Source organism: Thermobia domestica, chromosome 3, assembly GCF_964235325.1.
Source record: "Thermobia domestica chromosome 3, izTheDome1.hap1.1, whole genome shotgun sequence".
Taxonomy (NCBI): Eukaryota; Metazoa; Arthropoda; class Insecta; order Zygentoma; family Lepismatidae; genus Thermobia; species Thermobia domestica.
Genome location: NC_137456.1, coordinates 74167155 through 74239243, shown reverse-complemented (window position 1 = coordinate 74239243; position 72089 = coordinate 74167155). Strand labels below are relative to the sequence as shown.

The 72089-nt window shown below is 38.8% G+C and overlaps 1 protein-coding gene across 2 annotated transcripts; it reads right to left on the bottom strand.

Annotated features, from left to right (window-relative positions):
• Window positions 1-35421: 35421 nt before the first annotated feature.
• Window positions 35422-64199, bottom strand: LOC145680516 (uncharacterized). 2 transcript variants are annotated; one of them, XM_081751118.1, is made up of 5 exons: window positions 64051-64199; window positions 56396-56542; window positions 51238-51364; window positions 42152-42216; window positions 35422-37186 (listed from the first exon to the last, which is right to left on the bottom strand). In XM_081751118.1, the coding sequence occupies exons 2-5, from the start codon at window positions 56517-56519 to the stop codon at window positions 35604-35606; spliced, it is 1899 nt and encodes a 632-aa protein (XP_081607244.1). In that variant the 5' UTR covers window positions 56520-56542; window positions 64051-64199; the 3' UTR covers window positions 35422-35603. The 2 variants fall into 2 exon arrangements, with proteins under 2 accessions (XP_081607244.1, XP_081607245.1); XM_081751119.1 differs by having other exon boundaries at window positions 64039-64061.
• Window positions 64200-72089: the final 7890 nt, after the last annotated feature.

The window sequence follows — 72089 nt, the reverse complement described above, 5'->3', positions numbered from 1 at the left end:
CAATTCCAGAACAATTCGGGGCAAATCACGCAAACAATTATTTTTTACTACATTTTTTAGGAGGTTGAGGACTGGGATCACATTTCCACACCAACCGCTTCAAAATTCCACTTTCTTAAGAAGAATCGGTGTAGACGAGTACTCAGAGCAATTGTGGAGCAAATATAAATAAACGAGATATAGCCAACATCCACTCCCCTCTGCGATTATATAAGTCGGGAGGGTAGCTGAAATCACGTAAGTTCTGTTTACTCGAGAACGCTAGGGAAGCAACCCAACTAACTGTGAAGCAATTCGAAGCTAAAGAAGTACAAAATAATGCCACCATCCGCTTCCCTATGTTATTATGTTTATTTGAGTGGGATGCTGGGACAATTTTGTTTTAGTCTCCACTTTAATGTTCCATTTCCTTGGGAATGGTAAGTGAGTAAACGTAGCTACCGCGAAGCAAACCAAGTACAAACGAATGCCGCCATTCGTTCCTCATTGAAATAATTTTCAATTCGAGGTGCTGGGACTACGCTTTCCTGGACCACCAGTTTAATGTTCCATTTTCTCGGGAACGGCAGAGGAGCAAATTGAGAAACTGCGGAGAAAATTGAAGCAAATGAAGTAGAAGCGAATGCCACCATTCATTCCTCTCTAACATTGCGTAGGGGGCTAGTTGTTCTGACTCCCTCAGTCTAAAATTCTATTTTCTCGCGAACGCCAGGGGAGCAACCGGACAAATTGCGGAGCAAATGAGAGCAAAGGAAGTACAATCGATTGCGACCATCTGTTCCTCTCCGTGATTTTTTTTAATTCGAGGGGCTGGGATCACTTTTTTCTGGCCCCTCGAAGTTCCCGGGCTCCTTTTTTCTGGCCACTCACAGTTTAAAGTTCCATTTTCTTGGGAACGGTAGGGGAGCAAACGGAGCTACTGCGGAGCAAATGGGAGCAAACGAAGTACAAACGAATGTCACCATCCGTTCCTCTCTGCTATTGGGTGGGGGGGCTGGGACCATGTTGTTCTGCCCCCTACTTGAAGGTTCCATTTTCTCGGGAACGGTAGGTGAGCAAACGCAGAAACTGCGGAGCAAATGAGAGCAAACGAAGTACAAACGAATGCCACCATCCGTTCCCCTCAGCGATTATTTTTAGTTGGGTGGGAGGGGGCTGGGACGACGTTGTTCTGGCCCCCCCACTTTAAAGTTCCATTTTCTCGGGAACGGTAAGGGAGCAAACGGAGTTACTGCGGAGCAAATGGGAGCAAACGAAGTACAAACGAATGCGACCATCTGTTCCTCTCTGTGACTGTTTTTAATTTGAGGGTCTGGGACCACCTTTTTCTGGCCCCTCAGTTTAAATTTATATTTTCTTTGGAACGGTAGGGAAGCTAACGGAGCTACTGCGGAGCAAATGGGAGCAAACGAAGTACAAACGAATGTCACCATCCGTTCCTCTCTGCTATTGGGTGGGGGGTGGGACATGTTGTTCTGGCCCTCCCATTTTAAGGTTCCATTTTCTCGGGAACGGTAAGGGAGCAAACGGAGATACTGCGGAGCAAATGGGAGCAAACGAAGTACAAACGAATGCCACCATCCGTTCCCCTCAGCGATTATTTTTAGTTGGGTGGGTGGGCTGGAACGACGTTGTTCTGGCCCCCCCACTTTAAGGTTCCATTTTCTCGGGAACGGTAAGGGAGCAAACGGAGATACTGGGGAGCAAATGGGAGCAAACGAAGTACAAACGATTGAAATTGTTTTCAAAGAATTGCGTGATGGTGGGGGGGCCAGGACTACGCACGCCCTTAAAGTGGGAGGCTAGAACAACGTCGCTCCAGCCCCTCCCCCCCCCCATCGAACTAAAAATAATCGCTGACCGGAACGGATGGTGGCATTCGTTTGTACTTCGTTTGCTCCCATTTGCTCCGCAGTAGCTCCGTTTGCTCCCTTACCGTTCCCGAGAAAATAGAAATTTAAACTGAGGGGCCAGAAAAAGTTGGTCCCAGACACTCGAATTAAAAAGTCACAGAGAGGAACAGATGGTCGCATTCGTTTGTACTTCGTTTGCTCCCATTTGCTCCGCAGTAGCTCCGTTTGCTCCCTTACCGTTCCCGAGAAAATAGAAATTTAAACTGAGGGGCCAGAAAAAGGTGGTCCCAGACCCTCGAATTAAAAACAGTCACAGAGAGGAACAAATGGTCGCATTCGTTTGTACTTCGTTTGCTCCCATTTGCTCCGCAGTAACTCCGTTTGCTCCGCTTACGTTCCCGAGAAAATGGAACATTAAATTGGGGGGACAGAACAACGTCGTTCCAGCCCCTCACCCAACTAAAAATAATCGCTGAGGGGAACGGATGGCGGCATTCGATTGTACTTCGTTTGCTCTCATTTGCTCCGCAGTTTCTACGTTTGCTCCCCTATCATTCCCGATAAAATAGAAATTTAAAGCACGGGGCCAAAATTACATGGTCCCAGCCCCCCAATCAATAGCAGATAGGAACGGATTGCGGCATTCGCTTGTACTTCATTTGCTCCCATTTGCTCCGCAGCTCCAAAGTTTGCATCCTTTCCGTTCCCAAGAAAATGGAACTTTAAACTGTGAGGGGCCAGAAAAAAGGAACCCAGGAACTTCGAGGGGCCAGAAAAAACTGATCCCAGTCCCTCGAATTAAAAAAAAATCACAGAGAGGAACAGATGGTCGCATTCGTTTGTATTTCTTTTGCTCTCATTTGCTACGCAGTTTGTCCGTTTGCTCCCCTACCGTTCTCGAGAAAGTAGAATTTTAAACTGGGGGTTCCAGAACCAGAGATGTTCACCCTCGTGAGGGTGGCCCTCTCGAGGGTATCCTCACCCTCAAGTTTCCTCGCCCACAGTGACGCGAGGGCGAGGGAGCGCGAGGGCGAGGACAAGTTTTGGCCGCGAGGGCGAGGGTGCGCGAGGGCGAGGACAAGCTTCGATGGCGAGGGCGAGGGTGCGCGAGGGCGAGGACAAGTTTTGGCCGCGAGGGTGAGGGTGCGCGAGGGCGAGGACAAGCTTCGATGGCGAGGGTGAGGGTGCGCGAGGGCGAGGAAAAGCTTCAACGAAGAAGGTGAGGGTGCGCGAGGGCGAGGAAAAGCTTCGACGAAGAGGGCGAGGACAAGTTTCGGCAGTGAGGGAGATGGTGCGCGAGGGCGAGGACAAGCTTCGATGCCGAGAGTGAGGGTGCGCGAGGGCGAGGAAAAGCTTCGACGAAGAGGGCGAGGGTGCGCGAGGGCGAGGACAAGTTTCGGCAGCGAGGGTGAGGATGTGCGAGGGCGAGGAAAAGCTTCGACGAAGAGGGCGAGGGTGAACGAGGGTAAGGGCCAAGTGTTACTGCGGGAGCGAGGGTGCACGATGGCTAGAGACAACTTCCTTCAGTAGAACGAGGGCACGCGAGGGAGGAGGACAAGCTTCCTTAAAAGCAACTGTTTTGGAGTTTGCTGTTTGACCTCTTTTGGAGAGAGGCAAAATTTAAAATATCATCTGCCATGTCCCCTAGATGAAAAGTTAATGTCTATACATTAATTAATCGTATAATCTAAGGTTATACATTAATCGTATTTTTCCTTTCAATTAATTGCAGTAGACAATTTCTCGTGTGTACGTACATAATTATTAAAAATAATAATGCAAATAAGAATAATATTTGATTTTTCCCATGAAAGTTTCCGGGTAGAAATAGCGCTACATTAAGAAGTAAGTGTGCCTCATTGTTGCCCTCCCTGTGCTGGAGACGTTTTAAGTAAGAAGTGTCTAGTACACTGTCATGTTTAAAGAGTGTTGGTAGACAGACAGACAGTCACTTACGTCATTCTCACGTGCCTCCTGGAGGCGCTAAGCTCTGAGCGTGCCATTTAGGGAGGAACGGTGGCTCAGCGATAGAGAAATTACCTTTGTTCGTAGGGTCGCATGTTCAATTCCCGTCCAAGTAAGTTCGTGGTGGAGGACATCGTGTTCGTGGGTTTTCTGGGGATTCTCCAGTTTCCTACCCATTCTCATTCAACTATTTCTTTCATCATTCACTTCTGTCTCCTTTAGCATTTAGCTTGCATAATCGTGGGATCTTAAAGATTTCATTTTTCATTTGCCTTTACGTATTTGTAGTGTAAAGAATCCTTGAGACAACGTTTGAAAGATATCATTTCATAATTGTGGGAATTACTGAAAATAAACTTTCCAACAATGATGGCTGCCAAAAATAAACCAAGACCAAAGTGATAAAGTGCACAAATTGGCCCCTAGGGTAGTTTCTTAAGACAAAGTTTCATATTTATGGCAATTATTGAAAAAAAAATTAAAAATTTTAACATTGTTAAGGTAGGACAAGTGTATCTCTATTAGTGGTGAATATTAACAATATTTGAGCATTGAAATTAACCTTACAAACACATTGACACATTTCAGTTTATATTTTAAAATACCAATTAACTTAGATTCACATTCAAATCAATGAAGTCATTCATGTTATAGGTTAGAGTGGGTATATAGTATTTTCGAGTTATAATTCAACAATAGTGTCCTGAAGTATTTTATTTATTTGCTGACGGAGTTTCAAAATTAAGCTCTTTAGATCTTTCCCTTTGAATTTGTTCAAATTCCTCAGTTACGCTACGTACATCAGGGATGGCCAACGTGTTGACTGTCAAATTCTGACAGATAGGCCGCGGCAGTCACTCTACCGCCACTCATCAAACCTTGATTTCACCCTCACCCTCATGAGAGCCGCCCTTGTGTGGCTGCATACTTATGCTTGCATCGTAGTTCAAGGAACATTTTGAAGTAAAGGCATTGGATACTGTTGATAAATGATGTAAACGTCACTATCGACCGAGATCTCAATTGTAACAGTTGATCCATTTTAGGTGTTCCACAGTACGTTATACGATGATATGTTTAGTTTCCATTCTTTAGGACGTATGTTAAGCAAGGGCGGATCCAGGACGGACTTCTGGTGGGGGTGGTGGGTTGTAATACTGCTACTTAGAGCTACTTTTAAGAGCTCCAAACTCTGGGATACGTTTTATTTGTATATATAAAATAAAGAAGTTTCCTCTTCTGGGGGGGGAGCGATCGCCGCGATCGCTCCCTGGATCCGCCACTGACGATAAGGAAATAATTCAACAAATAGATTGAATAATTGATGCTCTGATCCTCACGATATGAGGGCGAGGGTGCGCGAGGGCGAGGAAAAGTTTTGAGCACCAAGGCGAGGGCGAGCGAGGATAATGGACAACTCCTATCGCAAGGGCGAGGGTGCGCGAGGGCGAGGACAAGCTTCGATGGCGAGGGTGAGGGTGCGCGAGGGCGAGGAAAAGCTTCGACGAAAAGGGCGAGGGTGTGCGAGGGCGAGGACAAGCTTCAACAGCGAGGGTGAGGGTGCGCGAGGGCGAGGACAAGCTTCGATGGCGAGGGTGAGGGTGCGAGAGGGCGAGGAAAAGCTTCGACGGCGAGGGCGAGGGTGCGCGAGGGCGAGGACAAGTTTCGGCAGCGAGGGCTAAGGTGCGCGAGGACGAGGACAAGCTTCGATGGCGAGGGTGAGGGTGCGCGAGGGCGAGGACAAGCTTCGATGGCGAGGGTGAGGGTGCGCGAGGGCGAGGACAAGTTTTGGCCGCGAGGGCGAGGGTGCGCGAGAGCGATGGACAATTCCATTCGCGAGGGCGAGGGTGAACGAGGGCGAGGGCCAACTGCTACTGCGAGGGCGAGGGTGAGTGAGGTCGAAGTAAAATGAACATCTATGTCCAGAACAACATGGTTTTTGCCCCCCACTTAATGGTAGAGAGGAACGGATGGTGGCATGCGCTTCTACTTCATTTGCTCCCATTTGCTCCGCAGTTTCTCAATTTGCTCCCCTGCCGTTCCCGAGAAAATGGAACATTAAACTGGTGGTCCAGGAAAGCGTATCCCAGCACCTCGAATTGAAATAATTTCAATGAGGAACGGATGGCGGCATTCGTTTGTACTTGGTTTGATTCGCGGTAGCTATGTTTACTCACCATTCCCGAGGAAATGGAACTTTAAAGTGGAGACTAGAACAAAATTCTCCCAGCATCCCACTCAAATAAACATAATAACATAGGGGAGCGGATCGTGGCATTATTTTGTACTTCTTTAGCTTCGATTTACTTGGGTTGCTTCCCTAACGTTCTCGAGTAAGCAGAACTTAAACACGTGATCTCAGCCACCGTCCCGACGTATATAATCGCAGAGGGGAGTGGATGTTGGCTATATCTCGTTTATTCATATTTGTTCCACAATTGCTCTGAGTACTCGTCTACTCCGATTGATGTTAAGAAAGAGGAATTTTGAAGCGGCTGGTGTGAAAATGTGATCCCAGTCCTCAACCTCCTAAAAATCGGGGAACAGTAGGGAAGAAAGTGAAACAATTCCAGAACAATTCGCGGCAAATCACGCAAAAAATTATTTTTTACTACATTGTTTAGGAGGTTGAGGACTGGGATCACATTTCCACACCAGCCGCTTCAAAATTCCTCTTTCTTAACAACAATCGGAGTAGACGAGTACTCAGAGCAATTGTGGAGCAAATATGAATAAACGAGATATAGCCAACATCCACTCCCCTCTGCGATTATATACGTCGGGACGGTGGCTGAGATCACGTGTTTAAGTTCTGCTTACTCGAGAACGTTAGGGAAGCAACCCAAGTAACTGTGAAGCAAATCGAAGCTAGAGAAGACAAAATAATGCCACGATCCACTCCCCTATGCTTTATGTTTATTTGAGTGGGATGCTGGGAGAATTTTGTTCTAGTCTCCACTTTAAAGTTCCATTTCCTCGGGAATGGTGAGTAAACGTAGCTACCGCGAATCAAACCAAGTACAAACGAATGCCGCCATCCGTTCCTTATTGAAATTATTTCAATTCGAGGTGCTGGGATACGCTTTCCTGGACCACCAGTTTAATGTTTCATTTTCTCGGGAACGGCAGGGCAGCAAATTGAGAAACTGCGGAGAAAATTGAAGCAAATGAAGTAAAAGCGAATGCCACCATCCGTTTTTCTCTACCATTGAGTGGGTAGCTAGGACCATGTTCTTCTGACTCTCCCAGTCTAAAATTCTATTTTTTCGCGAACGCCAGGGGAGCAACCGGTAGTGTTGTAAAAAAAACTTTTTTTTTTTCTGTGAAGTTTTTTTTCAATAAAAAACATCGTTCTTTTTCATGTTTTTTTTCAAATGTCTGTTTTTTTTCTGGCAGCTATTATTTATTGATTTATCTTAAAGATTATTGAAATAATCAATAGAACTTGAGTCGAAGCCCTCGTAACTTACAAATCGTTTGTTTCCTTGTACCTATACGAGCAAAATCGTGTGATTATTCCTTTCGGACCCAGATCATTTTTGGCGTTTTCCTACTTTGTCAGTTAGTGACTTATTGCTCAAAAACCATTTACCCTATTGATATGGTTAAGACCTTATTTTTTAGAAAAGGAATGTGGCTATTTTTTGGTGTACGTTACATTGCAGTGTTGCAAGCGGGTAGGAAATTACTGAGGGAAATGCTGGGGTGAAAATTTACAAAAAAATTCCTAACCGAATTTCAAGATTTTTTGTATCTAGCACCACTGTCGCCATATGGGTCTAAGTCACCTAAAAAAATTATTTGGTGCGCTGACAAGGTACAGTGAAAACCTAAAGTCGCTGGCTTCCATTCAAAGAGAGAAAGAAAAAATTCTCTGTTTCCATACACATGAAATGTTGACACTTTTTACGCCTCAGAAGCAAAAACCAACAGATATGCCGGGGCTACAGCTTCTCTAATTATCCTATTGAAACTTTTTATGGTGCGTTCTGTAGGCTAAAGAGAAGGCTTTCAGGTAGTGATACATTTGTTCCAACATAGCGAGCAAGAGGGAAATAATAGAGGGGAAAGGGAAATTTGATATTTTTTTACTTTAAATCGGGAATTAATTGCTTTGGCTGGAAACACTGCCATAAAACAGACGTAAAGTATCTGAAAGTAAACCTTCGTACCCCAAGAATACTTCCTACAAGTATCATGGCGATATCTAACAAAGTAAGCATGATTTTTTTTTTTTTAAATCTCATTCTACCTCAGAAATTCACAATTTTCTTAACATTTACAGAACATAGTTTATTATAAGCCTTAACTGTACTTTCCCTAATTATTCTACCGAATCTTTTTATGGTGTGCTATGTAGGCCAAGGACGAGGCTTTCAAACAGTGGTACGTTTGTTCGAATGTAGCCAACAAGAGGGAAATCATAGAGACAAAAAGGGATTTTTTTTCAAAATTTCTCCCTAAAATCGGAAATTAAAATTTTCTGTAGCTGGCAACAGTGCTAGCAGACACATACAAACTATCTTAAAAGAAGCTTTGGTATCCCTATAATATACCCTACAAGTATTGTGACAATATCTAATAAAGTAAGCAAGTCATTAAAAAATATTTAAGTCTACCTAAAAAATTCACAGTTATCTTTCCACTTAGAGAACAAGGTCTACTGTAAACCTTAACTGTACTTCCCCTAACTATCCTATTGAAACTTTCTATAGTGCGTTGTGAAGGGTAAAGACAAGATTTTCAGATACTGGTACTTTTGTTCCTATGTAGCCAACAAGAGGGATATAATAGACAAAACACGTAATTTTCCCCTAACATCTTGAATTAAAATTTTCCGTAGCTGGCAACACTGCTACTAGACAGACGAAAACTATCTTAAAATAAACACTGGTACATTACTAACATATCCTACAAGTATCATGGCGATATTTAAGAGACAATGCTTTTAATTACCAAAAATATATTTCGATAAAGAGAAAAGTAAGGGAAAATCAAGAGTTAGAACCTTAATCCGAATTTTTCATGCGTCCCCTAATTACCCCACTGTAACGATATGTACCCGAGTTTGTTCAGTAAGAACAAATGTTCGACTGGCGTAAGTTCACTTGCATTCGGACGTATAGGTGCGGTTTATAACAAAAATTTCGAATTTTTTGCCCAAATTTAAGGAGATTTTAATTTCCGTAGTTGGCAACACTGCGCGCAAGCCCGTCCAATTGATGTCAACAATTAGGTATCCATCCGACGTATCTACCTGACAAGTCTTAAGGAGGTCTCTCTACAACCAATGAAGCTGCAGGGGAAACGTAATAAAGAAAATTCGAAAATTTTCGAATTTTTACTGGGGTGAAATTTGAGAGGGAAATTCGACACACAGAAGAAAAAGAAACTAAAATGATAAACTATGGACCAACCATATTTGGCAAAAAATATATATACCGATATCTTAATTAGTGACCATACAGGAGCGGATTAAAAAATTGACACATCCGTATGTGCCACTTTAGCCACCTGGGTCCGAAAGGGTTACGAGTGTACATTTAATTACATTTTTTGACTACTAACTTGTGTTGTTGTAGTAGGGGAAGGTTGGGACGGTTGGGACATTTTTCATATATTATTTTTTTTCTGAGAAACTAAGTACCTTTGTGGCTAATTTTTTTTAAATATGTAAAAGCCTCATACATGCTGATGCTTGTAAATTTATTGTACACATATCGCAGTGGACTAAGAACCACAGCCTTGCTTCAAAGTAAACTCTGTGGAATGTCCCAACCCTCCTAATAGGTAGGAGGCATAGGACGTGCTTGTGGGAGCGTTGGGACACTTGCCTTTATTTGAATCAATTATATATGTATTCTCTATTTACCTTTATTACCATGCGTATTAAGTGTTTATAACATAAGGTAGTAAATATCAGAGCAATACAAACACGTGTAGTTTATAATGTAGATATTTAAGAATTTCAAAGCACTTCGCTCTACAAAAAAAGTGACATCTACCTGCTACATTCTTAAACAATGTCAAAACTATTTTTTTCTAAACAAGTCAGAAACAGAAACAAAAGAACACAAAATAGTTATTGTTCAGAAACAAAAACATCAAAAGTGCATTTCTGTGAAAGAATGAAATGCTTTTAATACTTTCATTTATTACTCTTGAAATGTTTTTTTAACGGAGATTCTCGATTGAACTTAGATCTATTGGAAATTTAAAATGAGCATGAACCCGACGTGTTCCTTTGCTACTTATAGGCATCGGAAGGTGAAGGACAATATCATCCTCACAAATTACACTAACATCATCTACATTAGGGTATACAAAGTTGTATGTTGCCCCTTCTCTTCTTAAAAACTGAACCTCATATTCTCTGGCTATTATGCCTATTTTATTCAGTACCTTAGCAACATAATGCACACGTCTCGTTTTTGTATTAAACTTCACTAAGATGAAGTTGCCAACATTGACTTCATTAGTTTCTGCACTGGCACTAGTTTCGGATTCAGAATCAATTGAATCTGAAGAATTAACAGCTCCAGCAAGTTCTACAAGATCAAGCTGGCTGTCATCACTGTCTTCATCCTCACATCGTCTCCGTTTTGGTTTGCAAGGTTTCTTACGTTGGGCACCAATTTTCTCTTTTAATTCATTTGTAAGTCGCAATTTTTCTGGTGTCGAAGTAAGTATGGTAGATTTTGATGTTTTTCTTCCTCGTTTTGTGCCCTGTCTAGATGAAGCTTTTGGGAACGGTCGTATTTCTTCCGGAGTTACGATGTTTGTTTGTGTAGTGAGGCACATAGAAGAATTGCTGCTTGGTTCAGGAAGCAGTGGCATCGTTGAAGGTAGACAAAGTGACGTAGAAGTTCCTGGTAACACCAAACGAGTTTCGTCTGAAGGATTGTTTATAGGAATGGGTCGATCTGTCACGGAGGAAGGAAGGAAGTCCTCATCTGTAAATATGCATGGATCAAGAGGGAAAATACCCGTTTTCCTGAAGCCAGCCTGGATATTAATTGGAGTCATTGCACGTGGCAAAGCAGTAGCTACAAGTTCGGGTATCTCATATATCGTTAAAGTTTTTCCGGGGTGATTGGCCATCCACGAATCAGCTGCAGTATTATAGAAGGCCTTAAAGAGACCAAAAACACTGACATCCAAAGGTTGAAGTTTATTACTGCAGTGTGGTGGTAACGTAAGTAACACCACACCTTTACGTTTTGCGAACTCCAGTGATTCAATGGAGATGTGGCTTTTGTGATTATCCATAATAAGTAAAACTTGTTTCTCCACAGTGGGGTTTGCGTATTTTACAAAATGTTGCAGGAATACGAGGAAGGTGTCTGCATTCATCCAACCACTAGGATTCGCACAACCTGAAGATCCAATAGGTGCACCCTTTAGCATGTAATCTTTCATATGCACTCGTGGAAATACGAAGAAAGGTGGCATAGAATTGCCACTAGCACTAACAGCACAACACATTGTCACTAAAGTTCCTCTTTCGGCAGATGTTACTTTTCCTACTTGCTTCAATCCCTTTTTCGCCAACACTTTTAATGGAGTTTGGACAGTTGTTACTGCTGTTTCATCCACGTTCCATATGTTATTGTGTTCAAATTGATGTTTCTTCATCACTGTGGTAAGATTTTCGAAGAACATACCAACATTCAGACGATTGAAACTTGTTGCCCTGGAAAGACTCGTAGCTTCTGGTGTTCTCAAACTAAGATCCGGATTTCTGTGCATAAACCCCTTCAGCCATGATTTACTTGCTTCTTTGTTCTCAGTCCACTGTGTTGAAATCTTCTTTCCATTAGCTGTAGCAAATTCATAGGCTAATTTTCAAGCCTCTTTTGTTCCCAATCCATAATGCAATTTGGATACTTGTGTAAGATAGTTTACGAGAAGTATTTCTTCGTCTGCAGTAAACACTTGTGTAGTCACGAAACTAGCACTATATGTCATTTCTGTTGGATTAGTCTTTCTTTTATCAACAAATCTTGCTAACGTACTCTTCGCTATATCATACTTCCTTGCTGTTGCTCGAAGTCCTCGCCCGTCTTCAACAACTTCGTCCACTGCCTTCTTCATAATGTCCGCAGGAACTTGGACTCGACATGTTTTCTTCTTGTAGAAGAATGGCATTCTGCAAAAGGAAAGAAGAGAGACTAGCTTAATTGATATGAATATGTTATCACGAACATGCAAATTAACCAAATTCATATCGTACTATATATTAGCCATTCTAATGTTTTCTCCTAGGGTTTCAGTGGTCCCGTTACAGTTAAATTTAGGAAACGAACATGTAGTTGTTTCATTTTCCTCTAGAGGGGGCGCGGTGGCTCAGTGGTAGAGCGTTCACCTCCGGTGCTCTGGGTCCCTGTTCGATCCCAGCTCGCGCCGTGTGGACTTTGTGGTGGACAAACACGTGCTCGTGGATTTTCTCGGGGTTCTCCCGTTTCCTCCCACTTTATTCATTCCACCATTTCATTCATTTATCATCATCACCGTCTCCTTTAACCTAACCGGCATAACCGTGGGACGTCAAACTTACTTAAAGAATTTCATTTCATTTTCCTCTAGAGTTTCTTTAACCAGATAATCCGGATTCGATTTCTTGTGGGAGTGCATGTGGTTAGGATTCTACGTTACACAGCACATAACCTCGGTGCTCTATGTGACGCTAAACTTCCATTAACAAAGAATATTGGTTTTCCTAACTCCGTTCACTACTTGGTACGGGACATCATCGGTAACAAGATTAATAGACTTGGGCCGATGTAGCCTATCACTTATTAGATAGGGATATAGCATATTAGCAATAGCTCCAGATTTGTCACAGTTTAAATTAAATTGTTGAGTGGAATACAACTCTGACTAAAATAACAGGTAGCCTATCATTCGGCAATGCGCTGTTCAATTCTGAAGGTCATACATTATCGACAAATACGAGTAACTGAAATTTTAAATACCACGGGTCTTGCAGAGTCGTTTTGACGTATGATTAGCGTCATACTAAAGGCCTGACTACTGCAGGAAACATGTTAGTCAACTCTTTCGTATGGTACTAATCACGCGTAAGAACGACTCTGTATAAGGCCCCACTTGACTACGCGTCTGGTAACAATACGCCGATTAGGCGTACGGCTCCTTTGTAACATCCTGTAACCAAGGTATATATAGATATGGTAAAGTAATACAGTTGGGTTGTCTCCTTGTACAACATAACACGTAGGCATATACAAAATTGGCATTGCCGTACAGGTAACCGATGCGGTGTACGGCTACCGGACTCGTAACCACAGCGTTTACAATATTGTAAACAGCAGTCATAAATAGGTCTACCTGAACATACACTACTTTATGTTTCTAATTTTATTATCCAAAGAAAGGAGTAGATCTCAGCTCCATTTTAACGTTAATTATAAATAACACGACCTTACTCGACAGCAGAGAAAAAACAACAATGTTGTAACAGCACTGTTCAAAACATCGGTATCGAATAGTACTGCAGATAGGAGGGTTGGGACATGTCCCATCCCTCCACACTGTAACTGTCCCATGGCTCCTACTAGTACCTATATTTCAATATCTTTTAAGGCTAACCAACCCACTATCTGATAACAATCCAACATTATTCACACATCTTCCTTACATATCTAAAAAGCTATTTGCCGTTCTTACCTGGCGTTCAATATTTTCAGACACGTACTAGACGTCAAAAGACGTAGCGTTGCAACTTTACTACGAGCTTCTGTTTTTAGTCTTTCTTCCTTTGTCTGGAATACACGGACCCTGGCGCCAACTCGACTCCGTATCAAACACCGCGAACTCAACGTGCATGAAACAAAACAATAACGGAATCAGTAGCTCCAACTGTGTAGTCATAATAATCACTGTCCCATCCCTCCGCCCGTCCCAACCCTCCTAACCCTCCCCTAATTATAGTCTTGACTAATAATAATATCGTTGTTGTAAACAATCACAATCTCTCCTTTTTACGTCTTAGTTCAATACTGATGCTGAGAAATGCAGGGTGTTTCAAAATGAATATCGGGGAATTAAATCTTCGTAGTACTTATTACATTTTATTTACAATTATAAACGATACATCAAATAAAAGAACACCTCAAACAGTTTTTGCTTCAAGTGTTCGATGTGAGCTTCATTCGTCACATGGCACACATTGAGTCAATAGATGAGAAAGGCCCATAAACTTTCCGCCATATGGCACAAAACATTCAATTCACACAGACGGTTGCACTGTAAATACAGATTCAGTCTTTGCAAAGTTAAAACACACAAAGCTTTCTGGTCTCTAGTCTCCATCTTTGCTACTTGCTCTTTCTAACGGCAGACAGAGGAAACAATGCATGGCATGCGTGTGTACAAAACTGTTTGAGTTGCTCTTTTATTTGATAATACTTATAATTGTAAGTTAATTGTAATAGATACTACAAAATTTCAAAACCCTAATATTCATTTCGAAACACCCTACATTACTTCAAATTATGTCATCCTATATTCATGTCTTGTATGTACACTCATGTCCATGATTATTGTCGCATGTCTATAAATATGTTGTTGTAGGAATATAATTTGATAACGAATCCGCCTGGTATTTCTTATAATGTTAGTATGTGTATAATCGGCAAAGACATGTATGTGGAAAATTTCATGTCAAAACAGCAGTAAATAAGAACAATAAAACGAAAATAAAACTTTCTTGACCATTTAGCAACAGGTTCTTTTACTCTTTCTCATTTTCGTATTTATAATTCTTTTCCTTTGAAATTTACCACAAATATACATTTTCCGATTATACACATAGTATCAGTTTTAAAAGTACCCTGCAAAATCATCATCAAATTATATTCTTACAAGAAGACAGTTATAGATATGCGACAATCATTGTGGACTTGAGTGTACATATCATCGGGCCGGCCCTAGGCAATTTGTCGCCCGCGCAATGACGTAATTTGCCGCCTAAATCTTTCTCCAAAAAGAACAAATCTTAAAAGTCACGATTTTAAGTATGCTACTCCAGCATGAACAACGAAAGGGAGGGAAACTATACTCGCACTCAGAAAGGCTTAAATACTTACTACAAATACAATATTGTTGTGTCTGTTTTTTCTTTAATTATTAATCTATTATGTTAGTGAAAGATAAAGCAAATACATCTGAAAGATGGTAATGCTTTTTATAGAATTCAATATCGAGTTTCAATCTCAACATATCAGTTTGCAATTATAGTGCAACTAGCTCTTTTACCTTATTTCTTGATTTTCCTTCTACATCTGTTATTTTTTTTTAAAGTGTTTCCACCTTCCATGATAACGATCTTATTTGCGACAAAGACAAGAGAAGCTTTCATATCAGAAGTTTGATAACTAACCAAAGGGGACAGGCATTCGAGAATTGAGTTCCTGTATTTGATAACAATCAAGCAATTTATTCTGGGATTTATTTTACCATTTGCTTTAGCACTGATCATGTGACTTAAACTAATGCGGCCTAAACATAATTTATGAATGTAGTATTCAAATAGGTCAGCTTAGTCAGTGGTGCCCATCCCCCTCATGTCCATGACGCACCCCCCTCAATTGTCTATCCGTAGGTGTTCTTCCATGAAAAAAAAAATCTTTTCGATTAATTTTTACACACCCTCAAGCATATTTATATAGATTTTTAACCCCCCATATATTTCAATGACGCAATTTGCGTCATAGCCCCCCTTGTGGGCACCCCTGGCTTAGTAAATTTAGCTACCATGATCATGAAGTCTGTCTCCAACAAGAAATATTTATTTTAAATAAAATACTTATGACAGATATTGCAGCCCAGTGCAAATGCACGTGTTGCACACATGGTAGAGCCAGCAATGCATATCATATATCTAGTCGACAAATTATTTATATATGATATTTAGAAAAATATTAGTAGGCAAATTAGTATTAGTTTTTACCTTTAGACAAGTTATTTGCATTTTATACTGTTCGTGATATTATTTTCGTACTTATTAAAGGCCTACTTTCACGAAAAAAAAAAAAAAAACAAATGTTCATCTATACTTTTATTTCTTGGTTGATATTGGTGAAACACTACAGAAACCCGGATTATTAGTAGGTACGCTAGTTATATAAATTGTAAAATATTTGTACCGTATCAGTATCTAGTGTTTAATTTATGTTGCAGTTTATGGTAATTATACATACATAAAAATAATTCAGACATAAATGACGTAAGATACATTACAAATGACTATTTGAAAAAAACGAAATTTAGAAAAAAAACGAGAGGCAATGTTTTTTTCTAAAAAAAACGTACATTTCTGAAAAAATACGAACGGTTTTTTTTTCTATCTACAACACTAGCAACCGGACAAATTGCGGAGCAATTTAGAGCACAGAAAGTATAAACGATTGCGACCATCTGTTCCTCTCCGTGATTTTTTTTTAATTCGAGGGGCTGGGATCACTTTTTTCTGGCCCATCGAAGTTCCTGGGCTCCTTTTATCTGGCCCCTCACAGTTTAAAGTTCCATTTTATTGGGAACGGTAAGGATGCAAACTTAGGAACTGCGGAGCAAATGGGAGCAAATGAAGTACAAAAGAATGTCACTATCCGCTCCTCTCTGCTATTATTTTTAGTTGCGTGGGGGGCTGGGACGACGTTCTTCTGCCCCCACTTTAAGGTTCCATTTTCTCGTTAACGGTAAGGGAGGAAACGGAGCTACTGCGGAGCAAATGGGAGCAAACGAAGTACAAAAGAATGTCACTATCCGTTCCTATCTGCTATTATTTTTAGTTGGGTGGGGGGCTGGGACGACGTTGTTCTGCCCCCCACTTTAAGGTTCAATTTTCTCGGAAACGGTAAGGGAGCAAACGGAGCTACTGCGGAGCAAATGGGAGCAAACGAAGTACAAACGAATGCGACCATCTGTTCCTCTCTGTGACTTTTTAATTCGAATGTCTGGGACCACCTTTTTCTGGCCTCTCAGTTTAAATTTCTATTTTCTCGGGAACGGTAAGGGAGCAAACGGAGCTACTGCGGAGCAAATGAAAGCAAACGAAGTACAAACGAATACCACCATCCGTTCCGCTCAGCGATTATTTTTAGTTGGGTGGGGGGCTGGGACGACGTTGTTCTGGCCCCCCCACTTTAAGGTTCTATTTTCTCGTTAACGGTAAGGGAGCAAACGGAGCTACTGCGGAGCAAATGGGAGCAAACGAATTACAAACGAATGCCACCATCCGTTTCTCTCTGCTATTGGGTGGGGGGACTGGGAACATTTGTTCTGCCCCCCACTTTATATTTCTATTTTTTCGGGAACGGTAGGGGATCAAACGCAGAAACTGTGGAGCAAATGGGAGCAAACGAAGTACAAACGAATGCCGCCATCCTTTCCCCTCAACTATTATTTTTAGTTGGGTGGGGGGTGGGGGGCTGGAACGACGTTGTTCTGGCCCCCCTACTTTAAGGTTCCATTTTCTCGGAAACGGCAAGAGAGCAAACGGAGCTACTGCGGAGCAAATGGGAGCAAACGAAGTACAAACGATTGAAATTGTTTTCGAAGAACTGCGTGATGGTGGGGGGGCCAGGACTACGCACGCAGCTTATACCCCGGTAAGGTCGTCCGAATTTACACAATACAGAGCAACCCTTACTACGAGGGCGCGGTGTAAAGTTCTCTGCCTGACCCAGAGATGGCACTCCAATCAGCAAAATTTTATTGTTCTTGCATAGGGGCGCTTTTCAGTTGTTCGTATAACAAGTGTCAACTTGTTCTCTCAAGTAGTGTGTGTGCATGCATTTTTGCAGTTACACGTCTTGCGTGTTAGTTGTGAAAATGGATAAACTTGAATATCATGCAGTAATCAAATTTTTCGTTTTGGATGGATTAACCCCTACGGAAATTCATCCGAAGTTGACAAAAGTTTACGGTGACTCTGCTCCTTCTATGTCAACCGTTAAAAAAAGTGGGCAGTTGAATTTAAATGTGGTCGCACATCCCTCGAAAATGACCTACGTGAAGGAAGGCCGAAAACCGCAACCACACCGGAAGCAATCGAAAAAGTGCATGATATCATGTTGGACGACAGGCGAATGAGGATGAGTGAGATAGCTGAGAGGCAGTTGCGTAAATACGCCGGAGCAGTGCCCCAGAGGTTTTGGGGTGTTTGGGAAGGGGGGCACTCCGTCGAAGTAAACGAAAAACGCAAATGCGAAATTCAGTCTGTCACAAAAAAGTATTTTGGGAAAACGAAAAAAAAATATACTGAAGAAACGTGATAATGATGCTACATTTTTCGACCTCCCTGCGCAGTACGTGATGACGGCCTTTTTTTTTTTTTTCAATCAAGACTACCCGCGATGTGTGTCGTGTTAAAATGAAAATAAACATGTTGTTTATTTGGAATAAGCTCTTTGAAATAACAGCAGCAGAGGGGTCGGATTTTAAACGAGAAAGAGAGGCTATTTTATGGTTTGTTGCCTTCCGGATTGATTGTTACCAAGGATTTTCTCGTTCCACCGTCCGACAGGGGAGGGGTTGTTGTTGTCAATACACTCCTGTAATGTCAGAATCTAAAAGCAGTTTTATCATGTCGAGATCAATGCCTCCTGCAGTCTGCACACCCTGACCGCGAGACCTCTGAGTCAGCTAAGTTCATATCACCGCCCGCTGGACGGAAGGTTCGCTCGTTGCTGTCATTCGACGAGCGAACCTACCGTCCAGCGGGCGGTGGTTCATATTATGTTTTCCTTTTTCTAAAACTTGTAGATATTAAAGCGTGCCGCAAAATCTCCTGGAATTTGTAATTCTGCAATTAGTTTGCTTTCTTTATGCGGTTTCCGCAACAGGTCACGGAGTGATTTTTTATTAGCTTCTGGTAAGTAAAGAATTATACAGAGGAGCGCGTGACTATGTTAGGAAAAACACACTGTTATGGCAGAAGAAAGGTATAAAATTAAAAAAAAAAAGTCCTCTTGAACTTTGGTTAAATGCAACTAGTTTCGGAGGTGTGCAAAGCGTGGAGCAATGTATTTCAGAGACATATATTTCCAAGGGACTCTTCAAAAGGACTGTTAAATCTACAGTGAATTGATTGTCGGTTTGTCAGTCCCTTTGGGAAATTCCTTGCCCATGCATTGCAAAGCTTTGAAACATGCATTTACAAGTAGACCAGGTACTACTATCAGTGTGACGTTTTAAGCCGCAGTCTCTACACTAGATAGTTTTTTTAAATATAATTTTACAAACAATATGCAATTTAAAAACTATAAATGCTATTAAAATATGTATCTGGAATAGGTACTACTAAATGATGTGCTTGCATGTCAAAAATAAAAAGGTGATTATATGACCAACATTTTACTTTTTCTGAGGGGTCCCCTGGCCAATGTCTGCTCCGGGGCCCCGCCTGGCCTTGTTACGCCACTGCTGAGAGTGTGGGCATATCGGAGGAACGGGTGCAAAACATCTTGCACAAAGAACTAGGGATGCGAAAGCTCTGCACAAGATGGGTGCCGCATTTGCTGACTGCCGACCAAAAGCAAATGTGTAAACGATTTTCGCAGCAATGTTTGGACTGATTTAAAAGGAGTCCCACGGATTTTGTGCGACGATTTGTGACAACGGATGAGACGGGTTCACCACTACACGCCAGAAATGAAACAGCAGTCCAAGCAGTGGGTGGAAGCCGGTGTTGCAGCACAGAAGAAAGCGAAGACGATCGTATCGGCCGGAAAGGTCATGGCCAGTGTGTTTCGGGATGCAAAAGGGATCTTGTTAATTGATTACCTTGCAAAATGGAGAACAATGCATTACAGACGAATATTACTCCAACCATCTTGACCAGCTGGATGCCAAAATTCGCCTGGCTTGAAGAAGAAAATCATCTTTCACCAGGACAACGCACTGTGCACAAGGATGCGTTAGCGATGGGAAAACTGAAGGACTTGGGGTACGGTTTGCTCGGCTATCCCCCATATTCTCCTGATTTGGCACCATCGGACTTCAATCTGTTCTCAAACTTGAAGAAATTTGATTCTGGGAAGCGTTTCATATCGAATGAAGAAGTTGAGAGGGCCGTGGATGACTATTTTCACAACCTTCCAGACTGTCACTTCCGGGAAGAAATACTGATGTTGGAGAAACGCTGGACCAAGTGTATTGAAGTTAAGGGAGATTATGTCGAAAAATAAAATTATTTTTGAACTGAAATTCACAGTCTTTCATTGTCAAGCCGAGAACTTTTCACCCCGCCCTCGTACTTCAGGTTTACGTGCTGAAATACCATAAACACGTTAGACGTTAACTATCTCTCCCGCTTACAATGGTACTTGTAAATCATCAAATTGAAAGACAGGGGCCTCTCTTTCCCAATAGGAGAGCAACGTCCCAACCCTTACTTCCTCCAATTACAGTAGAAGTACACTGTGCATTACCGGAACCAATGACTGATATACCATCTGATAAATCAGACATTGTCAATTGGGAGTCTTTGCTCTTCTCGATAGATGAGGTAATTATTGCCTTCCTCAGATCATTGAACATCAATTGTCTATGTTCTTGACCCATAAAGGAAGTTGGCACCTCACTTCCCCCGGTAGAGTATCCCTCATCACCACCTATATCCATCGCTCTGCAACATTCCTCTGCACCAGTGGCTCCCAACTTCGTTTACCTGCGTCCGCCTAGGGGTGTTCCAAGAACCGGTTACGGTTCGGTTTGTAGTCTAAACCGAATTAATCGATTTGGACTTCAAACCGGTCCGGTTCGGTTCTGTTTGGAAACGGTTCAGTTCGGTTTGGAAACGGTTCGGTTCGGTTTTGAAACGGTTGGATTTAGGAACGGTTCGGTTCGGTTTTGAAACGGTTCGGTTTGTAAAGTGTTCGGTTCGGTTTGTAGAATGGTTCGGTTCGGTTTAAGAACTGTTGGGCCCTTTTTTGAGGACTTTTTTTCGGTTTCAGTTCAATATTTGAAATCGACAGAAATGCAGTTTGCGTTATTAGCAACCATCCACCCAGACATTATAATAAGGGTGAATGTTACGTTTTTCGGTATAACTTTATTCAGATTAAAATTATTTCAATATTACTGAAACAATTTAGGGGTCGTACTTGTGTGGGTACTTTTACTGATGCTTTGGGTTTTGGAATGAAACTCTTAATATCAGTTGGAAGACAACTTTACGGCATGGGCGGATTTAGGAGATACCGTGGTAGGGATGGCAGTTACTTGAAGGGTGGATGCTATTCCAGGAGAAGCTACATTTAGAATGAAACATTAAATTCGTCTTGAAATGACATGGGGGGAGGGCATGATTTACACCTGTATGTGGAATATATCGTGGTGTAATATTATCAGGTAACAAAGAAAATTTATGCTGTTTTTGAGAACAGTTACTTTTGTCGCGTTAGTGTAGTCAAATTGATTCTGATGACAGTATGGCGCTAAATTCGTTGTATACACGACTCCAAAAGTGCATTACCACCTGCTATTCTCCTTTTCCTGCAATAGCAGGCAACCCAGAAAGCTCGGCGGTCAGGTTGGTTGCGAATTCGAAAGGCATTGAACCAAACCTCAATTTTGTAACAAATATATCAGTGTGACAAACTCAAAAAGAGAGAATAAAACAAATTGTTAAGAATGACAATTTTATTATCGTGACGGAGTTGGATGACATCAAAAATTACAAAATGATCTTACTTAACCAGTTCAAACAAAATGAATGGCAACAAACAGATACTAGAGAAAAGCATTTTTCTTTCTTCCAAAATAATAATCTCATAAAAAAGAAAAAAAGTTACATAATGTAAAGATTTCATATAAAACCCACACAAAAATTAAGAAAGTTGACATCCGAAAGGCAAAAACAACTAAACCGGGGTGAATAAAATTGTGCACAGATATTTAAAACATAAAATGAGGGAATACGCGTTTCGTATTTTCTTGAAAAAAAAAAAAGGTTGGGTGGGGCACGGATCTCTCGGTGATGAGGAGACGGTGATGATGAGTAATGGATGAAACTGTGGAATGAAGAAAGTGGGAGGAAACGGGAAAACCACGAGAAAACCCACGCTCACGGCGTTTGTCCACCACAAAGTTCACTTGGCGGAGGGTTGGGTTCGAACCCGGGACCCCAAGCACCAAAGGTGAACGCTCTACTACTGAGCCAGCGCGGCCCCCAAGGACGGGAGGAATTGCAACATAACTTGGTGTATTGACGATACGCAAAAAATAAACGAATAAGGTTTTTTTTTAATTTCTGTGGAAAAACGCTTTTAGGGGTCAAAAGGACCCATCCAAAATTTTCAATTTTGACGCCCGAAGGGAATGAAGAGGAGAACCGAAGTGAATGAAATTGTCCACAGATATTGCAGACGTATAATAAGGATTCGGATTTCGGATTTTCCTCGATAAAACGGTTGTGTGGGGCACCGACTCCTCGAATCCTTTGATCACGACAAATCAAAAGTACTATGTGGAGTGAGTGTGACGGCAGTGACTACTGTGTTAGGTGTGTCGCGTGGGACAGTGTCGAAGGTGATGACGGCCTACACAACACAAGGGAAAACCACATCGGGGAAGCGGAACAGTGGGCGGAAGAAAATCATGAGTGACCGGTCACCCCGGGTATTAAAGCGCATTGTCACGCAGAACCGTCGTGCCACTGCGAAGCAAGTGACGGAGGAACTCAATCAGCACCTCCCCCACCCTGTTTCGACAATCACAGTCCGCCGCGAATTACATGAAATGAACTTACAGGGTCGTGCTGCACGGGCCAAACCGGTCATCAGGGACCATAACGCTTTCGCATGCCGCAAATGGTGCCGCGACCATGCAACTTGGACCGTTGAGGACTGGAAACATGTGATATGGTCGGATGAGTCATCCTTCACCCTATTCCCAACCACGGGCCGTGTTTATGTGTGGAGAACGCCGAAAGAAGCTTATGATCTGCAGTGTCTCCGCCCAACTGTGAAACATGGCGGCGGCTCGGTGATGCTGTGGGCCACCATTTCATGGTTTTCATTGGGTCCTGTGGTCACACTTAGCGGACGAATCACTGCCAACGATTATGTCGCAATTTTAGACCACTTGCATCCTATGGTCCGGATGTTCCCGGACAATGACGCCATCTTCCGGGATGATAATGCACCCATTCACACAGCTGGCGTTGTTGCAGCGTGGTTTGAGGAACATCGGGATGAAGTTCAACACCTCCCCTGGCCCGCACAATTCCCAGATCTCAACATAGTTGAACATCTGTGGTCCATCTTGGAAACACGACTCCGGCGACGATTTCCACCTCCATCCTCTCTCACAGAACTGGTCGATGCCCTGCACGAGGAATGGTATAAAATTCCACTTGCTACCATTCACGATCTCTATGCCTCCATTCCACGTCGCATCAAGGCTATTCTGAAGGCGAAATGTGGCCCGACACCATATTAATCTGGTAAGTTGCAATTTTGTTCAGGTGTTTCCATTTTTCTGATTACCATCTGTATTTTGTAACATCTCTGAATTGTTGAATGTGTTATAATATATAAGTATATACACGCCTGTCAAATAAAATTAATATTTTCAAATCCTTATTATGAAAAGGGAAATGTTTCAGTCTGTGAGTAACGCTAATTCCTAATGGCTAACACTCTCGTTAATAGGTACCGTTACCTGCGCTGTCTGAATGACGCCAATAGATGGTGCTAGCGTGCAGGCAAAAACTATTGTGAAGATTTAATTCCAACTTTTTTTTTTAAAAAAAATGCATTGTTTCAGTTTAATTATTTCAAGATACAAGAAAAGCATATGTCTACAGTAATATATTGAAAGTGGATAGTGACATGCTCAACATGAACATGCTTTGCTCTTTATTATTATTAAGATAAGGGCCGTTACAATATTTAGATTTGAACATTAATATTTGTGTAACCACAAATTAGTTGGGTAAACAAACAAACAAACAAACAAAAAATAAATGCAACAATTTGAACTCTTAGTTAAGCATTATTTTAACCTATAGCGTACAGATCTGGTGGAGGACTAGTACATAATAAAGCAAGCAGAAAAAAATTGTTATAGTGAAAAGATTGAATCTTCTTTTCGTGGGAAGGTGCATTTTAGTTTTATATGTATATTTCCACGGCATCAAACAAGTAGCTAACTTAGCCTTCTTTTGGAATTATACGAGGGTTGGAACTTAAATAGTGGCAACACTGCTGTGGAGACACTATGCAATGAAATGTACTAGTGGCGCTGATAGCGCACGTTGTTGACATACTTACCTAACCTCCGAGCAAATAGACTCGCCCGTCGCCGGCAGGCGCACAAGCGAAAAAGCACAGTCACTTGTAAGCGAGCGGTCTAACGTAAAGGAACCCATCGTGACGCAATTTTGCGCATGCCCAGGCGTTCCTTCAGGATGCGAAGCACAGTCGTATGCGCTAAGGGCGAGCTCACGAATCGTCAGGCGTCGATCACTGTCCACTAACGCGGCAACAGCTTGCACTTCTTCTTCAGAGACGCTAGGACGACCTGCCCGATACATGTCTGTCAGTTTGCCGACCTTCGTTGAAGGCTTTTACCCCCGTGCCACTGTTCTGTACGGCAATGCCTATTCCCCACACGCCTCTTGAAGTCCTTGATGACTGTCGTGCTGTATGATTTCTGGCACATTCAATTTTGATCCAACTCTGTTGTTCCTGTTTCGAAAACATACTGACACCTTTACGTTAGACCGCTCGCTCACAAGTGACTGTGCTTCCTTCGCTTGTACGCCTGCCAGTGACGTGCGACGGGCGAGTCTATTTGCTCGGAGGTTAGGTAGGTATGTCAACAACGTGCGTTACCAGCGCCACTAGTACATTTCATTGCATAGTGTCTCCACAGCAGTGTTGCCACTATTTAAGTTCCAACCCTCGTATAAACACATAAAATAAAAATTTTATGATTAAAAAGAAAAGTCGTTCTAGTATTTTATTTATGAGTTTTGGTTTTAAAAACGCCACATACGTAACGTTCCACTCTCTCGAAAAAAAATCAATTTCTGAGAGAAACCTGGCCAGCTGTGTTACGTTTATGAGTTGTGTCAGTCATACTAGTGATAAAAAAATAAAACTCACTTAGTACTACAATGAAACTTCCCTTAACGGGTACCTGCATAATACGGACAGATTTTTTGTCCAGGTAAAAATATATTTGTTGTTACGGAAGAGGACTCTTCCTTTTACAGATACTCTCAATACAGACATAGACCGCCTTATGCAGAGTCGTTTTGACAAATGATTAGCATCATGCTAAACGCCCGACTTCTGCAGGAAGCATATGTAAGTCGAACGCTTTAATATGACACTAATCACACGTCAGAAGGAATCTGCATATGGCCCAGAGAATCTTCTTTTAACCTCAACGTTTTAGTAACCTCTTCATAGCAGAGAAAAATTATTCTCAGCTCATTGTATTTAGCACAAAAAAATACTTACAAAGCATTTAAAAATAAATCTTCAAGTTATTCCAACTGATCCATGAGTTACAAGCAAGTTTCGATCAGAAACTGCTATCCAGGGGCCGCGGTTTCTCAGTGGTAGAGCATTCACCTCTGATGCTTGGGGTCCCGGGTTCGATCCGAGCCCCGCCAAGTGAACTTTGTGGTGGACAAACACCGTGTGCGTGGGTTTCCTCGGGGTTCTCCCGTTTCCTCCCACTTTCTTCATTCCACCATTTCATTCATTACTCATAATCACCGTCTCCTTTAGCCTAACAGGCATAATCGTGGGACGTAAAACTCAAAGATTTCATCTCATTTCATTTCAGAAACTGCTATCCACAGAAGCGGTCCCGGGTTTGATTTTCGATGGGGACACTAGGTCAAGAAGGTATAAAAATCGTTTGAAGCCAGTTATCCTCAATTTTCCTCATTCACACCAGGCAAATGCTGGAATGGTACCTACCGTCCCATATCATTTTCTTCCTTTCCCACTCTCCCGAATAGTGTGATCGCCGAGGAATGTTATCCATTATTCGTGACGAACATAAAAGACCATAGATGCCGAAGGCCCAAAAACATACTTTCTAATTCCTAGTTTCTGCACAATTACATGTCACACAACTATTGCAGACTTGTCTCCAAAAAATTCATAAATTGTTGTGATTGGTTTGCTCTGTCTACATTTTCAATATTTAATAATCACATAATGCAAGGGCTATAGAAAAGGTTTGAGACCATTGTAACTTTTCGAAGTATCGACATTCCACACAACGTCTCATCCTTGTAAACCAATCCAGTGAAAGCACTGGTACCACTGGGTTTCAAACACTGCATCTCTTCTTTCTAGATATTCGTAGCATCTTCAGGGGTGGAAAACCGATACTCAAATACCTAAACAGATGATTGGCCCTTTGTCTGTAGTTCAAACTGGTGGATCCAAGTTTCATCACTGTCACAATATCTGAAACCCTTTAGAGTCCTCACTTTGAAATATCTAAAGCATGTCTTGACACCATTCCACTTTCGTTTGCTTTTGATTTTTACTAAAGTTGCGTTCCACCCGCCGAGATGAAATCTTTCTTACACACAAGTGTTTATGCAGGATGGTTGAAACATTCGGCGCACTAATCCCAAGGGCACATTCGATGTCACTCACGGATCGTCCTTAATCATCTGCTCCACGGCACCAATGTTTTCCTCTGTTACTGCTGCTGATAGCCGTCCACTGTGACCCTCGTCTTCTAATGAGGTCTGGCCCCGTTTAAATTCTAAAAATTAACGACACACTGTTCTACGCGAAGGTGCGTTCTCTCCAAAGGTTCGTGTGAACCTTCCCAGTAACTCGGATTCGTTTAAAAAACATTTGAAGTCGTACAGAGTTATAGCTTACAAATCATTTCTTTCCAACACCATGCCTGCGGTGAAAATAGTGGCAACTACGGTCATTTAACAAAACACTGTTCACCACGTCGTATGGCATGATCGTCGCGAGACTGAGAGAGTTCCCTTACAAAGAGGGTATGCTTCTCATGCATGCAAAATTTTACTCCTTCAATGTGCCGTTTGGCTACATCTCAAATTATTCCTAGTCACCTTTGTAATTTTCCATATTCTTATTGGGTTGTTTTCGCCTTCAATAGTCAGTAAGCGAATTAAGGCATGAACTTAAGAATATTCACGGAAACATTATATTTTCTAACGAGGTAAGGTGATTTTAGTTTAGCGTCCCGTTCAGCAGCGAGGCTATATGAGACGTGGACCTACTGATTAACGTGGAATCCGAACATGAGCTCCCGCCGGGAATTGAACCCGGGTCTCCCACGCCAAAGGCGCGTACGCTAACCGCTTAGCCACGAGGGAGCTCTATATTTTCTAACGAATACCCATAGAAACACATCTCCCAGAAATACTTCTGTTCCTTTACAGAGGATGATTTCTCCATCATTCTCCCAGTAATATGAACACTGAGTATAGTATTTCGAAAGTAGTCTTTATTTACTTTTATAAACAAGGTATTTACTGTATACGATTACCACATGAACTATGAGTAATATCAGTTTGTATAATCTCGTCTCTGTAACAGACACTTCTCATTTTCGGACAAAATACCATGTCCAATCGGTGTCCGTTATTGTGAGGTTTTGCTGTATACGAATCTTAAACAACTGAAATGAAAAGTAAATGCACTAGTTTACTCACACATATACGGCAAGAAACAGAACGAGGAGGTGGAAAATTTCATAGAGGTTTACTTCAATTTGTATTCTTTTATGACCTTGGAGCTTCCGATTAAAGCCCGGAGCTATTAAAATAAATGCAGAAATATTGTTTAGGGATCCGGCTTTTCGAGTGGGTGGTCAAAATTTGTCGTATGAAGAAAGAAAGAAAAAACAAGAGATTCCACATTATTTTATTATTTTGTGAAGAGAGGCTGACTGCACAAGTTGCTTCAAATAAATCTTAAAGCTTTTAATAGCCGTTTTCACACCCTTCTGCTGATCATTTCCGAACTAACGTTTACTGTAAAATACATTTTTTTTTTTTTTTTTAGAGAATTGTCAGTAACGTAACAGCTAATAAATATGCAAATAAAGACATGATGAATTATTAAACTGCGATTCAAGTTCACATTAAACAGCTACCATTTTCAATCTATTTTTCGTATATATACGAGGACAAATCAATAAAGAATGATCATAAATGAATAAAACATAATCACTTGTACTAATCCTCCAAATGTTGATGGTCTTTTTCAAAATAGTCCCCATTACAAGCAATGCACTTTTCCCAACGATTCTGCCAGTCATCAAAGACATGCTGGAAGCCATTTTTGGAGAGATCCTTCAAAATCGCCCCCGCAGCGTTCACCACTGTCCCTGAAGATACGAAACGCCGTCCCCGGGGGTGTTTCTTCAAAATTGGAAAAAGAAAGAAATCATAAGGGGCTAAATCAGGGCTATATAGAGGATGGAGTACACAGAAATCTTTGCACGATAGTCAACAGAATTTTCTATACTGTTCTTCGTGTGTCACTTCCAAGTTGCTTTATGCGAAACTGAAACTCTGTGTGCTTGAACAGCTGCCAAGGTCACATTCCTGACGCCATGGCCTTCAAACTTACTCGATCTATTCATCACTTCTATCATTACACAGACGTGTTTCGTTTTCTGTGCCTTGCTGTTGTATTCACCTCATAAACACTGATGCTCAGTCTTTATTGATCAGCCTACGTATATTATATTACACAAGATACCAAAAGAGTTCTTGCCGTTTTTAACGTCCTATTTATCAAGCGTTCACAAAGAGGAAACGAAATGACACACGTATCTGCCAAGCGAAAGTCTGCCCATCGACTTTCAGTAATACAGGCACGTTGCGCACACACAGCAAACATTGCTCGTCCAATGTCGAAGAAAAATTGAAATATCAAAGCAGCTTGTTCGCGTGTGTTTGTTGTATGACTTTAAGGTGGTCCTGTCAGCTACCACATCAAGCCGCCCTACATGCCAGGCATTTGGGTAGAATGACATGAACGAACGCTCCACCAGGCACTGGTTCTAGAAATTCCGTTTGGGAGATGTGAGCTCTTCGGATGAACCTCGCAGTGGACTACCACATGTTCTGAAAGCAGCCATCGATGAGGATATTGGTCTAACGTGTGACGAATTTGCAAAAATAGTTCCATTTTTCCGCTGAAACAGTCAGACTTCACCTGGGATAGGGAAGTCATACAAGTTAAGCAAGTGGGTGCCCAAAACATGGTCGGCAGCTAACAAGGAACACCGAATGATACATAGCCTTTTTGTTCTTACTTGGCACCTGAACACCCCATTTTGGATCGTTTGCTCACTGGTGATAAAAAGTGGGTTCTCTATGACACTCTGGAACGTACCAGACATTAATTGTTGCCACGTGATACTGTTCCTTACACCTAAAGACCACCTCTGCACCCACGAAAAGTTAAGCTTTCTGTATGGTGGAATTGTCGGCAAGTGGTGTATTACGAGCTCCTTCTATCTGGTCAGACCATCACTCCTGACCTTTACTCTTAGTAGCTGCAAACGGTGCATCGTGCACTGCGGCAGAAGGAGACGGCATTGCTGAATCGCAAAGGTGTGCTGTTCTTGCACGACAATGCCAAGCCATGTGTGGCAAAGAAGATCCGGGAGACTCTTCAGCAACTTGATTGGAAGACACTGTGTTCACCGGACCTTGCGCCAACAGATTACCACCTGTTTCATTCCCTCGACAACTACCTTTTGTAGCAGATCCTTCGCAAATGAGGGAGACCTGAGGAACGCACTCACGGACTTCTTTGCAACAACGGCCATCGAATTTTATCACAAGAGTACTGCGCAGCTGCAAGAATGTTGGCAAAAAGTGTTATATGCTATGAATATTACTTCGAAACCTAAAGGTCCTCTGCTTTACTCTTTATTTATCACTGCTCTAGAACGGCAAGAACTTTTCTGCTTCCCTTGTATTATATTATATGCATACATTTGATTAAATTGACTACTCTGACAAAAATAGACATCCCGATTAGGATTAGGAAATAGATGTCTGACTTTAGGCATCTCTACCATATTAGCCCGTCATGTAGTGCGACTTCCCTCGGAAATCACACTAGCCGGGGAACTAGGGAGGAAGAAAAGAATGGGAAGGAAGGACGCGGTGTGAACCAATATGTTCGATATCATCCCGAAATTTGCCTGGTGTGAATTAGCAGAACTCAGGAACACCTCACTTAAGATTGCCGGCCTGAAAAAGCTTTCATACTTTTTCGAGCGAGTGTCCCCACAGATAATCGAATCCGGGACCGCTCGTATTAAAGGCCAGTGTTAGCGACTACATTACGCTGGGCCAGATGTAGGCACTCAGAAAATAAGCCTATACCTAAGCATTTGAAATGGAAATGAGATCTTTAATTTACGTCCCACGTTTATGATGCTGGAGTTAGTACTTGGTAGAGTCCAATTTAGCAGTACGTAATGCTTCCACCCTATGTAGCACGGTATCCAGAGTCACTGATAATATGTTGTGGGAGTCGATAATATCTGTCACAGAGCTCCTCAAGCAACTGCTGTTTATGGCAGTTTGTGCAATTGTAGTTGCAAGATGTCAAACACTATCTATAAGACTCATACCTGGGGAATATCCACGGAATGGCCAAGTTTGAACTTCAATTTTGCCTTTTAAAGCGCTGGTCAGCTTTCGTCTATAACACAGTGACCCGTCATATATTAATTTCGTGAAGTTCCGGAACATTTCGTGTCTGAAAGAACAGTAGCAATCCACCTTGAAATATACCTCAATGTATTTTTCTTTATTGTATTACCATTGCAAAAGATAAGGTTAGTACAACCACTTTTAAAAATTAAACCCCACATCGTGGCATTTACGTCGTCGTGTTTCACCGTAGGACAGTGATACTGTGGTGAATCATAGTCTGTTGATCGCCTCCACGCCCACTGACGACAGCTGTCTGAAAATTGGCAAAATCAACTTTCATTAGAGAATTAATCATAATTCAAATAATGTTACACATGCCAGTTACTTATTTTTTTTCTATGTCTTCTGTCATTTTGTAGGTAAAGCCTTCTTTGCGGCGACGCGTTAGTACATTCCCGAACTACAGAAATATCGATGAACACTTCATATTTATGTCAACCTCGGCTACGATGTCATTGGGAGATTTGGAAGGGTGGGTTCTTGCACGATCGCATGTTTCGGGCATGGCGTTCGTCCCGATCGACCCAATATTGAATCTAAGCATGTCTTTCCCTTCTCTTTTAACTACACTATAATCCTATTTTGGACATATAATTAAAAATTATAAAGGTAACTAAGAAAGTTCTGTCGCTTTTCGTGAAAGTCTGTGTTGCATTGGCCCTAACACCGTGAGTTGAATGAAAATGGAGATAAGGTGAAGATCAATTGGAGATAGATATGGTATGGGTATATCTAACATATTACCTGGTTGTGGCAGTTCAGTTACACCGTGAACTTGCTTAAGGACAGTGTGTCAGTGAACATGGGACCTCCACCATGAGAGCGTCACAAGGGCGTGTATGCTATACGAGTTCAAACTAGGCTAAAACGCTGCTGCAGCGGGGCAGAAGATATGCCAGGCCTTTGGTGAGCGTGTCGTGACTACGCGGACAGTGCAGCGGTGTTTAACAAGTTTAAGGACGGTAACGAAACACTCTAAGACTGACCACGTGCCGGAAGACCAACACATGTACAAAATGAAGATCTTCAGACAGCAATTGAGGCAAACAGTGGCCAGACATGTGAGGAACTGTGACTACAATTCAGTGTGAGTGGAGAAATCGTTCGACAGCACCTCTATCAACTTGGAAAGTACTACAAGTTGGGTCGATGGGTCCCACATGATTTGACTCCAGACCAGAAGGCAACGCGAGCAGACACCTGTGTTTCTTTTCGTCTCGTCTGTGGAAGGAGCCATTTCTGGACAGGGTGTTGCCATGTGATGAGAAGTAGGTCCTGTACGAAGCTCCACGGCGTCGTCATCATTGGTTAGAATCCCATGAACCTGTTCTAAAACAGCCGAAACCAGCACTGTGTTTGGTGGACTGCTCACAGTATCATGGATCGGAAACTATTACCAGCTGGTCAAAGCATCAGTGGAACTGTGTACTGTCAGCATTTGAGCCGTGCTCAAAACTTAGAACTCCAGAGCCAGCACTTCTGAATCGCAAAGGGATCCTCCTGTTACAGTACAACGCTAAGCCCTACGTAGCTAGGATGACACGCGACACCATTCTACGCCTTGAATGGGAAACACTATTGCATCCGCCATACTCCCCGGACATTGCACCGTACAATTATCACTGGCCCATTCCTTGGACAATCACTTTAGAGGACGCCAGCTCAAATCCCTAGTAGAAGTGCAAAATGCACTTGATACCTTCTTTGCTTCACGAACCACCAAGTTCTACAGCGATGGAATCCATGGCCTTCCACAACACTGGCAGAAGGTCGTCAATGCTGATGGGGACTATCTTTAATCTTCCAGGTACGTCTTAGGTGACATATCGATGTTCGAAGGTTATGGGTGAAAAAGCGAAATAACTTTCTTGGTTACCTTTACATTAATTACTAATGTATTCTGTTACGAAACTCTTGAAGAAAGCTGTTAAACGCGTCCAGTTGTCATTCTTAAAGCTCAATGCTTATCGTAAGCATCAAAAAGAAAGGATATGTTTCTTTTTAAGTAATAAAAATGGGGCTTCCACATCAAACAAAGAAATATACTTGATATTATCCTTAAAGGTTACTTTAAAACTTTCGAGACCGTGTGGTTAAAGTGTCAACAACGGTAGTGACACTTACTTAATCCTCTCCTGTGTGAACACTAATTACGATACCGAGATGATGTCTTCTATGCCAAATGTAGTTGGACCACAGTTTATACTGATGGTAATTTTCTTTTCCTGAGTGTCGAATTTCCCTCTCAAATTTGAGCCCGAAGTCCAAACTTCGAGAATTTTCGAATTTGCATTTTTATCAGTATAACTCCTTCGTTTTCGAAAGATCTCCTTAGGACTTGTCAGATATATACCCCATATGGATACCTACTTTTTTTTTAGACCAATTTGAACAACTCACAATCAGTGCTGCCAACTAGGATAATTAAATTTTTCCATTTTTCGGTCAAACATTTCTAAATTTTCGAATTTATGTTTATAAATTAGTACCTATACGTACGAATGCAAGTCAACTTACGCCAGTCGAACATCAGTTCTTACTGAACAAAAGCAAGTACAAATCGTTACAAGTGGGTAATTAGTGGGCGCACGAAAAATTCTAATGTGAGTTCTAAACCTTGATTTTTTTTTTTTTACTTGTCTGTATACCATTACCTATTTTTTAAATTACACGCTTTGTTTCTTAGATATCGATATGATACTTTTCGGATATATTAGTAGTATATCAAAGTTTATTTTAAGATAGTTTGCGCCTGTCTGGTAGCAGTGTTTCCAGCCACAGAAAATTTAATTTCCTATTTTAGGGGAAGAAAATCGGAAAAATTCTTTTTCCACCCTCTTGTAGGCTACATCGAGACAAACGTACCAGTATCTGAAAGCCTCGTCTTTTCCCTACACAACGCTCCATAGAAAGTTTCATTAGGATAATTAGGGAAAGTACATACGGGGTTTACAGTAGACCTTGTTCTCTAAGTGGAAAGATAATTTTGACTTTTTTTTATGTAGAATGAGATATTTTTTAATGATATGCTTAGTTCATTAGATATAGTCATGATACTTTTAGGATATATTAGAGGCGTACAAAAGTTTATTTTAAGATAGTTTGCGCTTGTCTGGTAACAGTGTTTCCAGCCACAGAAAATTTAAATTCCTGATTTTAGATGAAAAATTCGGAAAATATCCCGCTTTTCCCTTTATAATTATCCTCTTGTTGGTCACATTGGAACAAACGTACGAATATCTGAAAGCCTCGTGTTTGGCCAACACAATGCATCACAGAAAGTTTCAATAGGACAATTAGGGAAGCTGCAACACCTGCATAACTGATGATTTTTGCTTCTGAGGCAGAAAAAGTATAAATATTTCGTGTGTACGATGAGAGAGAATTTTTTCTTTCTGTCTTTTTATGGCAGTCAACGACTTCCCGTTTTCACTGTACGTTGTCAACATACCAATGAATTTTTTGAGGTGACTTGAACCCATGTTGCAACAGTGGTGCCCTCCAAAAAATTTTAAAATTCAGCTAGGGATTTTTTTGTGAATTTTCACATCTACATTTCCCTTCATAATTTCCCTCCCGCTGACAACACTGCATCCAAACCTACGCCATAAAATTGTCACGCCCTTTTTCCAGAAAATAAGGTCTTAACCATATCAGTTGAGTAAATAATCTTTGAGTTATACTTAATTAACTGAAAGTCTCCGAAAACGCCAAAAATGACCATGTCTCGTAAGGGTTAATAAGATACTACATTGATGGTTATTTGTTAGTGATGAATTTAACAATCAATCTTAATTCTAGACGCCATATGTTTTCGTTTATATTTACTTTGCAGGATGGACACAATTTAGTCTTACTGCTTTCTAACTATCGCATTTTGCACTTTACATACATACATACATACATACATACATATATATATATACTGATTGATACAATTATATCAATCACTATATGGTAGGGATGCATATCTACTACTAGTAAATAAAAATCCTCATACCTTAAAACATCCAAAGGACATAAAATTTGGGAGCGATTTCGAGGTACATTTTACATCTTACTCTCAGCGCATCCAAAGAAAACTTGTTGAATAAAAGATATTATCTTACTCCCGATACTAATTCATCACTTTCATTGTACATGATGAGCAAGCAGAGAAGTCATAATGTATTTTATGTAGTAACTTTAAACTCATCGCTTTCATTGTACAGTCCGCAGCAATAAACCTGCAACATGAGCATGAAAGTTTATTGTGAAACTACGAAGTCCTTTGCTCCAAAATAAGTGTGCAGCGGAGGACGCCGAGGTTTCTCCTGCGTGGTTCGTGCCACTTAGACGTTATGTTGATTCCCTGGGCTGTTAGGCGTAGTTTCACAATAAACTTACATGCTCATGTTGCAGGTTTTTTGCTGCGGACTGTAAGAAATCATAAATAACTCTTTTTTTTTGGTAGTAACTTCAAATTCATCACTTTCTTTGTACATGATGGGCCAGCAGAGAAGTCATAAATAATGTAAAGAGTGGCCCAAAAGTAGGTGTACAGACCTACATACATAAAACCATACACGACTGTATACCTACTTTCGGGCCACTCTGTATTTTAAGTAGCAACAAGTTCTCCTTTAGATATGCTCTAAAGGAGGAAGAGGTGTAGAATGTGGTTATTTTTATGTCTTTTGGAAGTTCCAACATATGAGATTTTTTTATTTAGTGCTAATAAATGTATATACTTTGTCCCCCTTCTTCTCCCAATACAAATTTTGTTTGTTTCTGGTTATGATTAATATTTCAGATATTTATACTTCGGCTAAATATAAAGATAAACTGGATTTAGAAAAGCAAATATGCAAGAAATAATGAACCACAAAATGCGCTATCTTTTTGTCTTTTAACAAAACAGACTAAAAAAAGTACCTGTTCTATAATTTATCACATACAGAATTAACGTACACAACTGACATTAAAGCTTCGACACAGTTTTCAGTTGATCCTCCTATTCTCAATAAATAACAGTTAAAAATATCTTACATTGACATGAATTTGGAACATTTTTACTCTGTAGCCTCTAACGGTTCTACTTTCACCATTTCTATCTTACAATGATGTTTAACCGCATTCCCTAACCTCTTGTATTTTTGATTACAGAATTCACAAAAAAACGGTTTTCTGGCCGTGTGCACAAGTTCATGTCTTTTTAAATTGCTTCGTTGGTGGAAGCTTTTGGTACAGTATTTGCAACTAAATAATTTTGAATCACTATGTAATCTTTGATGAGTCTTCAAGTGTGATAACTGTGTAAATGTTTTTTCACACACACCACACACGTAATCTCTTTCTCCACTGTGTATCTTAGAATGCCTTTCCATATTCCATTTGTTTTTAAAACTTTTCTCACACTTGTCACATTGAAACGTCTCCTCCACACAATGAACTCTGATCATATGCTCTCTCATTTTCCCTACAGATGAAGTTCTTGTGCTACATATATCACAAATATATGGCTTCTCACCTACATGCTGCTTCCGGTGGAAATTACGTACACAGGCTTTCGCAAATGTTTTAAAACATATATCACAGCTATAAGGTTTACCAGACATGTGCAACTTTTTATGAGTTACTAGATTAGCTTGAGTCTTGAAACTCTTCGAACACACATCGCACTGGAATGCAATATTCAAATGAACAGCATTGAAATGACGTTTAAGATTACTCTTGATCCCAAATCTCTTATCGCATTTGTAACATTTAAAATAGTTTTCGGTGTCATGAAGTTTTTCGTGAATGTGTAGATGCTTCAAGGAAGAGAATCTCTTATGACACTGAGAACACGCATGTTCTTTAGTTTGAGCATGAGACTTGTTATAATGTACAGCAAGTTCATCCTCATCATGAAATTTCTCTTTGCACACAGAGCACGTAAATCGTTTTTCCATCAGATGAATTTGTCTATGTTGGACATAATTTTTAACTCCTTCAATGTTTTGATAACACTCTTTGCAACGAATTTGAACAACTTTTGTACGATGACTTTTCGTGTGTAGTATCGCATTTACTTTTTGTCTAAATTTTCTACCACATTTTGCACACGAAAACGGTTTTAGATTTAGATGTATCCACAAATGCTTCTCTAAATTACCTTTCTGACTAAATGCTTTGTCACAAAAATGGCACCCGAAAGGCTTCACTTTCGTATGTATAGATATAATATGCTGTTTAAGAACGTTCTTATAAAGGAAGGTTTCTTTACAATAATCACACTCCAATAATTTTGCATTGCTATTATGTTTCTGACGATGAGATGTGAACCTACGCTCATTCTTGAAAACTGCTTTACACTCATTACATTCGAAATAGGACTTCCCGTTACCATTTTCAATACGTTCTATATGGACATTTCTATGATTTTTCAGTAGAATATGATCTTGAAACGTCTCACCGCATATATTACAATGGATTCGTTCACTAAGTTCTTCAGCATGTTTAAGTGAATAACACTGTGTACACTTTGAATGAATTGTAAGATGTCTTTCTGCAGCATGAATCAAAATATGCCTTTGAAATACACGTTCCTTGGCGAATTGATCACCGCAGATTCTGCAAATGTAATCTGGTCTTGGCCCATAACTTACAGCATCTGAAAAGTAAACAAAATCTTTTATCACATAACTATATGATTTTTTTTTTTTTTTTTTTGTCGCAATTATTTTGTAATTCATCTTCATGTTTACTAAAAAGATCAATCCAAATTTGAAAATGTTTGGCTTTCTCTGTATAGTGTCCTTAAAGGTACTTTATTTTTGATTATATCTTCCATTTCATGACGGAGATAGGGCATAAATTTTCTTCACATTTAATCATAGATTTGTAGTAACACACAGATGTAAAATTAGAGGTGCAGAGAAAGAGAATAACAAAGTATAGATATAAAAGTATATAAAAATAAATGGTAATATAAGAGAACAAACTAATAGAAGTAAAAACAATAATAATAAAACTGGTACGAATTAGTTCCTTAAATTAAGCTTGACAGCCTTCATTTATATTGTGGGGTTCTAGTTCGTTCAAAGAATACTGTTATGCACGAGGAAGGATCAGAAACTAAGCTTAGAAGACCGATATTTCTGAAGTTTCGTCTGTTATAGAGCAATGAGGAGTGCGGTAATATTAATGCATAGAGTTGGCAAATGTGCAGGGTTTCACCCACCCGCCACCTACGGTGCAATTGTAGGTAAATATAAATGGTGACTCGTTTGGAAAACTGGTCTCGCGAAGAAGTCCACTCAGTTATTTGATTTCTGTGGACGAAATATATAACTGCGGCTGAAATTCACCGGCAGCTGGTAGAGGTTTACGGCTGCTAGAGAATACGTCATCGACAAGGAATGCAGTGGCCGACGCAGTACGGCATCAACAGATTTGAACACAGCTCGCGTGGATTTTGGACAAGAAGAGGATCACGTTACGGCATCTGATGGTAGAATTGGGAATGTCGTTCGGAACGAGGTCGTCGCTTCGCTTCAAACGAGAAGGTGAAACACTTCGTGACAACGTGGCTGAACACACAAACACATGATCTTTTACCAGGAGGGAATCTTCAAACTCATCCCACAATGTTACAAATTTCTTAACCGATATGGAGACTATGTCGAAAAAAAAACTAATGTATGTTGGCTGTATTGGTTGTATGAGATAATATATACACGTTTCAAGGCAGGCTTTGTAACCTTACTTTCTGATCATCCCTCATACAATACGTTAATTTTATTTACAGTGTGCTTTAAAACATAAATCTGTGGTAGAATTAGAAAAATCTTGGCTCTTCCCTCATTAATCTCAAAGTAAAGTCAGTATATTAATTTATTCAGGTTTAGAATAATAAAAACAACAGAAAGAAGTATTTGGAACCAAGAGCTTCACTAAACTTATATTACGGTACACTTATAAATCATACTGCTTCATTATTATAAAATATTTCCATTTTTTGAAAACCTCTATTTCTGTAGTGTACATTACTACGTATTAGTATTACTTAAGTATTTTCTTCAAGGCATGTACTAGGATATTTTGACTAAATATAATTTATTTCAGACTCAGTCTTTCTTCTATAGATATTGAGACACACACGATAAAATTAATGGACTTCCCAAAACACTTTTCAGTAACTACAGAAACATGAAACCGCCCTTTACGAATGTGCTGATTCAAAAAGTAATATAAAACTGTTAATCACGTGGAAGCATGCTTTATTTTTATTTATTTATTTATGTATTTATTGTCACAACTATTTTGTATTCATCTTACACCTAATTAAAGCTCAATCCACTTGGAAAACGTTTTGCCTTAATCTGAATGCCACCCGTAAGGGCTGAGGTCAACGTCAAGAAACATGAGAGATCCAGTTCAAAGTGGGGTTCGAACCATTATTTGCTTTACAATTTGGTACGTTATACGCCCTAAAAGCAAACACACTAACGTTGAGACTTCGTAGTAGCCTTAACTACGTAAATTACATTTATATAGATTCAGAGAGCCCGGAACAGTCATTCCCAACTTCATGCTTCATATCGTAATTTGCTGCTCATATTCTCAGTAAACTACATGGAAAGGAGCAGGTAGTAGAGTGTATTGAAAAAAAAAACTTCTTTTCGAAATGTTAAGGTGGGTAAAGCCGGAAAGTTGCTATTTGTGACCAAAAAGACGCCTGATTTTTCTCAGATTTTTTTGGAGATCGTTTAGATGGCGCGCATGCAATACACACAACCATTTCACAAAAATGAATATATTTTTTCTGCATTGTGGTCGTTTATTTTCTTGTTTACGACAAATATTCGTGCCTCAGGGATGGGTTTTCTATGCTGTTTTCTTATGCTTTTGGTCAAAAAATTGTCAATTTTAGGCTAAAAATGCCATTTTCTATTAATGTTTTCCAATTGGTTTTGATTTCGAGTTTTATTCGAAAGTTTTCCGATGTAAAGGACTAAATAAAAGGTTTGGCTTTCTAATTTCTAATAGTCCTTCAATTACTGTCCAGCGCTTCGCTTATTTTCATAGCTTATTAAATAGAAAATAATAGTGCTCTGAAAATAACCCAGAGCGCACCACGAAAAGGTGGCTGGATTGTGAGATCCCCCACCCAAATATATATGTATGTTGGCAAACATGATTTTTTCTAAGGGGCATGCCAAGATTTTCTTCTAGTTTTCTCCTTGGATTTTATAGTCACTTTTTGTGTCCCCTAGATTTCACTTTCGCTTTGATGTAGGCACACGCGCGCTGATTCTGATAACGGAAGGAGCAGCCTCTGTGATGATTTTCATAATTCGTTCCACTCCTTGGGTGTAGCAGGTAAAGTCTTGAATTTCTACTATTTTTGTTTGTTTGTATTTGATATAGCCATCTACTTCTTCATCTGTAACATTATTGGTCAATGGAGGTTTGTGGAAGGAGCATGAAGTCTAATCATTCATGTCATAGTAATGGTCTGCTTTAAAATTGGTGGTTTGTGAAACAAAAGTGCGAGGTCTCTTACCTTTTTTCAAGCCTCTTGCTTTCTTAGTTTCTCGTCAACCAAGATCTTTTATGTCTGAGTCTTGTTTGGTTATTAAAGCCAGCAGGTGATTTTCGGCATGGGTGAAGAATGCGTCTTGTTGAATAACGATATCAATCAGATCTCTCAAGGGATGTGCGAGAAATCAGGACAAGTATATTTCAGAAGTGTCGTGCGCGGTCCGTTAGTTACCGATGGTTCCTTCTTGATCCCAAACCACACCAGTGCGTATATCTTCATTATGTACATTGCAATAAGCTACAGTTGTTCAGAGGGGTATTATGTGCTTACATACTGCAGCAGCGCTCAGTATGCCATCGTTAACCACAACGAGTGGATTTCCTGTAACAGATTTTTGAACGGACCAACAATATATTTCGGATATTTGTTCACCTGTTTCCAGCGGTGATTGTCTGCGCAGTCTAGTGAGAAATAAGCCCAACGACTTGTTCAATCGCGGTGTTAATGACGACATGACGAGTGCTGCGTCTGTATGTAGGCACATAATACTCTTCTGAACAACTGTATCTTATTGCAATGCACATGAAGATACACACAACTGTGTGGTTTGGAATAAGGAGGAACCATCGATAACTGACGGATCACAACACTTCTGGAATATATGCACTTGTCACGATTTCTCCCACATCACTTGAGATGTCTAATTAATAGGATCATTGAACAAAACGCATGTTTTGCCCATACTGGAAAATTCATGTTGGCTTTAATAACCGACCAAAACTCAGACATATGAAATCTTGGTTGACAAGAAATTAAGAAAGCAAGAGGAGGATTGAAAAAAGGCAAAAGACTTCGCACTTTTATTTTATCAACCATAAATTTTAATGCAGAACATTACTATGACATGAATGATTGGCCTTCATGCTCCTTCCACAAACCTCCGTTGACCAATAATATTACAAATGGAGAAGTAGTTGAGTATTATATTATTATTATTATTAAAAAACGGAAATCCAAGACTTTTTCTGCCACGCCCACGGAGTGGAACAACTTGTGAAAACCATCACAGAGGCTACTTCCTCCGTTATTTGAGTCAGGGCACGTGATAGCTACATCAAAGCGAAAGTGAAATCTAAAAGACATATGCCGACATTTCGAATAAAAAGTGACTATAAGTACAAGGAGAAAACTAGAAGAAAATCTTGGCATGCCCCTTAGTAAAATCATGTTTGCCAACATAATTGGGGTGGGTGTAGGGGTGCGGAACTCGCAGTCCAGCCACCTTTTTGTGGTCAGCTCTGGGTTATTTTTAGAGCATAAGAAACTACGAAAATCAGCGAAGCGCTCGACAGTAATTGAGGAACTATCAGCAATTAGGAAGCGAAATATTTTATATCGGAAAACTTTTCAGTAAAACTCAAAATCAAAACCAATTGGAAAAATATCAATAGGAAAACGGCATTTTTAGCCAATTGACAATTTTTAACCAAAAGCGTAAGTAAACAGTATAGAAAACCCCCCGTGAGGCACCCGTGAATTAAACATATTTGTCATGAACAAAACAATGAACGACCTTAATGCAGAAAAAATATATAAAATACCCAAAGAATGGCATTTTTGTAAAATTATTGTGCGTTTTGCATTCCCAAATTACTATCAAAACTTCAAGGTTGATGCGCGCCACTTAAACGATTTCCACAAAATCTGAAAATCAGTCGTCTTTTTGGTCACAAATGGCCACTTTTCCGCACTACCCATTTTAACATTTCGGGAAAAAAAGTTTCTTTCGATACACCCTAGCAGATAACCTAACGCTGATAAGGGTAGTGGCAGGCAAGCAAGAACATCGATAATGTAGTCGAAAGGTTTGTAGGCACACTACTCGAGGATTCGTAACTACATGTTCACTGCCAACCCTTGCTTATTTCATTCTCCTACCTCATCCCCTCTCCTCCTTTGCTGTAATGTTTCTCTCTGCTTTTTTTAGATTGTAAAAGTGCGCTCCTACGTCATACGTTGGTCAGTTAGAAATAACTTACCTACAGTAAACATTTTATCAATTTCTAAAGCTACAGAAAATATGCAAATTACCTGGTGCGTTATCACTTGTTTGCTCTTCTGAAATCGCTGGCAGTCGTACACCATTTAGTGCATTTCTGAAAGATCATAAGTAGTTTTGTAAATATGTACATATAATTATAAAAATAACAGAAATATCCACATACTACAATACTTTATTATCTAAGAATTAGTAATACTGAACATTTGTGCACTGAGATTGTCTTGTGCTAGTGCTGTGATGGGTCGCAGAGAATAGATGCGTGGGTACTTCCTTACTTTCGATGGTTGTCCAACTGCCTATTTTTTAACCTCAAAAAATGTTTTTTCAAGAGTTAGAACAGTCTTTGGGTAAAAATACAACTTTATCCTTTAGTCCAAGACAATATTGATACATCTTTTAAAAATTCGTATTAAACTGAAAGAATGAAGGCGGTTTATGTTTACAGTTGCATGAGCACTGCAATTATATCCAGCAACATTGAGAGGAAGCTTTTATTATTTAGAATGGGAAAGACATTTACACGTATACCTACATCAATTCCATCTTCTCGTATTGTCGACAAGTGGCTGCAGTAGCTTGACCCCTGCCAGTGTATTACTATTATAGTTACGGATTTCTCCATTCAGCAACGTATGATTCAACTTTCGTTTATCTCTTGTGTATAAGTGACGAAGGAGTGGGAAGAAAGTGAAGAATGAATGGTTGACAGAATGCAAAGGGGTAAAAACAAATATGCATACATGGTAGTGGTCTATAAAATTGAATTTGAATTATTTTTAAGAGGGCAGAGGGAGTGTTGTTTAAAATATTCGCAGTCTGTTTTTAGTCCTTCTAAAAAATATTCAACAACACACAATTGTTGTCTTACTTTGTCAGGGTGGCCACCTGACTTTTCAAAATTCCCTGACTTTTCCAGAAATTTTCCCGGTTTTCCAGAAAATTTCTAGAGAGATCTAAAATTGGTATATCATTGTTTTTCAAAGCTTAAACAGAAGCTACAAGTGAAATGCAATGTGGACTAGAGGATCATTATTAAAAAAAGAATCACAAAAAACACTAGCGAATATAAATAGTCTAATTTTAATCACTTACTTGCCTAATTTTCAATTCTCCTGTGTGTTTCTACTCCACTGTAACCAACTGCTGCACAGAACGAGAAGAGGAATGTCTATCCCTATCGCTTTCCAACCTTAAGCTTAATACTAGTCACAAAAGTACACACACTTACAGTCCACTACTAAAACAAAAATTACTGGAACGAACACTACTTTACTGAAATGTTTTAAAACCTCAAAACACAGATTTGCAGTTCACTAAAATCAAACTGAAGTTAAGACCACATCCACTTAAATCTTTTTAAAACCTCAAACCAATAATCTCATCATCAATTGCAGACAGTTTCTCCTTGACATCATTCAACAACTTCATTTTCTTCGCCTCGAGTTCAATAACTTTATCCTTAATGACATTTGTCTTCTTCTGATTCTTCTCTTCCTCTTCTTGATTCCTCAAAGACTCAACATATACTCCATGAGCATTGCGGGCTGCAAGGACAACCCTCTTTGTAATTGGAAACTTATCAATACCACCCACAGCTGAAATTTTATCATGTACCTGCCTGAGTGCAATTAGACTCAACTCGCTTTGATTTTCAATTAAACATTCTTTGTTGATTGAAAATCCCCTCTCCACACTAGCATTTCCATGAGATAAAATGAGGAGAAATAAATCACAAAATCAGTCATATGTATTGAGCATGGGCATAAATGCAACATCTCCATCCAATGGTCATCTAATCTCTTACTTTTCCTGTCATAATTCCTCATTGCTTCCAATACAAGAGCATTTTTAGCAAAAACTTTGAATTCACCTTGGATTTCATCAGCTAATGTTCCTGAAATCCAATTTTTGGATACTACAGTTTCTAGGCAATTGGACAATTTCTTGCAGCTACAGTGTCATCCATAACAAACACACTTGGATCCAGGAAAGAAATTGCTCTTGTCAGGTTGAATTTTAGAGGTGACCTGTCCATTATTTTCAGTATGAATTTCTGACATCCTGCGCGAGTCTTGTCGAAATTCAAGAGTCTGTCTATCCGATACGGTATTGGTTTTTCGTATAGCATCCTTTGATGTGTACCCAATGTTTACAAACTTGGCTGGCTTTAAGTTTTCGCTATTATTGAAATCAATCTTAACCAATGGCCGGCCTTCCAAAACACTATCTTTCATAAAACGACCTGCAACAGACAATACTATGGCCTGGAGCGAGTTGTAAAGGAAAGGAGCTAATGGAGCTTCTCCCTGAAATTCACACAGGAAAGGTTCAACAGTTTTTGCTAATGTTGTGAAAAAGCCAAGTTTTGCACCAAGCAGGTTATCATTTGTGAAATGTCTTACAGTATCAAAGCTTTTGCACTGTGGTACTTTCTTCTCATCAACAGCCCACTGTACGTATTTCTTTACGTTCGGTAATATTTCCATCGCCCGGCAAGCAACGTCTGAATTTTCTGTCCATCTAATGCTGCAAAATTTTTTTCGGAAACACAGAAGACCCTGTGCATCTTATGTAATCTGCACGACGAGCTGGAACGTCTTTGAATAAATTATAAGACGCCCTTAGGAATTCTTCTAATTTTCTATCTGTTGCTTGCATGGCAGCTTTAAAAGCACGATTCATAGTATGCAGCCCACAACTTCCAATATCAAGAAGAATTGGATCTGAAGGTGAATTTGCAAGATCTTTCTGCAGGTCATTTAAAAATTTGAAGTTAACATGTGGGCCATCCATCGAAACTTGAATAATTTTCTTGAGGTCCAAACCTAAGATATCATTCTTGAAACTAACTTGAATGTCTGCTGACGTTGAATGTCCGAGGAACACTGAATTTAAATATCTTGCTGGCACTTGGTTTCTTTCATTGTCCCAAAACTGAATCGTAAGGTCCATTTGCTGCTTTTGCGAGACTTTGTTAAGGCTTTCATCAAACCCAATAACATAATGCTTGCAAGCTTCTATTTCTTTGAGAAGATCACCTTTAAAAAGTCGTCCAAGACCATGAACGATAGTATAAGCTAACTTGGTACGTTGTAATTGCATCTTACTACAAATTTTGCTATTAGGGAACATGAGCTTGAAATTTGTTAGCCAGTCGGGAAGCAGATCGGAATGACAAGTGTTGCATTACTGCCTGCAAACACCACAGAACTTCAGCTTTATTTTAGTATTTTAGTAAACACTTAATTTGTTACATATACATGATACCACAACTCAGTGAGACAAACTCTGCGAATGTCCAGATCAGAATTTGTTTCCGATTATGTGTGCACTTTTCTGAAAGTATGATGTTGTGAATATTAGAATCAGAAATTCCATAAGTGTAATGGCTTTTATTTTAAAAAATGTTCAATACCGTAACGGGTGTTACACAGTGCGAATGAACTTAAACCAACTTCACTTTTAATGAACATATTATGTAAAGAACAAAATATTACAATGTTAATAGATAAAAAATACACATGCAGTACAGTGCAGGAAATAAAAACACAAAATAATAAACATATAAATCAGAAAAATGTAGGAAGTTTCAGTATTAAATATATAGGTCTGCTGATACACTGATCATCAACGAAAGTCTATTTTTCTTATGTTTCAGTGACATTAACTCTGGAACTAAACTGCTACACAACTTTGTTATTCTTTAATTTTCATAATCGGATTTGGCAGTTTACCAATCACGTCATGAAAATGAATTAGTGCCGTGCTGGGAAAATCAGCGCCCGGGGCCAGAGTATACGACGGCGCCCCCGTACATATTAGTCAGGTCGACAGACCAGCCGCGAAGCGACACTATGGTTGGGGCAAACCATGAGAAACTTTTCCAAAATAAACCCTGCTTTTCCTTGATTTCGAGGATTTTTTATTACTTTTTTCCTTCCATTTTATATATGTGGACATGCATTTTCCTAACATGAATAACATTATAGGACCAATTCTATAACAGGAAGAGGATTTAAATGCATACTAATTTGTACTGATATGTGAGGTATTTTTTTCTCTCTTTTTTCTTTCCTTTTCTTTTCCTACCGAATTTTTGCCCCTTTACTTTGGCGCCCGGAGCCGTCGCCCCGCTAAGCCCCCTTACGGCACGTCACTAGTATACTTTCTAAACTTCGGAGTAGTTCGAATTCCTTTTCGCCACAAGATTTCAAGAACATAACTCTAATATCACAATTTTCGTCCGAAAATCCTTGACGGATTTCAACTTGACGATAATCTTTGTTACTTTTTTCATCTTTCATTGCCAGCAAGACAACATTCCAACACAAACATCTTTCCGCAAAGGGCTGATCACAACTTCATTCGGAGTCTGCGTACACATCATTGTAGTGTAGGGTTTTTCTGGTTTCTTAATGAAAATCTGTCGTGCTGCAGCCTCTAATGATTTGCTAAACGAAGACTTCCAAAGCAGCGTATTGGGCTTCTGATAAAGAAGTAGACTTCTGGTATGTAATGAGTACTGAATTAAAATACGGCACTTTTATGCTATTTAATCACTACCCTGAGTATGCGACTTAACGGGGGAATGAGAGGGAGTCCCCCATCGTACGATATCTCCTAGATACTATATTCTCTGGAGTGCATTTCATCACCTCCGGTATAATGTCTCTTAATTTCGCCCACTGCTCATCCTTACCATAATTTATGTCTTCAGAAGAGGACCCTCTATAACTTTACTAACTTCAAATTCCCTATTTAGAGCCCTAGAGCTAGCCTAAGTGCACAAAATATCACTTTTAAACCAACCTAACAATTCACGTGTAACACCCGTTACATTGGCAATGTAACACCCGTTACGCAGTTTTTGCCTATTAAATTATAAATATAATGATATTCATTTTCTTGTTGTATTGCCCATGTGCTCATTTTTACTTCTGCAAAAGATAGACTACTTCTGACTTTTAGTACAAGTTGTACAGAAAAAATATATCTTTTTTGTAACGGGCGTTACATAATTACCTTGGTACCAAAAGTAGTCAAATAGTAGACTACTTAATATACTAACAGCTTTAAAACTTCTGAGCTCCAGTTCCTAAGGTGTACGTGCTTGTCTACATCGCAGTTCAACTGAATCAAATGCTTATCTTGTGTTGTTTAGGGGTGTCCAATATTGTTGGTAAATTCTCCCTTCGACTGGCTTCGTACAGCATAGAATTTTAATCGCTCAAAAAGACAAAAACTAAAACGTTTTAACAAGAAATCGATCTGCATAGTAAATTTTGAACCTTTCTGTTCATTTTTATATAAATAACGAGCAAAATATATTTAAAACAATTTTCTGTCCTCAGGCTCATATTTACGTGGAATGGCCGATATATATATATACTGAACCGGATGGTTAGTGCGTGTGCGTACGATGCACGTAGTCCCGGGTTCGATTTCTTGTGGACACTCAAAAGTTATGGTGTTGGCCCAGAGAGTATGGAGAGGACAATTATGGAGCTACCTGTATTAAGAAGTAGCGGACTTCGGTCTAGAAAGCCGGCATTAACAACTTTAGGTAGGCCCGAGTCCCAAAGGTTTTGTCGTACCAGCAGTGGCGTGTGGTGGTTATGCAACCGGGGAACAGGTCGACATAGATGGGAAATATTGTGTAACAAAATAACGGAACTGAAGTAAATGAGCACTATTAAAATGTGCTTTTAAGAAATCAGAAAATTTTGTTTGTAGCTGATTTATTTTTTATTTTTTTTTTAGAACAGTAGTACATGCAGTAGCGGAATTGGGTGTAAAAACTAGGGGGAGGGGAATGCCATTACTTCAAATTGGTGGTCAAAAGGTCAAATATCTGTAAAAAAAAAAAGCATGGCAAATTAATCGTGTGTCGCAATTACTGCCGCCACTGAGTACAAATGCATGTGGAATCCACACAGTTTTTGATTCCACATAGAAATACACGCATTAACCAAAATTCCACACATTTTGTGGAATTCGACAAACATTCGGAACTCTTCCGGCAGAAATACTCAACTATCGTTCAGCCTTTATATTAATCACGTGACTACCAAAACGGGATGCAGGGGCGCAGCCCCGAGCGAATTCTGGAAATCAAGCAGCCATCGAACTAAACAAGTGTGTTAATTACAAAATGGTCCCGATTTCGCTCCAGCTCAATTCATGGGCAGCACTAAATGACAAAAGAATTTGAAGAAAGTATGCGCAGTCCAAACCAGCAGAGCTAGATAAACGAAACCTGGAACGAAGGAGAAATCTGGGGGCGAAGCCCCCAGCGACCAGAGCTATTTTGTATATAAATAAACCGGCTAAATGGCTAGGAATACAGCAGAACGTAAATTTTCCCCCCGAGTAAAAATTCCATGTTTTTCATCAAAATTCCCTGACTTTTCCAGAATTAAAAAATTCCCTGACTTTTACCGGTTTTCCAGGTTTTCCAGGTGAGTGGCCACCCTGTTTGTTGCAAGTGTGCCTAGATAATAGATGCGCGGCTAGAGAACGTGATACAACTTTAATTTTTAATTTCATAAATCAAGTAGGACGGAAGTAATTATTACAATACACTTCATGCCTATCTTTGATTTAACTAGTGTTTAATAGGATTGACATAGAAGGTTTGTACAGAAATAACTTTTAAATTTAATGTTGAGCCGTAATTGTTCCTTGCGTTTCTGTGAATAATAACTGAATATTATAGTAATAATATCTAATATAAACGTAAATCAGCAAATATGAAAATAGAGAATATATTTTTCCATCCGTATTTGATATCCAGGATGTATATTTACTAAATTTCCAAAATGGAATTTCGTGACCTTTTCTTTACCAAATCATAAAATTTCGTAACATTCTCAAGAGCGAATTTAGAAACGAATTAGGCAGAATTTTCATTCATGCGATAGAAGCGTGGTTTGCTTGCGATTTGATAGCGTCTAAAGCCGATCATAGACATTTTTGGTGGTGAATTTTTACGTTTTATAGAACAAAATTTTCCGATTTGTACTTACATTTGTTCAGATAAAGAAAATAGTGACCCAAAAGCTAAATTTCGTGGCTTTTTCTTGACTTTCATGGCCTTCTTCTGATTTCGTGACATTCTTTACTTTAGTGACCGATAGACGCCCTGATATCCAAAATATTGAAGTAACACTATGGAGCAGAAATCGAACCTGTATGTGCACACATGCCTTTGATATTACAGTCGCTGCTTTCACAGATCATTTAGCGATATTACTGAATAGTACATTAGTGGTCAAAAATGGGAGATCTCTCCGATTTTCAGGGGGCAAATTGTGGGTGTGTGGTAGTTGATGCAAGTGTATTCAAGACCGTCACTGTGTTAGGTGTATCAAGAATAACACTGAACTAAGTAACTATGGCACACAGAACGCGGCAATTCATCAACAGATGAAAGATGGATAAAAACGAAGTCCTGGTGAGAGGGATCACACATTATTGAACAGGATTGTCACAAAGAACTGTATAGCTAATGTGGAGCTAGAACTTTTCTTAATATTTGATAATTTCTATTGAAAAAAGAGGGACACGTCTAAGGGTTGAAACTTGGAGAATGAGCACTTCTACATCATACCTCATTATCCAGAAAAGCTCACCTTCTTGCTTATTTGCCTTTATGCAAAAAAAATCATCTGCTCAACTCGGAACTATTAACATCAATGACCTATTTTTTCAAACCTACTTTTCACCCTGTTACATTTCATGGACGATACTGGCTAATATATAGTCTTGTAGCTTACAATTTGCTGACTAATTTGGTTTTTGATCCACATCGACAGAACAAGTAGGGGCTGAGATAGTTCAGATACAGTAACCCCTTACAACACCACCAAATGGCGCATCTTTGAAAACAAACCATATGGCTGTCCTCGAAACCTAAAATCACTAAACTTAAAGTTGTTTTGAACTACAGACATGGTCAAGTAATTGCACATCAAATATCAGATTTTTTAAAAAATTGTCGAGCAACATGCATTGGACCTCTTGACATGAATTTACGTATACTTCAGAGCCTAACTGAACAGCAATAGAAATCGCTATAAAGAAATTAAAGAAACACAAATCTTTGGGTGTATTTCTGCTTGCACGAGCTGTGGTAATTTTGCTTGCAGACTATTCCGTTGGATCTTTCTTTTCAATCCATCTGTTTAGAAAGTGGGAGACGTACTATTGCTGAAAGCGTCGAAATTCTTTTATTTTACTTCGTACAGTAAAATCTACTAACTTAATTGCCCCTCTAAGTTGGCCAATTAGCTTATTGGTGGAAAATGTATTTCCTCATGACACGTACTAGTTAATAATAACAAAGCTCTAATTCACATAAGAACCCACTGGATTACTTATTGAAATGAAATGAAATTCTTTAGTTTAACGTCCCACGTTACGTCCTTCAGGCTAAAAAAGATAGATGATTAAGAAAGTGAATGATTGTGAAATTAAACTTCGTGTTTTTCCACCTGGAATCGAACCCAGGACCACGTGCACCAAAGATTCATGCGCTAGCCACTAAACTAGTGGGGGAAGACTAGATTACATACTTTGTTAACAATAGAATGCATATTTATTATTAAATTTACATCCTACTAATATAAAACAGTAATCGGACACATTATTACTCCTCCTATTATAATTATAGGAGGGCCGGGGGCCGCAGTAGCTCAGCGCTCACTTTTGGTGCACGAGGTTCGGGCTCGAATCCAGTTTGCATCAAGCGGATTTTGTGCTGGACAAACACCGTGTGCGTTGGTTTTCTCGCGGTTCTCCTATTTACTCACACTTTCTTCATTCTATCATTGTTTGACATGTCGATAACACTGTCTTCCTTTGCCTTGGTGCATAATCGTAGGAGATTGAAAAAAAAAAAAAAAAAAAGAGCGCACTGAACCACTGTTATACCTATGCTCTTAATGATAAAGCATTGAACAACTATTAATGATGAATTTAGTCCTGTATGTGGACATTAGCTGCACATTCGACTATGTACGTGATCTCTGCATTTTTCAGAGCGGCAAAGAAAACTTTATTTGTTAGAGGTAACAAACTAGTAAAATAAATAAAAAGTTATAATTAGAGCACTTACCGATTATTCAATACAATATCAGTCAATTTATACGTAAAATCTCGCACTATAAGAGGTTGTAAATCTCCTTCCTTCCTTATAGGCGCATCAATTAATGTCATGAACTTAGGTCTTACAGGACCCTCTCCTGAAATAGAATGCATACATATAGATCAGTATTAACACAATTCTATTTATATTATTTTCCCCTCATCATTTTCATAGCTTTATAATCAATCAATCACTATTAGAGAACACATTAATGAATTAATACTATTACAGTACGTTACATATATAAATAAATAATGAACTACAATCCGGATTGAATAACAGGGTTCTCACAATTGTAATGATTAGCAGATTTTATTAAATTAAAGTCCCATCTGCCTGAATAGAATAAAGTTACGGAATTTTCTATTGTGATTGTGCTGATCACAACAGAATAACAGCAAAATTTTGAATTATGATCTAAATACCATCAAGAAAAGAAAAAAATTGTTGCTTTCAGTTTTAAAGGGAAGATATAGATTTTTCAAACAACTACCTCCTTTTATGATCATTATTAACAACAGATTGCTGAACTGGTTACGGAAGACAAAGCGAACTTTTTGCTGGAAAAGTTCGCAGGGGAAGAGTTTGCTGAAGCAGTTAGAAATTTTAATCAGGAATGGGTCAATTTAAGCACTGTTTTCATTACAAAGGAGTCACTCTGTAATCAAAAAGAAGTATCCGTACTACTGAAATGACACTAACACTCACACATACACAAATCTGACTTTTAGGCTTCTGAAATCTCGAATCACAATCTCCTACTTGTCAGCGGTTGTTCTGCTAATTGAGTTACAGACAACGAGACCACTTTTCTGTGATTTTCAAACAGTTTTTAATCCAGGAGTAACCAGACATCTGCAATTTATATGTGTGGGCAATATATTGCGACAAAAGTTTGATTAACGTGCAGTGTATGTACAAATATTTTAATTATTAGATTTCACACTTATCACGGAAAACTGGTATTATCACTGCAACTGTCACAGTATCTGACCGACAAGTTTAAACATAAAGGACAGTCAACTAGTTAAGCGACCAGATTTTTCTGTTGTTTAAATGTTGTCGTATACGAAAATTCAAATGTAATAATTAAAATATTTATAATTGCACCTATTTGTTCTGAAGTCTCTCTCTCTCTCTCTCTCTCTATATATATATATATATATATATATATATATATATATATATATAAGAAAAAGCCTGATCACTGCCTACAAAAAAAAAAAGAGAAAAAAATCTTAAGCTAGAATCTTGAAGTTTAGATACTGGACAGAATTTGTGATGTAAGGTACCACAAACAAAGGATTTTTGGAAATTCGACGTAAAGTGTGGAATTTGGAGTTGCAATTGTTATACGACGTCCATATCTCGGAATCCTTTGAGGTTATGGACACCAAATTTGGTATTTGGACTTTTCTTTTAAAATAATTAAACTTGTATTTCAGTGTTTTTTGATATATGATTTAGAAGGGACGAAAAAGGGAGTGCAAATATTATAGTTCACTAAGATATCCATACGATGTGTACGAATCTCGTGTGAGCCTTTAAGTTCAGACGGATTCTCGTATACGAAAGACGAACAGAAGGAGGAATCCAAATATTGCCTGAAGTAGTATGTACGGGATTTGCTAGTTACTGATTCTTGGTTTGGTGGTGACTGTAAGAGTTCTAACTGTAAGTATAAATATTACGTTCTATTTGTAATATTATAACAGTTCAAGCTAGAGAGAGCGCATAGTCTTTGAATTAAATAATACATAATTACTACTGGAGTGTCAGAAATACATGTTAAAAATTATAATAGAAATTATTAATCTTGTACGTATTCCTATTGCAGCCAAAAAATGGTCAATATTTCGGGCAAATTCGTCGATTGCCCTTCATCCTGATGTAGTCGTTAGTCGCCAAGGAATATATACAACGTTAGTAATTTAAATTATGAAGATAATACATATTGTATTGCGTTTAAAATTAGCTTCAAAAATGCTCTTTCAAATGCTTTCAGGATTCCTATAATCACGGGGAAATTTCATTGTATAGTCATGCTCTAAAGTGAACTTAACTCTGACAAACCTTCTTTCCGAATAATTTTCGAAAGGATGGCCGAATTAGTAGTACTGAAATAAGAATATCTGGCACATCATTATTAACTTAATAATACTAGATGTGTGTTTTTTAGACTCTTGTTTTTTATGACAAAATTACAAAATCTGTAATTTTAATTTTGACTAGTAGTTCTCACGGCTGGTCTAGTGGCCAGTGAGTGCGCTTTTAATGTATGTGGTCCCGGTTCGATTCCCGGTGAGAGAGAACAAAGAAATTAATTTCACATTCACTCACATTCATTAATCAATCGTATCCTTTACCCTACAGGACATAATCGTGGGACGTTAAACTAAAACTTTCACTTCATTTTCAATTTTGACTAGTATGATTGTGAGTTATTGTTTTGACGTTAGTTTCTCCGTATATCGTGACCGACGAAGGGAACAGAAGAGTTGCTGAAAACTTTTGACAGAATAAATAAATATACGGGCATAATAAAGTCAATTTTATTATTCAGATTCAGGTTTTCTTTGAATTACAGAGCAACAAATCTTCTGTACAATCTGAAACATTGATCCGTGGTGCAACATAAAATTTTGATTCCGAATAATGCACCCTATAGCAAGCATTAGCAATTATAATTGTCAAAGTTAATGAAAAATAATTATTATATTTGTACTAAGTTGTAATATATACTTTGATCATTAAATCATTCTCACAACCGAAAGGCCCATCGTTGTTGGATTGCTTCTACAAATTGCCAGCAGATAGCTGGCTAAATGGGGCTAGAGGAATAAAGTTACAAAATCAGAAGAAAATTGGCTCTTTCGCTGGTGACTCAATAGATGGAACAACCATCTGATATGTAAGGAAATTGGGATTATATCTCCAGATATCAGTATAATTATTATCATTTCTACGTTATTCTGTACCTACTGATACTGAATGCAAATAAAATAAACAATATACCAAAAATAATTTATTTAGTTTAGTATACTCTCATCTTGAAACTTTTTTCCCCTTCCCTGTACGTATTATTTAAATTATTTCCGTTAAATGATTAATCTTCTCAAGGGAAGACCACTTTTATTAGTAACAATATTCTAATATAGACGAGCCATCATGAGATGGTCCCTGAAGTTTCTTTCCTCGTGCGGACAGAAAATGCAGCCTTACTTTGGTGCTAGTGGCACTAACCTCGGTCATCCTGTTTTACACCTTTAAGAAAACTGCCATTATAGATGCACCGAAAAAGCCTTGACACGTAAGTAGTGGCAATGCCGCTGCGAGGTGTCAAAGACTTTCTCTTGCTGGCTCTCCTATAACCTCTTCGTAAGCAAACTTGTCTTTTATTTTTTATTTTTTTTTTAATCTTTTAAGCATATGTTAATACCACTACACTTATATTTTTAAAATATTAATATTAAAATATTAATATTAATATTAATATAAAATATTAATATTAAAATTCTCCTAATTTTATTTTGATATTAATATATATATATATATATATTTTTTAAATGATTGAAGACTATCGAGAATACTATATAGAGTAGATATAGTAATAACTTTCATAAAACGCCAGTGTATGAAACGGAGCGAAAATGTGAAAGACGCTTGCAGTTTATGTAATTTTCTAACTGTGTCTGAGACTTATACTTTGCAACTATATGGTGTGATACGAAATTCACTTGAGTTTTTTTTTTTTTTCTTTCTTTCTTTCTTTCTTCCTAATGTTCTATCTAAGAGAACGAAAGGGTAGACCTCGAGGACCATTATTGGAGAAAGATTGTCTTAGGTCATTCATATACCTAAGTATATATTAATTCGAAAAATTCCTGCTGAAAATAAAGATGATTCTTTACTGACCAGGATTCACTAACTGTAATTTCCTACTGTTAATTGAACAAAGTTCAAATTAGCTAATTAATGAATAAAAATACGAAGCTAATAGCCAATCCCACTTTTCTACTATCAATTACATAAATAGTCATCCTTAACCGAAATATGAACTGTTATTGAACTGCTTCTACAAATCGCCAGTAGAATACTAGTTAGCTGAGGCTTTAGATATAACAAAGCAGACACACAAAAAACTGCTCACGCCATTGATAGGTCAATTCGTCGAGCAACAAGTGGGTGGTTGATGTTGTCTCCGCCGCTTCAAAGGTCAGATTTTCCTCTGTTATTCGATGTTTAATCAATGTTATTTGACGAAAATAATATCTAATCAACTTTCGAACCCTCGAACTACGAACATACCTTACAGCTACAGGGAATAAATGGTTCTTACACTATAACAAAAGGGAAATTAATTAAAACTTGAATTTGCTAATAGATGCAATAGGAAATGAAATTAAATTAAATCAAATCTCACGATTATGCCAGCTAGGATAAAGGAGACGGTGATGAGAAATGAATGAAATGGTGGAATGAAGAAAGTGGAAGGAAACGGAATAACCCCGAGAAAACCCACACACATAGTGTTTGTCCATCATAAAGTTCACTTGGCGCAAGCTGGGATCGAACTAAAGACCCCATGCACCAGAGGTGAACGCTCTACCATTATGCCACCGCGACCCCATAGAAGTTATAGGATACATAACTCAAATAAAAAACATAATTACTGACATGCTTTGGTGGCTGGATTTAATGCTTACAAGCCTTGAATTTAATTGACTGAGAGGGTGTTTTCTGGAATACATGGGATTGTTTTTTCATTTACAGGTCAATAAATATACTATATCAAAGAAAATAAAGTAATAGTTTTTGCTTATATCGTATATGCACGGGATCATAATAGAAATGACTGAAATATTATGAAAATAGAACCCTAAATAGGAACAATGCTTGCTGTACAAGGCAAGGTTTTATTTTCAAATAAAAACAGTCTTACCTTCTATCTCGAAGTTTTATGATTCACTCCATTATATATATATCTTTATCTTTCCTCTGAATAAAATATAAGACTATTGTATATTAAAATTAATGTTTTGTTTACGCGTGTTATAAAATACCATTGTAGAAAAGTGGCTATTATCAAATAAAGAACTGAACATTAGAACATATATGCTCAACTCACCATATTCAACCTGAAGCCAATAATCATCCATAAAATTTCTGTAAACTCCTTTTTCATAATCTGTCAAGGATTTGTATACAGAGTCCGGGAAAAAATAAGACAATTCATCAAATTCCTCACCCATCTTAATATATCATCACAAGTTTCCTGAAATCAGTAAAGTAATGAGGTATACATATATATATACTGAAAAAGAGATTTTCATGATATCTGTAAAGACTACAAACACACATGCTAACAAAGTAAACTATATTAATAGAAACACATTAAAGAACATGCCCTCCACGTTGGTCTAGTGGCTAGTGCGTGCGCCTTTGGTGCATGCGGTCCCGGGTTTCATTCTTGGTGCGAAAGCACACAGAAGTTAATTTCACTTTCATTAATCATTTATCTACTTTAGCGTAAAGGGCATATACATGGGACGTTACACTAATAAAGAAAGAAAGAAAATTTCGTATACAGAATTTAATTACAATGAAATCCGTGCTGCAGAATGTGTTAGCGGTGGGAAGAAATACCAGATCTGTTTTCTACCAAAAACCTCCTGCTTCTTTATAGTTATTAACTGCTCTCTTAGGTATAAAATTCAAAACATCTTACCCTATACCTTCTAGGGATACAAGGTACGATTCTCAGTTCTTTGTTAACTCGTTTGGAAATGATTACTACAAAAATAGGAACAGATACTGGCTTTGACCAAAATGACATTGGCTTCAGTCAACCAAAACTCTTTTAGAGAAAATGGAATCTCATTTCGCTGAAAACTTTAACACCTCTTTCCTTTCAAAAAAAATGAAACCGATTCCGGTGAAAAATCGAAATTATTTATGGAGAAAACCGAAAAAGGTTTTGGCAAAACACCGAACCAGTTTTGGGAGAAAACTGAAATGTCATTTTTTTTTTCAAGAAATCGGTTTTTATATATACGAGGGTGATTCAGAAAGTAATGCCTCCAAGGTGATACCTTTATTTGTATTTGACAGATAGCACCCATACATGTATCACTGAAAAGCTTGCAATGTCTGCTACAAATAGTGGCATCATTTTTTAATATAGGTCCCACTGCGGGCAACATACTTGCGCCAACGCGAAACAAGATTTTTCATGTCATCGGCAAAGAATTGTGGTGGCTGCTGACGACACCATTGCCGAACTGCTGCTTCCACCTTCGCGCAACAACTGTAGAGTTGACCTTTAAGGTGATCCTTAAGTTCAGGGAAGAGCCAAAAGTCGCAGGGCGCAAGATCCGGACTATAGGCAGGATGAGACAGAATGTCAACACCACTTTGTCAGCAGATGGGATAACTTTGAATTTTTTTGGCGGAGGAGAGGACGTGTGGCGGTATTCCGTCGACTGACGCTTCGTTTTCGAGTCGTAATGGTGTATCCACGACTCGTCGCCGGCGATAAATGTTCCTAGGTGCACAACCATCCGCAGTGAGAAATTCAATGACAGCCCGCTGTTTCAACCGGACGTCACCACTGAACGAAATGGATTGCTCTATTACTCTAGAACGAGAAGAGATACGAAGGTGAAACAAGTAAAATTTAATAGCTTAAACATCAGTGCATTAATGATAAATAGTTCAGAATGTTTGCAGTACTATTGCCAAACTAATGGGCTTGGAGGGATTACTTTCTGAATCACCCTCGTATATATATATATATATATATATATATATATATATATATATATATATATATATATACATTGCTTATACCCAGAAAGTGTGAGTGTCAACATACTGCTCGTAGGTTATTTGACAATGCATTAAGTGTAGTTACGTGTGTACTACAGTTTGTGTCTGCAACGCTATGACGACGCCAGCGAATGCATATTGTGCCATTAAGTGACTTCAAACTTGGCAATACAGCGGAGGAGCGAGACACTATTATGCATTCAACTAAAAGGTGGAGTCGACGTAAACAAAACGACTCAAAGACTCGAATATGTATCCGCGCGTATGTGTGTCACACAGCAGCCCCACGGCTTTTATGCCGAGGGAGAAAAAAATACAAATACATAGTACGCTAAATAAGCATTGAGGATAGTCACACAGAGGGAGTCAAGTATAGCTATTAGCATTATTAATGAGAAACTTAAAATATTTATGTGTACAAATTAATTAGAGATAGCAAAATTTGCAACTTCAAGAAATTCTATTTCTACTGTGTCAATTTTGGTTTGAAACTACTAAGTAAGTGGTGGATAAATGAGGGGGGGGGGGGAAGCAGGACTTTATGGCTGGGTGCACGAATTCATCTAATACGAGTCTTTTTTTTTCAGTAATTTAGACATTTTTCCACTGATGTGACTCAGAGGGACTTCTTACATCTCTTTTTAAATACTGTATAAACCCGCTGCAGATAAAGTACGATGTTAATTTCACAATATTAGCTACTGCAAGATTGCGTTACGACACTTCTGAGAAAAGGTATTAAATATATTTAGAATTTAGGACTTGGATTTCAAGGTTTAAGGCATCTATGGTCACTTAGCCCGTCACGTATGAAGGATGACGTCCCTCGGCGAGCACACCATGAGGGGAAAGGGAAGGAAGAAAGCGCCCTGGTAGCCTACCTATAAGTTAGGTACCACCCTGACATTTGCCTGGTGTGAATGAGGAAAACCTCATTCAGGATGGCTGGCCTGAAAAAGCTTTTTACACTTTCTCGACCCAGTGCCCACTTTGGAAATCGAATCCGGGACCGCTCATACCGAAGGCGAGATTACGCTGCGCGGGGCCACTTAAATATATTTAAAATTACAATATTTCACATCCTTGGTAATGACAATCTCTCTTCCATGATTAACAGCAAGAGGTAAAGACAATTGTTCCTCCATGTCTCAATTATTCTTATTAAGGAAGGCTGCAACCTAATATATGGTAATACCGCCAGATTGAGAGTTTTCCATTTTTCAAAGTAAACAGTCCCATACCCTTTTCCATGTTTCTCTGTCGATGTATTTTCCGATATATTATCATTAATCTAGGTGCTTAGTGGTAGTAACAAAGGAATTCCGAAGCGAGAATAAAAACTAAACTTTTACCCAGAAAATAATGAAACATTATTACACCAGGAAAAAAAAAAAAAACTTTCGCTAAAATGCTTCATCAGATAAGGAGAGAAAGCAGTACAGAGAAAGGGGAGGGGGGAGCTAAGAAGCATTTATCTAGTAGGCGCCATGTGATTACATAATAGTATTACCAGAATGTAAGTAGAGTTATTGAAGGAAGATAAAAATTAATTGAACAATACATATACTATAAGAAAACAGAAAAGATAGTTACACACACACTGAAAAAGATTCTCTTTTCCAATACCAAGTAACACAAGAGATTCGAGTTTCCATACATATTAACAGTATTAGTCTACAGAAGCTGAAAATAATATTCTGAATACGAGGTGTTTCGCATTGTAAGTCCGTTGAAACTGTATGAACTAGATACCATTAATGGTGGTTAAATTGGTATACCTTAAATACTATTATCCTATTGTTAATTTTCCATTTCTACCAGGTATACTGGCACAAGAGGATTTCTTTTGTATTTTACTGAGTGGTATAGCAGTAGCTTGACCTTGTGACTGAAGGTGAGTAACATACAAGGATCGAGCGTCAGAACAGTCAATGTGACTCTAAGCGATCCAAGATAAACGAGTGGCTCATTTGGTTAGGTTAAAGGCGTTCAGAATAGAAATATATGAATTATGTGTCTGGACTTTTGGCATTTATGGCTGTTTTAGCGCATCACGTACGAGAGATGAAGTCTTTCTGTGAGAAGATTACAGGAGAAAATGGGGAAAGAAGGAAGCGGCTTAGGAAATTTTAGATACCATCCCGGCACATACCTGGTGTGAATGAGGAAAACAAAGGAAACGCCTTACTTAGGATGGCTAGCCTGTCAACTTTATCATCTTTCCAACCGAGCGTCCCTACCGGGAATCGAATCCGGGACCGCTCGCACCTGAATGGGTTCGGATAAGCGGAATTGAAAGACAGTATGACTTACATACCGTGGAAAGTGCACAGAAGGTGCTAGGAAGTGTATATTGTAATTACTTCCCCTACGAAGGATTACATGGTAATGACACTTATATCTTGTTATTTCTCTCATATCATTTTAGTTTTAAGTATGATTGCTACATAGATGAACTCCTTAGCGTTACTCTTTCTTGTTGAATTAGTATATTTCATTTGTCAGTTTTCTAAATAGTGGCAATTTTCCAAGCTACATCATACATAAAATTACTAATGCTTCTGTGGTATTCCTATCTATCTGGGCTCAAATTCTTTATCATTGTAGTCATCCCCGCTCGTCCAGTACCGGTAACTAACGCGTGCGCCTTTAGTGCCAAAAGTCATGGGTTCAATAACCGGCGGGAAAGCTTTTAAGTTTCCAAACACTGCAGTGGATCGTATTCCACCTTGAACTGAAGCCCACGTGTCGTATTGCATCGATATTGAAAAGGGACGCTAAACCCCACCGAATCATTTATTACTGCAGCCTTCACGAAATATTGGGCAACTCTACTTACTTCACATATTTCACCACTGAGTTTGAAGTTATTTCTTACTTGCTTTTACTATAAATCTTAACGAACTATGCAGATTGACTACGGGGTCATATTGATGTAACACTGAAACATCAAGTGTCCGTGAAAATAGAATCATAACGGCTTATATTCTTATTTTCTTGGCGCCCACCTCCCAACGTCATACGAATTTATATGCTGGCAAACTTATATGTTTAGGCTTAACATCCTTATGAAATACCATGGTTATCATGGAGAAGACTTTCGCTTAAAGGGACACATCGAATCGCTACTTGGTTTACACTTGAAAGATGGGTTGTGGTTCGACCGAGAATTGAAAAAGGGACCCCTTGATTATAAGGTGAAAGGTAGATAAACGTAATGCAGATGGTGTGATATGTGGAGACGTTACCATGAAGTTCACACGATTTAAAGCATTTTTGGTTCTTTTTTCTTTTTTTGGTTTAAACCAGCCAACCCTGTTAATAAGGAACGGAATCAACAAAGAAATGAGCCAAAACTAAACTAACGTGATCTAACTTATCCTATACTAGCACGACTCTAATAGCTTTCAGTTCATTGGTAAAAAGTGAAAATTTAATATTGTATACAGTTGAACTCCTGTAACACAATAGCCACTATTTTGATACTGCTCAAACTTAGACAGACCACATTCCGCAAAATTCATATAAAATTCAATACTCTCTAGAGAAAGATATATTTATTCGGAATAAAGTCTTGTAGACAGCAGATTTAAATAGTAAGTAATTCAGCTGTATGTTTACAAGTGTTGGGTTATAAGTATAAAATCATTATAAGTGCTTCACGACCGTTAGAATAAGTGTTTACATATGAAAGATGAATGTACTAGACACTAACTTGCATCGGTGGAGTATCTAAGCACTCTGTATAAAAAACTCCCATTTCATGTTTATAAGTACTATACGAACTAGTATCACTACGAAAAAACAATTGTTTTCACTATTTTTGCTTATGCACATACCCACCGTCTTCGACGCGCCCTGCCTGAAGCCTCCAATGCATCCCGTGCCCACCCCCAGCTTCGCCCTGCCTGAAGCCTCGGGTTATATAGTATTCGTGCATTTAGTGGCGGGTTAAGTCTCAGAGGCAGGTCCAGAAATACGAAAAGTAGGCAAAAATCACAGAAAAAAATGAATTATTTTTTTCGTAAAATTCATACAAACAAAACAAGTTTAATATGTTATTTTGACATGTTAGAAGCTGCGTCTTGTTGCTACTATTTTAGTGGAAGCATGCTAACGTCGGACATTAGGGTATAATGAAGCAATTAGTTGAAAAATGGCAGTACAATATGACTAACGTGTCATTTCGATTTTAAGTTTTATAACAAAGTATGTTGGTGAAAAAAAAGGAGTTATTATATTTTGGGAAGAGGCACGAATTATTAAAATTAAGCAGAAAGTGTGATAAATGTATGACGACCATAAAAGTAAGGAAATAGAGAAACAATTACATATTTAATTTAAATATGTTAATATCGTAGTGATTGTGTGAATGTAACTGCAGTTAATGCATTAAGAAAACAATGTGAACATTGTATTCATGTTGTTAAAAAAAAAAGAAGCACATAGATTATTTATCAGGATAGTTATTCAGGTCCTCTACAACAACATACAGGTAAGTAATCTCAGTGAATATGTTAAGAAAGCAATTAACCTAACATAACCTAATATTTTTTGCGTCTACTTCGTTTACGAGCATACCCACTATCACTGACGCGGCTGCTCTCTACGACACACCCTGACGCTACGGATCGGGATACCCTGCTGCGCTACTGCCCTGACTCGGTTAGATAATATTCGTGCATTTTAGTGACCATCTAGCAGTTTAATTTGTGGTTTATATACTGTAGTTTTTATGTATTTCTGAACGCTGTACTTATACGGAAAACGCTCTTAAAATGAATGTACACCTCGGAATTAATGAGGAACACTTTTAGCTTTACTCGACCAGACGGTTCTAACAAATTTTGATACATTTCTTAGTTTCAGGTTAGGTTAGAGCATGTATTTCTTTTAGCAGACATGCATTGAATGAGAAGCTCCATTACTACATGTAGATTGACTTCAGGAGCGCTTAGTATAAATACAGTGTGGACGTATGGAATAAAAACTACAGTGCAAAAAAAACACGAACCAATTCGTGGTAGGTAGCCACTAAAAAGCACGAACGCCATCTAACCGAGTCAGAGCAGGAGCGTAGCAGGGCGATCGAGCGGTATCGATGGGGTGCGTCCGTAGAGAGCAGGCGCGTCAGCGACGGAGGCATACGCATAAACAAGGATAATGAAAGATTATGATTTAGATTTCTGGGCTTTCGATGTCTAAGGTCATTTAGCCCGTCACGTTTAGAGGGATGACGTCCCTCGGCGAGCACACTATCCGGGGAAAGGGAAGGAAGGGAGCGGCCTGGGACCTATAAGTTAGGTACCGCCCCGGCATTTGCCTGATGTGAATGAGGAAAACCTCATTCACGTTGACTGGCCTGAAAAAGCATTTTACACTTTTTCGACCCAGTGCCCCCACCAGGACAATGAAAGAGTACACTTACACATACAATACTTTCAGTGTCACTCAAAATTCATTTCAATATGCTGTGCACTGACAGTAATTACTTATATTCACACTCTCAATCCTTCACAAATGTTTCACATCGTATTTTACCTATAAAATTTCTATTTGGTAGAACCGTCTTCCTCATCTTCGCCGTCTTCTTCAGCCTAACCGGCATAAGTGTGGGACGTAAAATTCAAAGATTTCATATTTTTCGAGTGAATCTAGTTTTCAAGGTAGTGATAGTGAATTTCCTGGCTAATGGCGGACAAAATGAAAAAAAAAAACGTTTTTCTTAATATTCTCTGTTTAAATTTGTTTCCCTTCGTTCTTCAACTTGTACTATCTAAAACAGGTTTTTAAACAGTCGCTGATTTTTACAAGGACAGGTTAACCACATTAATGTCCTAGATATTCTGAATATACATTGTGTGGGAAATAAGTTTTCTCATTTAAAACTCAAACCACACTATAAATACATAAAAAAATATGTATTCACTTATGTACACTTACTCCATAACTTACCACTGGAAGAAGAAACAAATGAAACAAATTCCGTTCGTTGCGGTGCAGCTCTTTCGTATTTTTTATTATTTACACTTACTTTCAGTGTTGCCATAACTGATACTTGCAATTATACCAAATATGGATTTAAATTATTCTAATTTTCCTAAATCATTTACTGCTTCTCAGTCTTTACTGATGCTAAGCCCGCAACTGGCTATCTTTATTCTTTTTGTAATTTGCATTTCATTAGTTGCCAGTAAATGTAAATTATGTAACCCTACATTTCACAAGAGCCATGGTAGTTGCCTAATCAGCTTATCAAATTTCTGAAACATATTCACCTTGTCATGTGTGTTGTACGGGTTACTTAAATTAAAACTGGCAGACAAGAAAAAAGTACTGTAAACCAAGAAACTGATATACAAGCCATATTTCTTTTGTTATAGAATTTCGCTTACATCGCCTTCTTCCTTCTGGAAACTATCGTGATCTTCAAGTTCATTATTTACAAAATTTATTCCTTCTTTCTTTATGCCATGCATATTTGAAACAGGAAACTTGGGTGTATATATATATATATATATATATTTTAACCTTTTTCCGCTCAAATTTTAATAGGCTCAATAAATGGATAGATTGAAGATAAAGGCATCTTTTTCTGTAGGAAATTAAATGTTCCGCGTGAATTCCGACAGAAAAAAAGTCTCTTTAGCTCCAAAAAAGCTGAAGTTTTAGGTCATGCACTGTTCCAGTAAATCTAACTAGAGTACATTTTCAGAACAGTAATTGTTAACACTATTAAATTTTCATTAAAATATTTTCTTATCATAGAACATTACTCTAATTGCTATACAAACAACTCGCCCGAACTAGAAAACACAATGCGTCCACTCAGTGGCGGATCCAGGATATGATCAAGGGAGGGGCTGAACCATAGTTTGCCGTTTTATCCAGTGTAAAACAGGATTGAAGCCCATTTTATCCAGTGTAAACCTGAGCGTCAAGGGGGGGGGGGCTATAGCCCCTATAGCCCTCCCCTTGGATCCGCCATTGCGTCCACTGATATACCCATTTCTTTTTCCTTTTTTTTAATCAACTCATCAATTATCCTTGATTATTGAACTTCAGTTGTGGTTTTAGCGAGTAGGTCGGGTAGGCACCAATAAAATTTAAAAAATATATAAATTTTGAAAAATTTTGACAAAGATACAATAAAGGGTATTTCCACTATTTATATTGAGGTAGATAATTATTAAACAAATAGGATCGACAACTACTGTAAAAGTAATTTCCTACACTTATAATCAATCAAATGTGCATATGTATCCATAAGAGAGGGAGCGGGTCTACCCAAAATTAAAATCCTAAAACCGCCCCTGTGAACTTCTCATTTTTTTCAGAATGCAATAATTAAATGCTTTTTCGTGTTATAATGCAAAAAGGTTTGTGAGACATCCTGTTATTTCTTAATAAAAGTTGGAATGTTCAAAAAAGAACAATATTTTCCCGTTTCCTGAATTGCATATCTGCAGAAAACCAATTCTAATACGTACAAAACGTAATGCAAGATTTAGGACCAAAATCCTGGGTATGGGTGCACTGTGCACTTCCGCACTTGGAAAATATTTGACGTCTGAAATCCGGAAAACAAAACATTGGAAGATCGAAGCAGTCTAATTTTTCGGATTGCATACCATCAGCTTCTAAACATTATTATCTTTCCCATGACTAATGTGAAATACTAGGCTATATGTAATTTTGAAGCTGTATACATTTAACGCTATTGCATTTTATTTCTATTTAACATTGCTTCAAATGAAAAAAAAAAAAAAAAATGAAAAGCTCCACACGATGGCACTAATATCTTCAGTTCTCTCTCTCTTTGCTTTGATGCTTCAGTCAAATGTCCGATGAGCAACCCAAGCTGTAAGATGCGGACCTATACAGTTTGAAAAAATAACTTCCAAGATGGATCCGGGGACGAAACAATAACACTCAATTAAGGGAGTCACATGAAGCCGAACACTAACTATGATGGAGACACTTTACACCACACGCTGTGCAGAGGAAGTTTATGAGTCTGTACGTAGTTAAGCTCAGGTACTATATACAGATTTTCGCTCTAACCATAGATCGTCCTCAATACCTTGCTTGGAAGCATTCGTGTAGATAAGAAAAGTAGAGCGATGGGATTAGATGTAGTGTTTCCAGAAATGGCGTACTATGAGACTGGGTGGAGCGAATGGGTTTGAAGGAGACTACCAGTGGCTCAAGTTTTGAGGTGTGTATAAGAGTTGCATACTCCACAGCAGGCACGTAGCCAGAATTTCGTAAATGGGGGAAGGGAAGGAAATCTGTGACATGAAATCCTGTGGTCATCACACCAGGAGCTCGATCAATCTAAACTACTTTCCTGGCAACATATATTAGTTTTTTAGGACAATAAAAAGACGATATGTTAGTAAGTATTTTAATAAACTATGAAGAAATCTCGAGTAAAAGAATAAAAAAAAAACTATTGAAAAATATTTTACAATATTTACGTTCCTTCCTTTGTTCATTCAATATAACAATTTTCCTTTCATTATGATCTCAACTCTTATACAATGTACATATTCAATAATGTCTTGTAAAATATTTTACATCTGCATTCCTTTCTCTATTGAATCAAATGTTAAGAGAACTTTCTTTTTACGTAACTTTTTTTGTTTTCATTATTCCATCAACCAAGGGCGCCGATTTCTCTATAAATGGGGGGGGGGCACTCAGACGCAGAAGGTATATATATATGAGGATGTTAAGACAAATTGCATTCAAATTATACCAAATATTGTATATTCATAAATACACTAGGGGGCCTACATGAGCTTTGGGGGACCCGGAAACCCCAGGATCGGCGCCCTTGCCATCCATTGTTTGTACTTATATCTTATGAGTGAGCCAGTTCTTTTAATGCACGAACGAGATACTCGGTTGTTAGAATTGTAGCAACAGTTTTTCTAGTCGTCGATGATTCTGGAACTAATGACAGTATGAGTCCCTTCAGCAATGGAACTTGAGGTTTCAAATTTCTGGCACAATTCAATTATTCAATCACTTCAGTCTTGACAATTATAAACATTTTCAACGAGGAAAATTGTAACAGACATTGGAAATTTGGGGGTTTTGTGTAAAAAGTGCTTAAATCCGCCCTCAACTTACATTGTGTTGTAATTTGTTTTTCTTGAACATACCAAAAAACATCCTCCTAATTTTTTATATGTTAAAGAGGAACCAGAGCTACTAATTTTGAAAATTTGGACACTATGTTAGGACACTACAAGATTTGTACAAAATTTGAATAAAACCTAAAACACATGAGCCACCTTGATTTGTTGATTTCATATGGAATGGCCCTCTACCTAATGCGCAGAGTGCAGGAAAAGGTTTTTGCAAAGAAACAAAGAGACAGTTTGTGAGAAGGATCGAGGATAAAGAAAAAGGAACAAGCCTAGAAGTCGATTTAGAGGAAGATGGTAAAATCAAATTTTGGATATGATATTAAGAAAGGTAGAAGGGAAATTTAGAATAATATGGTACAAGAAAGAATGCTCATCAGATATATTTTCACAGCAAGAGCGATATAGGTGAAAGGACTAACAGGAATTTTATTAGAATCATGAAAAAAGGATTAAAAATGATCGATAATGAAGAAGAGAAAAGAAAGGAAGACATAGTAGTTTCATGTTTATTACTGCAGAATGGATACAGTAGAGCAAAGTTGAAGAACGAGAGTAAGAAAGAAGAAGGAAAGGAAAGAGAAAGAGAAAGAAGAAAAGATGGAATAGAAAGTATAGGAGAAGAAACAGAAGTCCTGAAGAAGCTATTGGAGAAAGGAGGAGTAAGAACGTACAGAAAGGGAGTAGGAGAATATTAGAGGAAAGTACGTAAATATGGAATAGGGTTGAGAATATGGAATACCACCGTATCTACCCTGGTAGGTGGTGCACTTTCGTAAAGGTGCCCGGAAACGCTTGATTATGTATCCTGTCATGCGTTTCTGGTCAGTTTGTGGTGAAGTAAGCAGTTTGTTGCACGTAATACTTCAAGGAGTGGATGTTCGCAATTGTTGATTATCGAAGGTGAGTGTTTCAGAAATAATTTTCTTAGTTACATTGTAATTTGAAATTATTGACAATGAATCACGCGGAAAGTTGGTGTTTTCTAGCTATAGGCTATGCAAGTTAGATTATTTTATACCTAGGCTAAGTACCATTTTTGTGGTTATGAAAGAAAATATGGCGAGGCTTGCAATATGGAATACCATAAGGTTTTAAATATGGAATAGTATTCCATATTTAGAGTCTTATGCAATCTTTTTGTTTCGTTTCCCAGATGAATAAACAGCGGAAGACTTGGGATCACAACGCAATGAGGAGTGCAATTCAGATGTGAGGAAGAAGAAAATGGGATTTTTGAGGGCGGCCAAGATATACAAGGTACCTCGGACAACACTTTTTCGCTTGGCGTCATCTAAATTGAGACCTGAAGAAGCTGTTGTGAAGAAGCTAGGAAGAACCCAATTCTAACACCGGAAATGGAGGAGGAACTGGTCCAGTACCTGTTAGTTATGGAAGACAGATTTTTTGGTCTTACTCCGAGGGATGTGCGAACTATGGCATATCAATTAGCGAAACAAAATGAACTTGCATACTCATTTTCAAAGTACCACGAGTTTGCAGGAAAGACTTGGCTGAAATTGTTTATGAAGAGACACAAGGGAAAACTTTCTTTCAGAAAACCGACACAAACCTCATACAATCGAACCGTTGGTATTTGTAAAGATAAAGTGACCCACTTTTTTGATCTTTTTGCAATCGGAGGTTGATAATAAGAACATTTCTGCTGATCGCATATTTAACGTTGATGAGACAGGCCTGACTATCGTTCCGTCAAAAATTCCTCAAGTTCTTGCACACAAAGGAAAACGTCAAATAGGCGCAGTTAGCTCTGCAGAACGAGGCTCTTTAGTGACCGTAATAATGTGTATGGGTGCCACGGATATTTGTGTTCCTCCCATGCTAATATTTCCAAGGAAAAAGTGGTCAAATCACCTCATGCGCGGTGCTCCTGAAGGATCTATTGGAGCGTGTCAACCTTCTGGGTGGGTGCAGAGTAATCTCTTCACTGAATGGTTCAGACATTTTATTAAACACACAAGGCCATCTGAAAAATCTCCAGTGTTGCTCATTCTTGATGGCCATTATGCCCGCTGAAGGAATTTAGAAGTTTTATATTTGGCGAGAAGCAATAATGTTTCCATACTTTGTATTCCTCCACATTCATCGCACAAACTGCAGCCTCTTGACAGAACCTTCATGAGTCCCTTAAAAACGTACTACAGTGAAGAGATCAGGGTTTGGATGAGAACTGTTAAGACAAAAGACGGTTGTGTGCGGCCTCTCTCTGCATTTCAGGTAGCAGAACTCTTTGGAAAAAAATGAAATGAAATATTTGAGTTTTACGTCCCACGGTTATGCCGATTAGGCTAAAGGAGACGGTGATTATGAGAAATGAATGAAATGGTGGAATGAAGAAAGTGGGAGGAAACGGGAGAACCCCGAGAAAACCCACGCACACGGTGTTTGTCCACCACAAAGTTCACTTGGCGGGAGCAGGGTTTGAACCCGAGACCCCAAGCACCAGAGGTGAACGCTCTACCACTGAGCCACCGCGGCCCCTCTTTGGAAAAGCGTACGTGAAAGCACAAACTGCTTCAAACGCCATTAATGGTTTTAAAACGACGGGAATTTGGCTCCTCAATCCCCACATTCTCAATGATAGTGACTTTCTTGAAGAAAAGCACGCACAACATAGATCAGTACCTGGCTTTGAACCTTCACGAGATCTCTATTCCCCTCCTATACCACTACTAGACTCTGAACCCTCATCTGGACTCCCTCCTCCTTCTACATCAATCATACCAAACACTTCTCCCTCATGTAATTCAGACAACCTTTATACTACCTCTGCTTGTCCAATTGCAATTCAAGCTTCAGGAAGTGGATTATCTGGCAGCAGTATAACTCCATGGCAAATATCACCAGTGCCCGCAGTGAAGAAGAGGGAAGGCAGTCGAGGAAGAAAGGCTGGCTCTGCAGTCATAATTACTTAATCACATTACAAAAATCAGTTAGAGAAGTCTGTGAAAGCTGTCGATAGTGGAAAAAAATTAAAAATGAGGAACAGTGCAAAAAACAAAGGTAAGAAACAGAAGAAAAGGTGAAATTAACTAAGAAAGGCACGAAAAGTACGTTGCGAAACAAATGTGATGACAGTCGTCCCCGAAGTGAAACTTCAGATTCCGAAACATCTATGTCCATCAGCGCATATGATGATCACTCATCAACGTTTAGTAGCATCCTGATAATGATCAACCAGAGACAGGAGATGCTGAGTGCCTCTTCTGCTTATCAAAATTTTCTGAAGATAAAGGCGGTGAAAAGTGTATGATGTGCCAATCCTGGGTTCACAATGAATGTGCTGGATATGACGAAGGTGTTTATATCTGTGACTTCTGCAAATAGACATAGATTTCTCACTGGATATTTTGCAGCATATCTAACACTAGGCAGCGTATCTTATAATTTTCTTTTACCTAACTTTACAACTCCTCTAAGATATAAATGTCTCTTTGCAAATTTTGCTTCTATGCTTCTTTCTGTAACTTTAAAGCTCATTTACTACATTTTTTTTTTTGCATTTTTTAAATGATTTTTGGAATTATTTGCATCTTTATATCATGTAATTAAAATATTTCTATTGTCAACTTCCTTTGTTTTACTTAGCATATCTATATTAGAAGCATGTAGAACATTCTGGTATATTTCATGAGAGTTGTCTATGGTATTCCATATTTAGAGCACTTTTTTTCGAGTAACAATTTTGTACTATTTTGATTTTCATTTATTTTTGGGGTCTCTTTTTTATTATTGACTGACTTGAAATGGCAGAAGTTATTACCATATGTGTATAGAATACACAAAAAAAATTTCATATGTATAAACGTGTAAGGTGAGCTACAGTTGCCAAAAAATGGATCGGTATTCCATATTTAGGTACTTTCCTCTAGATTTACTGAAAAGAGAGAGAAGTAGAGAAACGGAGGTTCAACAAAGTGAAGCTGGGTAGTATATAAAATTTGGTGCAAAGAATGCGAAATGACTTATATAGGAGAAAAACAGCGAAGAAGTTAGAAGAAAGGATTAAACAACACAAGGACCACGTTAGATTAAAGAAGAATAATAACACAGTGTATAGGCATGTGAGAGAAACAGAACATAAAAAAAACAAGAATTATAAGGAAGTGAAAAGAGGCGAAATGGGTACGAAGAGAAGAAAGAGAAACTGATAAATTGAAATAGTGGACTAAATATCCATGATCTATGGAGAAATATTTTGAATGGAGCAGAAAAGAAAGAAAATATATCTCAAATGTGTTAAAGTGTATGTGGATTGGCGGAGGTGTCCAATTAAAAGTTTAAATTTTTTAAAAAGTGAAAGTTCCATATTTAAAATTCGAGATTTGTATGCAATTAGAAGTCGTCAAAAATAAAAGAAAGGATCTCATTGGTTCCTAGAAGTGACCTCTCATTTTCTGAGATATATAAACTGTAGCGCTTAGATTTTATTTCATAATGTATCTGATGAAGGCAAAAATTCATTGCCGAAACTAACATTTGTTTTGGTAAGATTAATTAGGTATATTATTTTATGTTGGTGGTTATATTTCTCACGCAAAATGTGTCGATACGAGAAAAGAAAGTATTGTGAGTTCGAAGTGATGCTGCTTCTCGTACACATCTTTTCAAGATAGTGTGGAGAAGTTTGTTATTCGCTGGTCGAGAGTACCGAATGCTCAAACCAATGATCCACAAGTGACAAACATGAACAATCACATTGAAATAACTGGCGTTGAAGATTTAGGGGACAATATTCAGAGCAATTTGTCAAATGCTAAGGTTATCCCCATGCCGTAAGCATTGGTGGACTACCGATGGGCAACTAGCGACATCTTG

Coding starts and splice junctions, on each gene's coding strand:
- LOC145680516 (XM_081751118.1), bottom strand. CDS start 56,519: ATGGGTGAGGAATTTGATGAATTGTCTTATTTTTTCCCGGACTCTGTA. Junction 51,365..56,395: donor TTGGCTTCAGGTTGAATATG/GTGAGTTGAGCA, acceptor ATTCTATTTCAG/GAGAGGGTCCTGTAAGACCT. Junction 42,217..51,237: donor GATATTGTATTGAATAATCG/GTAAGTGCTCTA, acceptor ATGATCTTTCAG/AAATGCACTAAATGGTGTAC.